Here is a 72,089-nt window from a genome sequence, read left to right on the forward strand (position 1 = left end):
TATATATATATATATATATATATATATATATATATATATATATATATATATATATATATATATATATATATATATATATATATATATATATATATATATTTTCCATTTTTAGTCCATATAACACGCGGACTTTGAACATATAATCAACGACCTCACCAGCAAGGAATCGAACCCTCGACCCACTGGGTGTGACTAGGGAATGCTTACCGGCTAGGCCACAAGGACACTAAAAGCAGTTCTAGACTCTGTTATATTTCACACAAAGCCTGTTCATCGAGCTGATGGTGCCGTGAACCTCATTGGGAAACTGCCCGTGCCTCTTATGTGGTGTCAGTAGCATTTTACCGAATCCAGCTGGTATGAAACGCGAGGTACATATACATACTTCATTTTTAGTCCATATAACACGCGGACTTTGAACATATAATCAACGACCTCACCAGCAAGGAATCGAACCCTCGACCTACTGGGTGTGACTAGGGAACGCTTACCGGCTAGGCCACAAGGACACTAAAAGCAGTTCTAGACTCTGTTATATTTCACACAAAGCCTGTTCATCGAGCTGATGGCGCCGTGAACCTCATTGGGAAACTGCCCGTGCCTCTTATGTGGTGTCAGTAGCATTTTACCGAATCCAGCTGGTATGAAACGCGAGGTACATATATATACTTCATTTTTAGTCCATATAACACGCGGACTTTGAACATATAATCAACGACCTAGCCGGTAAGCGTTCCCTAGTCACACCCAGTTGCGGCAAACAGACGCCACCCCTTCCCGCCTCAGACACCCGCTGCTCCGAGAAGCCTCAGTCCACACGTGCCTCCTGTACTGTGAACACTTCTGTGATTACCTCTTCTGTTTGTCCTCCCACGTGCATTCCACATGGCTCCAGAACGTAAGCCAGCCTCATCAAAGGCAAATATTACTAGCAAAGACTCTAAAGTGACCAAGAGATAAGAATAGTGATGACCTTAATGGAAAAAACAGTTTTATTGGACAAGCTCAGAGGTGGTATGACCTATGGCTTGAGATGTGGTGAAGACTGACAACTCATTTGAGTCTTTTGTCAGAATACAAGTCTTCAAGTGGAGGAATGTGGGTGGAAGAGGACTGGCTGGCTGGCGTGACTGCTTGAGGGCGGGCAGACGCCGGGACAGCAGGGCTGGCAATGCGGGTGCTGCCGACCTCAGCGAAATATAATTTTTTTTTTTACTTGTAAATAAATTTTTGTTGTATATAACTGTGTTTACGTTTTTCTATTATTATACTACAATATGATAAGTTTCAAATAATGATGTTAGTAAATGCCGGTACAGTGCATCAGTGAGACCACTGGGCCGTGAGTGGAGAGCATGGCGTAGTTAAGTGCATGACCTACGTAAGCTGTTTGGTGGTCACAGGTACAGTGATTCCTAAAAGAGTATTTGCGGTTTTGGCTTTTCGCGGGGGTTTCAGAAATGTAATTCCCGCAAAAAACACAGGATTACTGTACACTGTATTTTGCAGGGTGTGTTTAGAAATGTTATTGTTTACACGGCGCTCGCCTCCTCCCAGCTGGTAGGCAGACCTGGTGCCGGGGGGAGGGTGAACTGCTGTCCTCTGGCCCTGTGTCGGCACACTTGCTTCCACTACCCTCACCGTGAATATAACCCATGTAGGCCCGTCCCCGTTCCTCCGTGACTCTTCCCTTCTCTGCTTCAAGCCCTGCAGGAGCTTCTTGTGCTGTTCCCTCTGCATTACCGTGCGATCTGGATGAATGAATACACTGCGAGATGCCTTACTCCATGCTAAGTTTTTTGCCTGCCGAATAACCTCCTATTTCTCCTCCTCACTCACTAGTGTGATCCTGAGGGGGCGAGGCTTATCCCCCTGCTTTTGTCCCAGCCTCCTCACATCCTGAGGGGTTGATGGCATCTACAAAACCTCTGTACAAATATTCTTAAACTGCATCTTATTGTGTGTTATCTTACTCTCAGTTCCCTCCACCTGGCTCTCAGGGACTCCAAAAACTATTACATTGTTCCTGCGCTGGAAACGCGTATGCGTATGCTTTGTAGCACTGAATGCAAGACAGTGCCACAGGCATTCACAACACCCCTGGAGTCCTTGAATGTGTATGACAGTCACTTTTGCAACAGGCTGAAGCCTGCATTCAAGAAGAGGGCTGGAACTTTGAACATTTACTGTAAAATCCATATCAGATTGCATATGATTCTAAATAAATTGTACAGTACTAGCAACACTGGATACTGTATTTCATTTATAAGCCATAGATTTTATTACATTCCAACCCCAACTGTCATATATTATAACTCTGAAACTATTGGGTATTGACACTATGGTCACGAAGTCATTTATCCATTTATATGCCTCAGGAATACAACCCCAGAATTATGAAACATAATTCTGAAGCACCCTGTATAATTGGCTATATATTTTACTGGCAATTCCACTATGAAACAGCACACTAACAAAATTATATTCTCTACACAGGCCATTTATGTCCAAGAGAGAACAGTATGGCAATCATCCTAATTTTTTTGTATACTGTACTGTACTGTTAGTGACAGCTCATTACCCTGAGTCTAAGCATTATACAATGAAAAATATTTATTGTCCACTTCACAGCCCATTACAGTGTATTTTCCTTCTTCAGTGGGACATCTTATTTACCATGTTTTTCTGTGATTCATCCCAGTCAATTAGTTTCATGATTAGATATTTTTGAGTTACAATGAATTTTCTTACTCTACCTGTATTTGTATGATTGTTTTAATTTTTTAAAGGTACTGGTATACAGTATGTACACAGGAAGCACTTCTCTATATACAATCCCATATATAGTCCTAGTCCAGTATGGCTCACAAGTACACCATACACTTAATGCCAGATTCTGCACCATCTTCATTCACCCTCCATTCCATAAAAGAATGAAAATTTTAGTTTTCTCTGATTGCCTCAACTTATTCAGTATACGGGCCCCAAGCAGTTATCTCGTCAAAGAAATGCTGTCACATGCTATAATTATCAGCTCCTGGGGTTCTGTATACTAATCTTTTCAAGTGGAAAAATTTTAAGAAAATGATTGTAAGAGTTTCCTTGATCTATTACAAAAAAATAAAATAAAAATTTCAGTGTCAAGAAAAACATGAAAAATGACATGATGAATGTTTTTTCCAGAGTGCTGAACAGGCTATGCGACTTGAAATAATACAGGGAGTAGAATGATACAGTGGAACATGAACTCCTGCTCAGTCACTGGTTAGCACAGGATTGTTATGGAGCAGCTTGTGGTCATTTGTCTAGGTAAATACTGCATTAAAATGGTGAAACAAAGAGTAATTTATACACAACTTAAAAATAATAAATGTAATAGTACTACAGTACAGTATTTGTCAAATTCAAAGTAAATTATTTCAGGTGCATACAATATCATCTAATATATTTTGCAATGAAGTACAGTATGCAAAACTAAGTGTTAAAAAAATATGCAAAACTAAGTGTAGAAAAAGCATGCTCTAGCTATGATGCCAACCCCCATGGCCATACACACAACATCAAGGTCTCACCAGGTGGGGGTTGTTAGGAAGCATGCAGGTTACTTCTCCAGTCACTACTAGGATGGTGGGGGAGCATCCTTCCCTTTGCTGAAGTGTACTATTGATCTGATCCCCTTCACTGAAGTCTAGGAAGACAGATGACAATAAGGACCTTGATAAGCATTTAAAATTTGACTAATTCATATATCATGTGGCTCAGAAAGATTCTTCAACACAATGTATGTTTCGAGTAAAACTTTAGATTGGATATTATTAATCATTTTAAAAAGTGATCCCAAATATTCTATGAAACTCACTCCTAAATTTAGTTAACAATAGAGGTAACCTATCCCACACAAACCAGAATCTTTACTCAACATTTATTCTAACACTCTAACTCTTAGTGAATTTCTATAAAGTATTCCATACAGAATAAGTTACCTAAAATACTAATATTTATTTTGTTTCTAATTATCCAGTTATAATTTTTCTTGTGATTACAGCATTGATTAAAACTACCTCATCTTAGTGGTGAATCCTTTTCTCAGCTAGTTAATGTCAGTAGATTTAGTTGGCATTAATTTGCTTTACCTTCCTCCTAACTTATCCAATCAATTGTTAGTTTTCACCTTTTCTCAATTAACTGTAGTATATGTACTATATCAGTTATCTCTTTCTGGGTTCATTATATTGCACTGCAGTGGTGATATAAGTGTACTAATATGTTTCTAGATAACTTATAAACTGTAGAAGTTATTAAAAGCCTGGTTTATGTATATGAGTACAGTATTTCAACAATACCAAAATCCTTTAATCTAGTCATACTTTTGTGTGTTTTAAAGAATTAAATCATAAGCTGTACTTCTTCCTAATAACTAAGTCTAATTAACAGCTTATGTAGTACTGAGTATATGTGAAATTTTGGAAACTTATTTTCATCTTGTGAGTTCTTTCCCACTCAGGTGCTGGGTGACCACTGACCAGTCAACAACAATAAGAGTCTCCCCTTAACTACTCATCCTAACTCCCTTGTCAGCGTATAATACATAGTCATAAATTGTGAAGGTAAGGGATGACATATGATACATTATATTAACAAAATACAATACCCTGTACATCCATTAAACACCCTAGTTTTTGGCAACCTAATACATGAACCTATTTACTGTTATTTGAAACCAAACATATTAATTTCTTTATTTTTAAAAATCATTAAATCTCTCATTTGCCAATTTTATTCAGTCTGTGAAGAGGATTAATTCCATTGGCTCAAAACATCACGTCAAGTAACTAAAGACCAGATCAATTGTGCAGAGTGCCAAGATGGGAGGCAAACTGATTTGAAGCATTTGTGTGTTATGGCTATTGCTGCAGGTAGAAATATACATGTGAGTAGCATAAAAAAGCAAATTACATAACAATTGCAATGTCAACCAACTTCTATACTGCAATGTGAAGTGCATTATGTTAATATGCATGTTATTACAGTATTTTAATTAATTTTAGACAAAGTTAATGAAATTTTCAGAAATAAGGTGTAAAATGAATATGAAAATAAATCTGCAAATGAAAATAGTAGTGTGACTGTAGTAGTATAGTTCCTGCTAAGGTAAAAAGAGGTTTTGTTTTAATTCATATGACAGTAGAAATGGAAGTAGATTCACTTACACAGTAAAGGAGTGTGTTGAGAGGAGGAGCTTAGAAGGATTATGTTGGTGAGATGGTTTGAGCTTGGAGATGTGTCAGGATGAATGGTATCACTCACTCCAAAATGTATCTTTATGATTTTGTATTAAACAATATGACACAATGGCCGAAGGATATTGACAACCCTACCGAAACAAGAGATGCAGCGTTCATTTTGAAATTCATCTGACTCATCCAAAAAGATACTTTTAAGAGAGTGTGTGTACATCAACTGTCTGGAGAAAATGTGAGGACAGTTATCATTCTACAACAGTGGGAAATATGACAGAGTAATCTACCATTTCTGAGGTAACTGTTTTGTATTTTTCTGTTACAGTGTTTTTAACACTTGCAAGTAATTATATTTATTGAAAGAAAAATTTCAAAATCAAATGTTAATGATGTATGTATATGACTGACATTATCTAGAAAAGCCCCTACTCACCTGGTGTCTGGCAGTGTCGACATTATAACTAACATATCTTTTGAAAAAAAAAAAAGAAGACTGAACTTTTGAAATCCCCTCTTTTATGGCCACAGAAAAAACATGACCAGTGAAGAAAATGTCACAACTTATTTGAGAGTTGCTTGCTACTTCCACACTGAGACCAATGGCAGCTTGTTATCAAGTGTATCTCTTAATGTAAAGTACAGCTTTAAAATGGAAAAGAGGTAGAATAACAACTTTTAGCCAATACAGTAATGGATTGAAATTCCCATTTCTAATCTTATCTTCTCTATCTGATTCACATTAGTGTACAAAAGAGTTCTGCCACACAAAATTCTGAATCTCATACTTGCCCATATTTGTACACCTTACACAGAAATTCATGTTTAACTTTACAGAGATTAATATATCCTCTATCAATTAGAGAAGTAAGCCTCATTGAAGCAAGTCTAAGTATCCAAACACTGATGGGTTATTCGACCATAGAATGAGGAGTACTAAAACATGATTTTGAAAAAAGGGCGGGTCTCCCAAGAGTGTCCACACTCACCAAAAACTTTTGGAAAAGGTATGTTTGAGAAAGGTATTCCTAGATAAGAACTTACAAGATGATTTATCAACAAATCTTCTTCACAAAATACAACAAGAAGAGATAACCAGAAACTGTAAAAATTATACCTTAATGCTCCCCATCACAAGGGTGTTTAATAAGTAACTCTTGGTCTCACCCACAGTGCAATCAAAATTTAAAATAGAAAACTAGTCCTTCCATAACAAGGGTCTGCCAGGTACTGTACTGTTTTTTCAAGATCTATACATTATCTTATAGCCCTTTCACATTATTTATAGTTGGGCAAATCTCACCCACTTATTGGCCAATAATGCTGCCTTGTGGCTTCTGTCCAAAATTGGGTTTGGGATTTTAAATTTAATAAAGTTGCAGGATCAATAACGAGTTCTTTTTAAAAAAATTGACGGCTGTGCATGATACAAGATGACGTGAAGGAGTCTGGGAACTGTTCGGTTCTTATTGACACAACCTTTGTCATCAGCCAGCCAGAGGGTAAATTGAGCTGGCCTGAGATATTCTATTAGTGGACTAGGTTATAAAAGTTAAATTTTCAAAGAAGATTCCTTTATATTACCCCCAAAGAAGCTACCAGTGAGTGGTCTGTGGAAGAAGAACTGAGCAGAGTTAAGGAGTACAGTATCTCATTAGAGGCAGCTGTGAATCCACTTTAACCTGAACCAGTGGTGGGAGGGGGTCACTTTCATATAATAAAAAAAATAGATATATATATGTATATAATCTTATCTTCTCCTTAAAATTATTTCAATTATGGAAAACACTTAAAAAAAAATAATCTAATGGAATGAATGGCTGCTTATTGTTTGTCTTCTGAATTCTGACAGTAAAAAATACTGGTGTGATTTGGCAATGGATGTTTTGTAAACCCTCCCTCTTAAAAAATCCTAGATCTGTCACTCATGGTCTCGGGAAGCTATCATAAATTTGAATATCCTAAGTGGCTTCTTATTGATTCTAAGGTATTGTACGTATGAGGGAAACTGAGTATTTCATGGTACAATATTTTAAAACAGGATTGAAGCTCATAATTTGATACTGTCATCAAGTTGCCTTGATAACAAAAGTCAGTCATAACCTCCACTGTTAAGTAGCTGATCACTGGTATATTTACTAGGTGTCACACACCTTTAAAATGACAGTGACCTGTAAATAACACTCTATACTACATGACAAAGTATGTTAAGAGTCGCAGACAGCTCATAAACTATTCAGAAGGTTCCTCACTTTGTGGACTTTCTGTGCACTAGCAGGAACTGATTATACTCACTATACACAGGATCTTTATGGTACAGTACTGTATCTTAACATACATCAGTGCTGATCTAGCCTAAACGTTAAGGATTTCTCAGCACCAAGACTGAATTTGTTTAAATACAGGCTAAGCCAGCATCTGGTTATGGTGGTAGCAGAGTGGATACTACACTTGCTTCTTGCCTAGGGTTGCTGGTTCACAATATGGACACCCCCGAACCAACTCAACTGTGAATGGATACTTGACATTACAATTAGAGAAATAAAAGCAATTGCCTCCTCGTGTAATGGAGGCTTAGTATTCAGTGTGCCAAATATATACGCCCCTCTGGGCTTTTGAGTCACAGGTATATTCAAGAGCCAGTAAATAGTCAGTACTGCCTGTGATGAAGGTCTAAGCAGATGGCTATCTTATGAGTGACTTGTAAAGTGACAAAGGGCAAGGTGTGTATAACCCCCTGACCATAACAAGGGGACAGGGAAAGGGTAGTTTTTTGACATGTGAGATCAGAGATATTTTAAAATGTCATCTTGCAAGTAGATCTTGCCTCTGTGACTTGGCTTGTGTCTGCTGCATTTTAGTCTGCACTGGGAAGTTAATTCAAGGTTATACATGAAATAGCAGGTAATTTCTATCTGGAGCATGAAGGTTGTTTCCCTAGGTCATGATTGCTATACTGTACGTACTAGTAAAAATAGTGTTCTTAAAAAATAAATACCTTGTACTGGTACTGTAATTAAAATTGTAAAACCATTATCCAGAGATTTAAATCTTTTTATTACGGGTGGTGAAGCCATACAGAACTACAGTACAGATGTGAAGCAGACAACTCATAGCAACTAATCCTTGTTGATCATTCAGTTTTATCACAGCACCTGTTCCCTTACTTCTGGTAGTTCGTGTATCTTTATGACATTATCTCCACACTTCAGTAAACAGTTCACATTTGTTCAGAACATTACTAATGGTTTAAAACTGTAGGAGAATTTTTGATTAGTCATGACTGCATTTGGTGGAGAAGGCAAGGGCCCAAGAGATGGGGTGGCCTGGGGGGATTACCTGGTACTGTACAATTATTTCATCATCTTACAGAGCTAAACAAACAGTGTATTTAAAATACTCTGTAACATTCAATGCCATACTATCCTGACCACTGGGGACAGTTATAAGAACCTTTGTGACCTATACTTGCAATCTTTTTGCACTACCGCTCACAGGATGTCTATGGGGTGCACAATAAACAAATGAGTTGGGGTGCACAATAAACTAGCCATGTGGCCAAATTAAAAAAAAAAGCAATTGACAATGGAACCTACTCGTCAATTATGAATTGTTTCTAATTTAACTTTTTTATTATATGTTTAGAAACAAGTGTATGAAACTTTAATATTTAAATTAACAAGTTTTTCACACACCCCTGACAGGCTACCACATTGTATGGTGCTGCATTATTATTGAGTACTATACCAAGCTTTCTTTGTGCTCAAATTATGACTCGGTGCAAAATGTGGAAAAATAGTTAATCTTATGTTGAAAATGGCTATTGCAATACTGTACTGTACATGATTTCTAATCTAAATTCCTTAGAACCAAGTAGTAGTCAAAATATGGATCTTTTGGATTATAAGTACTGTACTGTACCAATCTTTTCACACAAAAGTGGCCCAGAAAAAGGTGCACCTTCACTGTAGCACTGATTGCTTAAACCACTTGTAAACAATCTTACCAAGATCAGTTAATCTAGCTTTGTGTGTAGTATTACACTTTACAGTGCCTTTATCTGAATCACTCTCAGCATAAAACTTTAAACAGGTTTTCATATTGTTTTCTGGTGTACAGTAAATGGTCATGTTACCAACACCAACAAATTCTCTAAGTTCATGCATTTTCTCTAATTTCTATTGAATTTCAAATTTTGGCATATTTTTTTTTTTTTGGCACTCCCCTCCCCTACATCCTTGTGTAAGGTGAAGCGCAGAAGCGTTTACAGCGCCCAACAGGGAAGCATGCTAAGTTCATGCTTGCCTCATGTCTCATGAGTTAAGGGCGTAGAAGCCTGAAGAGTCAATGGTTTATGTCTAAGCAAGTTATTGGAAGCTCCAACAACTTGTCCCTGAATACAAATTCGCAACTTTCGATTTACAACAGGTACCTACTTTGCTGCTAGGTGAACAGGGACCAAGGGGACTAGGAAGAGTGTCCAAACAACTTCCGCCAGCCCGGGAATCGAACCCGTGACATCTTGCTTGAGAGGCAAGAGCGGTACCGCTCTACCACCAGCGCCCCCTTTTTCTGCATAATGAACATAAGAATGGAGGAAACTGCAGCGGGCTTATTGGCCTATACTGGACAGTCCCATTTACACCCAACCCCTGTCACTCAAATATCAATGGTAAAAGTACATGTACAGGTCTGTAACACGCTTCCTCTTCACACCATTATACTCAGCAATATCACTTTGACATTTGTTATATACCTTGATAAGGGCAGAATATGAGCAAGAACCAAAGAACTGAATGAAAAAAGTATGGAGTCAACCTCCTCAAATTCAAATTGTAAATATTGACAGAACAGTGATCCTTGGAAACTCATGCCCAAACATTCAAATTTTGGATGTTTTCAGATTTTCAATTTTTAGAACATAGATCATGTATTGTATGTGATATTTATTGTAAATTTGTATGAATTACAGTTTACCTAAAAGGTAAGTATCATTTGAAATCTTTTTTATTCAAATCCCTGACAGGAAAACAACATTCCTGTACTTCCCGTATACTGTACATATTTGTTAATACAGTACAGGGGGCCCCCAAATTCCCGGGGGTTAGATTCTAAAAATGGCCGCGAATTGCCAAATCTGTGAATAACATTTGCGGACCGGGGGGTGTACATTTTTACTTGTGTACAAAGAAATGTATATTCCCTTTATGTGTTTGCCCTTAGGACAATTATTTCTTTTACCTGTATTGTATATATGTGTGTGTGTGTCTACACACACATATATATTTACAATACAGGTTAATGCCAGCAACTTTAAAACTACCCACAGACATTCTTGGGTACATCTAGGGTGTCATCCTCTAACATTAGAGGACTGTGAAATAAAAATCTACAAGGTTGGGGATCCCCTGTATATCTTTCTCATACAGTATTACTCTTCATGGAAACCTTTGTTTCTGACAATACTGCATAGGGTAGAACCCCACCTCCCTCAAAGAAAAATCCTCCAATCACTTTCTTCCAAAGCCCTTGCCTTCGAATCCACCAATTACAGGCAAGATAATACAGTACAGTACTTTTATCTATTCCCCTGCCACCGAGGCTCCATACACACTCCCACTCCTCTCAACCTATATACTGTATACTGTTAATGAATATGTTGTACTATTCCTTTGTGTATGAACCTCTGTCCTCCATGGCACGGAGAAGTGAAACCACCCTCAGTATCAAGATCTGACTGAATTACTCAGAATAGGCAAACTGTACTCCAAGCTTTGTCAATAAATTTGTTAAACTAAACTAAACCACTCCTCTCACTGTTTCTAAAATTCATGATAATGAGAACATAGACATACTATTTTGGATTCATAAGTGACACAAAGGAAAGTTACTATGATCAGTAAAGCTCAGGGAAAAAAGATTTGTGTACAATTTAAATAATATAATTTTTAAGGATTAATACAGTATTATTATAAAATTATTTCTTCACTTATCATACTTTACTTATACTGTACTAATTATCAACTTTAATCAGTATCAGTTGTTAAAATCAGTTCTAATTAATATCAGTTTTTAAATCTTTTAGTTAACTGTTTACTGAATTTCAAATTTCACTCAGGTATTTTAGTACCAGGGAATGACTATGTCACTTATTTATGAGGTGAGATTAAGCTGCAAGGGAATATATTTCTTAATTAAAATAAAAACCTCAAAGTAATAATCCCCGTACTCTAAAATAAATGATTTGATGTAAGGTAAACTAGGATATCTAATTCGTTTGTTGACAAGGCTGTACTGTACATATATCATTAACCTTGAGGTACAATCACTTGCAGTGTTAGTCTGGTATTGTACATTATGTCTGGAAAGATGGAAGCTAAGTTTGAAAAGCCTGAGTCTACTTAAATGCTTCTGGTAAGCAATGCAATTATGTGCACAACAAAGAAGACTGTTCTACTTATTACTACTACATCTATAGACACCAAAAATGTACATTAGTTTGTAAAAGTTAATAATAAAAAGCATTAAAAGTACATAAATGCAAAAAACTCTTAATAGCAAAATTAGTTGTGTCGTATCATGATAAAAATATATTTCTGCACATAAAGTAAGATATGTACAGTATTGTTAGGATTATGGGCATTATGACAGTGCACATCTCAAATCTCACGAGAAAAATATAAATGTCTGTACCCGGTAAAAGAATTTTTTTTTTTAATTTTAAGTATACAGATCCAGTACCTTTTTCCATACTACTTGAAAATGAAGAACTGATAAAATTTATGGCTTTCACAATTTCTTTGGTACACCTAAAACTATGAGCATAAGTAACTCAAAACAGCACTACAGTACACATAAAATTTAAGAGAATGCAATTCAATTAAAAATTATTTTAAAGTAGTAAAAGAAAAACACTCATTAAGTGTAAGACTATTAGTTTCTAATTTCTTGCTTTATTCTCCTGTGCTCGTAAAGAAAGATACTGTAGTCACTAAAAGAATACACAGGTGTAGGATTATGTATATTATTGGAGAATCTCTTTAAAGGGGACAGGTGTCTCTTAAGGCCCTCTTAGTTCCGATGCCTATGTAGAAATATATTTAAACTACAAGCAAAGCTGCTTAATAAAAAAGGTGACACCTGTCAACAAAGGACATTGTATTTTGATATGCATGTACTGTACCTAAGATACAATTTAAGTTTTTTGAAGAGCTATGTACCAGTATTTAAATTACTATAATATTGTGTTGTAGGCTCAAATATCTAAATATAATAGTGTGAAAGTTCATAGTTTAGTTAACCACAACATATGGTTAAATTGATTATTTACATGTGTACAGTTATTAACAAAATAAATACTATCATGATTTACAATAATGCTTATATTTGCTTCCCTTAACTATAGCCATTCAAACTATACTCAGATCAAAACTTTAGTAAATAAAATGGCACTTAAAACAAAGGAATTAACCAATATTAAGCTCACACTTTGTCCTTTTATATATATATAGTATCTCAACAATAACTATGGCAATGAATTTTTTCTAGTCTTAAAGGAGGTTTTTTCTCTATTGCTCAGGATGACTGGAACCAGGATCAACAGTGTCTCCTTTAGTAACTCTTTCAGCTAGAAGTACAGTAATACAGTATGGGAGTGGAATCAAGAGTGACGCTGACCTTCCCTTGCTGACTCTTTTAGCTATAAATATAGAGAGAGGAAGACCATGAAGGAGGTGGAAGAATTGGGTAATGGACACATTTGTGGGAAGGGGGATGGGCATCATGGAGGCAGTGGAGTGTGTGAATGATACCAGACCAAGAAGTTGACTAGTTTTGGACAATGTTGCAGCAATGACGGTGACCAAGGGTTTACTTTTGGCTCTGGCCTTCCTGTACTCTTGTGGGAAAGGGTCTGACAGTCTGAATTTTTTTTAGATTTTCTTCACTTCCCTCCTTCTCTTTAGTACCTGTGCACTGAGGACACTAGTACATATATTATTTATAATCTATCATGATTTATACTATGCTAAATCATCAAAAAAATCTCTTATTTCTTTCTCGAATCATCAGTAAAATGTAAATTCTTTCTTCAATGATCCTGCCACAAAAATGACTTGTAGTATGTACTCTACGAAATTACAACCGAGTCTGTATGTGAAGCATTAAGATAAGCACAGTACTGTATACCTAATGTTAGCCGAGACCTTCAAGATCACTTGAGTAATATGTTGAAGACACAATTGTATGCAGTTTGAGTAAAGACTGTGATATGATCCAATCAGTTCTGAGCCAGTGAGAAGTAAGTATAGTACATGTTTATTGTCTGTTGTAAAGTTATCAGTTAACTGATTGTATATAGAATTCCATTTACAGTATTTTCTCGATTCAACGAACTAATTCGAGCCAACCCTGTACGTTAAATCAAAATTTCCGTTTAATTGAGCTTTTCGTTATTTTTGCTCTTAGAGTTGTTACTTGAAATAAAACAATGTCAGAGTAACAATTTTAAAATCACTAATCTGCCTTGTTGCCAGATAGACTACCACGAATGCATTAGCAATGACATCAGTTAGAGGGTGTGTTTTCTTTCTGCTACTGGGGATGGAGATTGATGCTGCTTGTGAGGTAGCCAAAGATAGAGTTATGATGTTGGACCTCAGGTTGGAGCTGTGTTGAGATCTACTAAGCTCAGGGAGTGGTCTATCAAGACTCCTTTGTGGACCACCGAGCATTGCCTGGCTCCTGTGTGAGTAAACCCCGAGCCCTACCCTATCCAGAATGTTGGAGAAAGCCCTGTTATGTCATCCTGTAGGTGTTACTGTTGATGAGCTATAAGAAATTTACAGTATAAGCATCAGGTATGGTACTAAGTAGTGTGTATATTTACTTTTATCCTCTTTACCACTGATTGGCTTGTTAACCTGTATGTACTATGGATGAGTGATAAGTGACCCTCAGACTGTGTATGAAGAGTCCAGTGAGCTTGTATTAATGTGCTATCACTAAAACTCCTATTTGTTGGTCCTAGGAAGTTGACAGTGTGCCTTTAACCAGGTGCTTACCTTTAATAAATAGTAATTAATTGTTATTATGCATCACCCTTCCCTCCTCCAGTATACCGATAATTTGAAATGCTAGAAAATATTCAGAATTTACTTGTCGTGACCTCTTACTATCTAGCAAATTAATTTAAGAGGTATTAATGCTGAAGACCAAGTTTATGTTATGTTAGGCACGCCTGGGCGGTGGCAGCATATCATAATTACCAGTTAATTAATTAATGAGAAAGATGATAATTGGTTAGTATAAATTCCCAGGATTGCCTAGATGAAATATCTTGGACAGGGTAATTAAAATGAAAATAAAGACGATTGTTTAAGTGTGGTTCAAAGGAGGAAAGCAGAGGCAAGGGTAAATAAAAAAAATTTATAAAGTAAATGTAAAGCACTTAAAACCTCGGCAGATGTATTCAACACACTTCATGGGGTTATACAGTACAATTAAGATGTGACTTTTTAAACTCAAATAGTATCCACATCCTTCTCCTTCCAACCATTCACCATAAAAAATTCTTCTCTCTAATAGGGTAGAGTACAGTACTGTACCTCAAAGCTTCTCCCATAAAGTAAACGCTTGACCCATATTCAAATAGGGACGACACGAGCAGAATTTACTCCAACTATCTTTAATTCTTCAACTATCATGACAACAAACAATATAGTATCTTATATCTACCGTTTTTATGCGATGATGTTCAAAATATTTTAGTGTTTCTGCTGCCGTGTCCCAGGTTTGTAGCTGATAAGTGATGAAAATTATAAAAATATAAAATAAATAAAGAATACATGATTGAACAAAAACTGGGGGTTAATTCATCTACAGTACTACACACGAGCAGGAGAATAAAATAAAGAATCATCATATACTGTATGTTAAAGCTGCCGAGAAAAATGGAATAAAAAGATAAATAACAAGAAAACTAACAGTATTGCGGGAGTGTGTGAAGCTGATTCCATTACCATCCTCAAATATAAAACAAAAAATCATCCTCGAATATATGGCAACAAATTAATTATCTGACAAAAATATTATAATAATTCAAGAGTTAACCAAATGGTTTTACAAGGAACTTCTCTAACAAATTTTCACCTTTCAGCTTTGATACCAAGTATAATTTAAATGGCTATGTTTTCTGCACTCTCTTACTTGGGAATTATGACCGCTGAGACAAGGGTTAAACGTACCTTCTTCCGGCTACCACTGAGGAATTCTTTGTACATTTCTGAGCGCAGATACCGCGAATAACTGTCAGACTTCATTAGGTGATACAAATGTGCCTGTAATAAGAAGAATTCAATAAACACTATGAAAATAATCCACCTTATTATTGTGCTTTGAATCCTATTGACATGCAGCTCTCATACTATGTCCCTTTATCCTCTACAGTTTACAGTTACATGCATAATATAAGATTGCTATTAATATATAACTTAAGAGAAGGATAAGATCATGTAATTCAGGGAACAATAAGAACAGGAATAGCTAAACCTATAATCTATTAAAATTTTAATATCAATTACTCTATAATCTGGTATTCCAAATAGAATTTCTTTCATATACTTGTACGCCTATACTTATTCTCCTTCATCTCAATCAGATTGATTGATGTTATTCCTCTAATATAAAGTTAAAAAAAAGACACAGCTCTACACCACCACTCTTCCTTATCAACTGCTTCTGTCGTGTTTCATTTACCGGTATTTCTTCCTCCCTCACCCTTACTTTTAGTGTTATCCTCTTCACCACAAATTGGCTCGTTAGCCGCTTGGGCGATCGGTCACGTCTCTGTTACACATTGCTCCAGTGTTAGTCAAGCCTGGTCTTGAAAGAGCTTACACTCGGTTCCGTCACAACACTTAATAGTAGATTGTTTCAAGAGTTCACAACTTTCGCTCCGAAAAAGTTTGCCCTCACAGTTTTCTGGACCTGCAGTTTCTTCAATCTTGAGCTGTGACCCCTTGTGGGGCGAACGTCCACCAGCTCCAAGTAAGGACACTCGACTGAGTAGTGCCCCCTGAGATGCTTATATACCTCAATTAGGTCACCCCTTGCCCGTCTGTAGTATAAACTAGGCAAGTTCAGGCACTCCAATCTCTCAGGGTAGTTGAGGTGCCAAAGTGCAGGCATCAGTCTGGTGGCCCTCCTTTGAACATTTTCAACCAACTGACAGTCCCTAGCATATCTCGGGGACCAGATGAGGAAGCACTTCACTCCGGGTCCGACTAATTACCCAAATGTACCCAAATGTAGCCGCAATGAAGTCAAACAATGGTCCTACATGAATTAATCGGGTTACCAATCACTTCTCGACTAGTATTTGGTGTCACGGTCACAAAAAATTGGTAAACTTAATTTAATCTGAGTTAATAGATCAAGTGCATGTACCTAACCTAACCTAACCTAATCTAATCTAGTCTAATCTAACCTAACCTAATCTAATCTAGTCTAATCTAACCTAACCTAACCTAACACAACACAACTCAGATTAAATTAAGTTTACCAATTTTTTGTGACTTTATGACACCAAATAATAATCGAGAAGTGATTCACAGCCCGATTTACGCTTGTAAGACCATCATTTGACTTCATTGCGGCTACATTTGGGTAATTACTCGCTCCCTCGGTACATGCACGCGATCTATTAACTCAAATTAAATTACGTTTTCCAATTTTTTTTTAACTTTGTGACACCAAATACTAGTCGAGAAGTGATTAGCAGTCCGATTTATTCATGTAGGACCATTATTTGACTTCATTGCGGCTACATTTGGGTACATTTGGGCAGTGCAGGGTTAAGACTTTCGTAGGCCTTAGGCACCTCCAAGATATGGGGCCCCATTTGACAGCATATTCACTAATAACACAAGCTAGTACCTAATTATAAAATGGAAAAAAAGTACCTCAGTATCAATTTAATAATAACCTGTAGAAAAAGGGGAAGAAAAGTTCTCGCATTATTTTTCGTAGGCCCCCAATATCTCGTAGGCCCTAGGCACTGTGCCTACTGTGCCTAATGGATAATCCGGCACTGCATTTGGGTAATTAGTCAGACCGCTTCACTCCTCTAGATAGTTACGACACAAAATTTGAAATTGCAACTGTAGGGAGGTACTATCGCCTGGGAAGATATTGGAAGCATAATGTATTGTCTAATGGTGGACCCTGCTGCCATATAGCATCACGAAAATTGTGACCAAGTCCCAGGTTGCTGATCTGACTTTCTGCCTCATTGACACCCAATTGCAGGGTCTCATTGTTTCTCTTACCATTGACAAGACAACATACATATATTGTTTGTGATTATTGTCATTGCGTGAGTAGCGATCACTGGCAACTCAGGGATATATATACCCCCGCATCAGGCAGGACGAGCGTCCCCTCACGCCGCCCCAATGTTTGTTCCAGGTATGTTTGTGTGTAGCCATTCAGTTAATTCAGTCAATTGTAGTGAAAATCAGTGTTCATGCTTTAACAGTTGAATTGTCATTCACCCAGTGTAAGAGAAGTAATATAAGGTAAATATGTCTGTCGTCTAGACAAGAGAGCTGTTTGTGTTGTCATGCTTCCCAGTCCGTCCCCTGACGCCGCCCCAACGTTTGTTCCAGATCCCATTGTGATTCTTGCATCGCTCAACAACTGCCCCGGATGTAGTAGATACCCAGCAGGGACCATATATGAAACGATGGCACCGATGCTGCCTGATTAATGTGCTCCATTGCCTCGTTGGGCCAGACCCCAGACTCGCCATGTGTCTAGCTACCACACACAATAACAACGGTCGTTAAAATAGACATAAGAAATTCACCTGACCCATGACACTGATTTTCATAGTACCACAGCTGATTTAAATGTATTTTCCGTCATTGGATGATTAGCCTTTCTGGCATGTCTAGCACACAAAGGCCTGAGTTGCCAGTTAGCAGTATATAAACTCGTGTACGAGGAGCAGCGTCACATCTCTGACGCCTCTCCATCACTATCTCAGGTATGTGTATAGTTCTCACGCCGGTGCTAGGACAATTCATCTCCCGTCAATTCATAGCCAGGTCAATTCGTCAGTAAATTTGATTTGAATGGTTTACAATTTGAACCTAACCTAACCTAACCTTCATAGAGTGCTGTATAGGATTATGCATTGCCTTGTGTTATCTACTTCTGGCTATATTTTGTTGAGTAGTTACCGTGTTATCTTGTGATTGTTTCTTGATTGTCCGAGTAAGGAGATATCCTCTTTTCCGGTTGTTTATCACCCTTGGAAATCCCTGGCTTTTGACTCTCCTGTTTTAAAGATCCTGAATAGGTTGGTCAGGACTGGTGTGACTGACGAAGAATTGACCGGCGACGAATTGACCTGGTGACGAATTGACCTGGCGACAAATTGACCGGCGACTAATTGACCGGCGACGAATTGACCGGATGCCCTCACGTCCGCCATATTAAGTCAGTTTAACTCAGTTGAATTTTGTGAATGCAGTATCAGTGGTCTTGTTGTAACAGTGAAATTATCCTGTACCCTGTGAAAGAATTAATGTAATGTAAATACCATCTGTCGTTGCCAGACGAAAGATTGTTTGTGATTGAGTTATTTTTGTCACATCTTTGACGCTGCTCCATCACTATCTCAGGCACAGAGTGGGTGTTAATCTGAATACCCGGCAGTCACTGGGGGACCGGTAGGTGCATACCAGCTGGCTGTACTGCAGGATGTCGTTAATTCGACATGATTAAATTGTGCGAACCCACTGGATGAACTCCCTCATCGTGCGTCGGACTGCAACCTACCTAACAGCGCTCTTCGTTTGTTGTTGTGACACCCTGGTGCACTCCTCACAGTTATATGGGCCAAAGTCTTATTGTTGTATCTGATTGGGGATAACTAGCAGATATATAGTTGTCCCATGTTGAGTAGCGAACCCATAAATATTGATATTACCAGTAATAACGTTTGTTATGTGGGTTGTGAGTACATCATTCATATGTACTACCAACTGAGTTCTCGTAATAGTGCCATGTTGTTCGTTCCGAAATAACATGATGTTATAAATATGTTAATTTGGGATATTGTCAAGTGTGTCAAATAACCATCTGAATTGACAGCAAAATAATATAATGATTGTTTAATGTTGTAACCAAGAATTGAAGATCTGTTTTGCTACTTGTAAAAGTAAGACCTAAGGGTCCAGTCCTATCTGAGCGAGTAAAATAACATCTTATTTGTCAAAGAAATAATATAATAGTGATTTGATGATGTAACAAGTAATTGAAAATCTATTTTATGAATTGTAAAGTAAGACGTTAAGGTCTAGTCTTAGCTGAGTGTGTTAAATTGACATCTTATCCACTCTTAATCTAATAAATATTGATTTAGTAAACGACGAGTATCACCGCTCTATTCCTTCCAACATTTGGATCTCAGAAAATACTCATTAGAACTCATGTGCCAAAAGCTTGAGTCTACGAAGCTACCTAACAGTTCAATGAGGTATGTTATATTCTAATAAAAGTCTGGGTGGTGGCAGGCTACCGTTGTAAGTATAATACGTGTTGTGGAAGAATGACATGGCTATCCCAGACTAATCCATGGTATAGAATATAACTAAGGCAAGATAATAAATTGAGAGGAAAAAAAGATATGAAATCTGGAAAATAAAATAATATATATGACAGAAGAAATAAAGTATAGAAAAGAATATTAACTAAGAAAATATAAGCAAAGAAATATAAGATAGAAACTTATAGACAGAAAGACTTAGAAAATAAAATTAATATATATACAAGAAAAGATAAATAGAAAAATCTGTCTTAAACAGCTATTGATAAATATAGATAAAAGAAATAAGAATAATTTGAGTAGAATGAAAGGGAAACAGACAAACATGCTGCCCCCCCTCCTTACACCTCTTGCAAGTTTCCTGACAAAGGTTTGTAAATGAGTCATATCCAGCAGTAAAGAACTCGCATCCCTCTGGGTCGATTCTCCTGTTAATGTACAACAGTTCTACAACTCCTACAATATCTGGTTGGTGTACCTTCAGTAGTGTTTCAAACTCTTCTCTTTTATCAAGGAACGTGTCAGTATTAGTGTACATGACATTCAAGCCAGCATTTGTTCTCGGTAACGTCTCTGCTCTTAGTAGTAACTCCGGCACCCCTCCATTCTCAGAAGTTGCAGCATTTGCTAAGTACACTGTATTTTGTAGGGTGTGGTTAGAAATGTCATTGTTTACAAGGCGCTCACCTCGTCCCGGCTGGTAGGCAGAGCTGGTGCCACCTCCCAGGTGGGGGGAAGGGCAGGTGGAGGAGCAGGTGGAGGGTGCGCTGCTGCCCCCTAGCTTTGTGTTGGTACACTTGCTTCCACTACCCTCCCCCTGAATATAACCCATGTACACCCGCCCCCGTTCCTCCGCAACTCCTCCCTCCTCTGCTTCAAGCCCTGCAGGAGCTTCTTGTGCTGTTCCCTCTGCATTACCGTGCGATCTGGGTGAATGACTACACACCGAAATGCATCGCTCCTTGCTAAGTTTTTTGCCTGCCAAATAACCTCCCATTTCTCCTCCTCACTCACTCGTGTGATCCTGAGGGGGCGAGGCTTATCCCCCTGCTTTTGTCCCAGCATCCTCACATTCTGAGGGGTTGATGGCATCTTCACAACCTCTGTACAACTATTCTTAAACTGCATGTTATCGTGTGTTACCTTACTCTCAGTTCCCTCCGACTGGCTCTCAGGGACTCCAAAAACTATTAAATTTTTCCTGCGCTGGAAACGTTCCCATTGTTTCTCCTCTCCACTAACAGTATGTCCGCTAATTGTCATTTCTTTGACACACTTCTTCAGAGTCCCTAGCTGCTGTAGAACCTGTTCGGGTCCTGCATTACTCTCCGCCACCTCCCGTGGCCCTGCTAAAGCCTCAGCATAACACCTCTTAGCAACTACCTCCAATCTATCGGCTACTTCCTCAGTCTTAGCAAGGATCTCTTTCCCAACTTCTTCTAGTTTGGCAACCAGCAAGGATCCAGCTTCATCAATTTTCGTCCTTAGGGAACTCATTTCCCTATGGCATGCAATATCCTCTTTCTCCTTGACTATGCAATGAGGGCAATACCAGCAACAGCCTTCATGCTTAACGGTAACTTGCATCGTCCTAAAACTGCATTGGTCAGGCCTATACCATCTATATCCGTCGCCCCCTGCAGTAATCACATATCAAACTCTTCATGGTTGCTGTTGATGTGGGGGGTGGAGGGGGAGGGTGCAGACTGTATTTACATCTACACCTATTTAAAAATAAAGAGAACAAAAAACATTTTTTCTCTAAAATCCAGTTTTGTGATATAGTCCAGAATGCAGCATCCAGCTTTATACCTAGGTATGTAAATGCCTAGCATTAACTCGCCAGGCCAACATACAAGTAATTAAAACATCTAATAATTACTTAAATACGTAATATTAGGAGGACACGTCGCGACATGGCATTTAATTGCAATTCTCAAAACCTCCTCCCGTACCCTCCATCACCTGCATTTCTACCTTCATCTCTTGCCCTAGAGCGAGCAGTAAACGAATGTCAACTCTCGAGGGGTGGAGATGGGTGGGATGTCAACGTCGCATTCTGGACTATACCACAAAAACTGTTTTTTAGAAAAAAACGGCTTTTTGTTCAATCCAGAATGCGACTCCTAACTTTGATTACCCGAGCAGGAGGTGGAGCGGTAGGTGTCATTGCGTATAAGGCTCTGCTAGCTTAGGTCCAGATTATAATTACTGTATAAACTTTTTGGAATATTTTCCAATATTAGGAACATTTACCGGAAGGTAAAATATTAATTTACATATCCCAATTAGGATACTCACTTTATTCTGATGAGGAAGAAGAATGTCCTGGTTGTGGAGATTAACTAGGTGGGGGAGGGGACCTCAGTACCACCACATGTGAAGCATCTTTCAGAGATAGATGAAGATAGCTGTTTTGAAAGGTTTTTGAAGATTTCCAAAAGCCCACTTCTTTAATCTGACTGAGACCACAGGCCCTGCATATTTCCTGGTGCCATGTGCCAATTTTTTTTGGCCAGGGTCTGCTTGACTCACTAACGGAGAAAAGTATTTTGTCATTTGGCTAGGAGACAATTTCTTACCATCCTGTGATGAGAATACATGGAGGCCTCGATTAGGGAATCTGGCTAACCATTCTTGAAGAAACTTAACTGGGCACAATATATGAGGAACCCTTGTCTCATCCATTAGCAGTTTTATCCTGATAGGCTGAGCTTGAAAATCCTCCCTTTCATTTTTTCGTAAAATCTCCGTAAGAAAAAGGGCGACAACTTCCTCAGAATATACCAATAATGGTGGACTATTGGAAATTAAAATCAGCTCACTCATTCTCATACCTGTTACTATTGCTAGAAGGAAGGCTGCCTTCTGGAGCAATCTGTCCCGGTTCAGAATTATATTGTAATTAGACCCCAAAGAAATTTAGTAATTTTATCTAGAGACCAATGTGGGATTCTCTTAGGCAGATGAAAAAAGGACGATCTGAGCATTTGATAAATTCTTGGGTTCAAAGTAATATTAAAACCCCATGCCAGAGGGTCAACCAATGCTGATGTATAAGATGCAATTGTAGATCCTTGAAGGCCTTTAACTCTGAATAGAAAATCTAAAAATTCTAACACCACTGTTTCCAAGCATGAAGTGCCAAGGATATCTCGAACTGAGGGTGCAGTACCTGGTCTAGACATCCTTGTTGCAATTGTAGTGGATGCGGGCACCAGTCCAACAGATTAAGACACCACGGATGTAGGATCCAATATGGTGCAATTAAGAGGACCTTTCCCTGGAAGGATCTGAGTTTTTGAACCAATTTGGACAACATTTTCACAGGTTGGAACAGATAGATTGAATTCCAATGGCTCGAATCTCTGAGTAGAGCATTTCTTAAAAGATTCTATCGTTGCAGAGATGCATAAGTTGGCATCTTGTGATTGGTTTGTGAGGCAAAGAGATCTATTTGTGGAGTCCCAAACCTCCTCACTAGACTCTTGAACTTCGATATCTTTAGGGACCATTCTGTTTCCGTCAATACTGGCCTGAGACAAGACAACGCATCTGCCCAATTGTTTTGTACTCCCGGTATGTTTATGTGTCTGTCTCAAAGGGAGTTGCTCCACTTCCCTTGACGGAACTCTCTTTTGAGGAATGGTATCCTCATCCTATCTCGAACGCTTCCATACAAACGACCAAGTCTGTTTGAGGGGGAACCCAGGGAGATGAACCGATTAGATTGTCCAAATTTGTCCACCATGACAGATTAATCTTATCTGAATAGGGAGAGAAGAAGCAACATTTTTGTTTCTGTGAAGCAACTTCGATCCCAGATGAGTTAGTTGCTTCTTCCTAAACGTTCCCAAAGGTACTACTATGGTGGCAAAATTCAACAGACCCAGTAGCTTTTCCCAATCGTGCCAAGAAACCTTTTGCTTTACACAAAAGGCTTCTACTTGGTTTATCACATCTGTTACCTTTTCTTTTGGTAGACTGACTGACTGCTTATTGGTGTCCCAATGGAGACCTGACCAATTCAATTTCTGACATGGTAGATTTGATTTGACCTGGTTTATCTTTAATCCTAGGTTTGGAATTAGTACTAGTGTACGTTGGGTCACCCCTTGACAGTCTTCGAAAGAGTTTCCCACTATCAGCCAATCGTCTAGATAAGCAAAAGTTCTTATGCCCTCCTTCGCAAGGATCTCCCTGGGGATGTTCGCCAGTTTTGTAAAAAAATTTGGCGAAATTATTAGGCCGAATGGCATCACTGTTAATTGATAGCTTATATCCCCCACTGCGAACACTAGAAACTTTCTGTACCTGGGAGCAACAGGCACGTGATAATAGGCATCTTCGAGATCCACTTTTGAGATCCAAGCATTGGGCGGAAGTAGATGTTTCAGTTGATCATAAGTGATCATTTTTATTTATTTATTTATTTTTTTTTAATGAACTTGTTCAGGACGGAAAGATGTAAATTCCACCTCAATTTGTCGCTGCCTTTCTTGGGTACTGGGAACAGGCGAGACATGAAACACTTGTCTGACTGCAACAGTTCTATCACACCTCTGTTTATAATTGAATTAAAAATTTTGTGAGTAAGGAGGTTGGTTTCTGTCCCCCCCTTTTTTTTTTTTTAACAGTACCAAGTTCATGTGAGGCCCCCTTTGATTGTCTTGTAAACCCATATGGAAGAAGTCCACCTGTTTTCTCAACCCCCTAGAGTCCTAGACGACCCAGCTGGCTGGCTTCATTGGGAGGGAGTGGTCGGTGATGTGGTGGAATAAGGTCTCCTTCCACTTCTCAACAAACGGCCACCCTTACTACGTCTTGAATTGGTTTCTCCTCTAAAGTTTCCTCTAGGTTGATAACTGAACCTAGCAGCTGGTCCTGTTCCCCTATTAGACCTTTCTCTTTTAAATTTCCGGAAGGTCTTAGGACTCCTGGGAGCAGTAATATGAATAGCTTGCTCAACAGCTGATCAATACTTAACTAATGTTTATTCCTCAAACAAAGCAGGAGAAAGAGGGGAAGAACGTAACAATAAATATGCACTACCACTTAAAGCATTATTAGTGGCTTGCTTCCTTAGCTGGGCTTTTAGTTTTAGGGCTTTAACAACATTTCCATAAATGAGTTGTACAGGGCCTATGGAATCCCTTGTATAGCAGCAGCAAAACATCTGTCTACTTCTGAACTGTCCTCATAGTCCAGCACCAACTTAGTCAATAACTGACACATCATGATTGCAGACCAAATATCCGCTGCCAACTTCCTAACTTTGAACTCTTTCTGCAAAAGTGCAGAAGCAACTGGTTTCAAATTTACTTCATAGCTTACAGTATGTCAGCATATTTTGGAGCCGACAAATACTGGGAAAGTTCATATAAGGAACTCTTTTTGTCATTGCATTGGAACTTCAAAAAACTAAACTTGTGAGCATTCCTACCTGAGGGAATGAATGTTAAGTCTTCAATATATTAGCCTTGACTTAATCTATTTCAGTGATCATTTTTGGGCAAATATCAGGCCAAGAAATTGTAGTATCACCTTCTATAAACAATGAATGATGACCCACAGTTGCTTGGCCTTCCTGTCTCTTTTTAAATGCCGAAAGATCAGGAAGTTTCGAAATATTTTCATAAAATATCTTGAATACGGAATCCACACTCGGAAGTGGTTGAAAACAAAGAAGACTTAGATCTTACCAATGTTACCCAAGGCCTGTTGGGATCATCCTTATACTCAATGTTCTCCATCAGTTGCAGGGCAGTCAACAGCAGCCTGTTTCCACTCATAGTAACCAACACTTTTACCCCAGGTGGAAGAGGTTGCCAAAATGGGGACAGGATGAAGTCAGTCTCAACAGGTTCTCCCTGCTCTAGTGACTGAACAATATTAATACCAACTTCCTCATCCTGATTCTGGAATGTACTAAAATCGGGCTGATTAGGAAGAGGTTCTTGCCTTAAATATCCAATAACCTACTTTTCTTAGCAGAAGCAGGTTGGTCTAACTGGGGATTAAGTCTCTTACCTATCACCCACAATTCTAAACTTTCTGCCAACTTGGGATGTTTCCAGTGTTTTACATATAGAATTTTACTCTTTAAAGCCCTATTCCATCTATTTTTAATTTGGATCTTTGATAATTCCTTCTTATCTTCTGCAGCTTGATTAATATGAAAAATTTGATCATAACAAACTGCACAATCCAATGGTGAAAGCAGGTTGTCTGAGACACAGCTGCTATGAATTATGCAAGCCAAATGAGGATCTAACTTGGTAATCCAAGTTGCTCTACATCCTTGATAATTACATGTAGTATGGCCCCCTTGGGTCATTGGTGAAACTACTACTACTGAATTCACATCTTTGTATGTAGTGTATGAGCTGAGCTCTCCATTCCTTGCAGCTCCTCACTCAACACTAATTTCCCAAGGACCATTCCATGGTTCCTCCGTCATCTAGCAGTCCAGACAACTGTCCTTCATCCTCCAGTTGCATATCACTCATTTAAACTATGAGGAACACTATGAGTCACATTGTATCATCATAATAATATAAGGGAGATAACATTTTCTCCCAAACATAATCAATATGAGTCTTATTGTTATTTAAGTGACTCGCTATATCATACACCTCTCCCTTCTCTTTTCTCAATTATCCCTCAGCTCAATGAACTTTAATTAAGCTAACTTCATTTTAGAGCACTTATATTTTGAGGGATCACCAAGTTCTCTATTTGTTGCCAATCAGGAAGCACAGACATCACCGCTTCAACTAATCATGCTTGAGCGATGATGCCTGAGTGAGCATCAGGTCACCCGGAAAGGTTGACAGTGCTGAGCTGCTACCATAGCGCTCCATTAGCTAATATCGTTCACCATTACAATAGCAAGATGTATTGGGTTGAGAATTCCACCCTGAATGGTTCTCATTTAACCCATACTGAGGATACTAGGTTCATCCCAACATAACTCTAGATTGCTAGTAAGACCGGAAGGTCAGCGTCAGGAAGGAACACTAAGGCCTCGCTAAAGTTCGCCTGGAAAGGCTGAACCCTCTACTGAGGACATGAATAAAATAGAGCTATGAAGAGAAAACTTAACTCTGGCCTGAATGCCAAGAGTACAACATAAATTAGTGGAGCTTTCCTTGAGCGTATTTACAGCTGATTCGCCAGGCAAGAAGATGATGGTAGCAATGCATGTTATGGAGGGTGCGGGAGGGGATTTTGAGAATTGCAATTATATGCCAGGTAGCGACGTGTCCTCCTAATATTACGTATTTAAGTAATTATTAGATGTTTTAATTGCCTGTATGTTGGGGTGGCGAGTTAATGCTAGGCATTTACATACCTAGGTATAAAGCTGGATGCCGCATTCTGGATTGAACAAAAACAGTACTTAGCTGCCCTCTGCTGGTTTTAACCTCCCCAGTTGCCTTTAGAGTTGTCTTCTGTTTTCTTTTCAGTTCACTTCTGCGATTTGTCGGTATCTATGTGCTATCTCTATGTACACTGCATTTGGTATGAATAACGGATTTTATACAACCACTCAGTCCTTTAGAAACACAGAAAAAGAAAAGAAAACTTACTTTGGGGCCGTAATAGAATGCCTTTTAGGATAGCCAAGATTGTTGATTTTTTTTTATTTTAACTATTATTTCCTTATACTTTCTTTTCCAGTTCTCATCAACGACTATATCTCTTTGTGCTATCACTGTGTACACTGTATCTCCCTATGAATGGTGTATTGTAGGCACAGTTTCAGTCCATGAGAAAGCACACAAACAAAATAGAATTTAAAGTCTCTGTGGCACCTATAGCACGACTTGGTTTCTGCTGGCATTGGTGTGTAGTGGATTCCTCCCCTACAAACGCTGTTTGTCGCTGAGTAGCCGACCCCGCGAATTCCCCAGTGTATGCCTCGTGGTCTAGGTCAACCAGCGCCGCCTTACATGACGGAGGTCAACTACTAAGCCACGCCTACCTCCGCTATTTAAGACCTGACCTCGTGGTGACCACCCTCTTCTTCTAGCTACAGCCGCAGCAAGCTACACTACCTCCTCCGCCACTGCCTGGCGGCCCTCGCTCCCGCCGGCGAGCATGGCGACCCACAAGCTGTCCTCCTCTGAGCATCCTCACCAACCAGCTCTCTCTACATCACGCTTGTAACCACGCTGCCACTTCCCAGCACCAAGCTGCATTGTACATACAATATAACAAGTATACAGAGAGCACATTGTGAGTTTCCTTCCTCCATCCCATCCTGTCGAGAACCAAACAACCCGTACCCCACAGGTGCCTTCCCAGGTTGCTTGCCAATTTGTATTCACTTGAAGTTACAGTATTTACAACCTTTTCCACGGTCACTGATGACACTATGAACTGATTTAACTATAGGGACAGTATTACACTCCCTGGTTGGCCTTTATCACATCACGTGTGACCACAACTCCTTAGAAAAATAAAACACGCTTTATTACAGAGACGCAACACGACCCGACCCACGCGCCTATTACGTTTATCCTCTTCACCACTGATCGGCTCGTTATTACACTCACACCTCCCACCTTCAACAATTTCACCTGCACTTAGATTAAAAAAAAAAGATAATAATAATTCATGTCAAAAAACCCTTAGCATAAGAAAACAACTCACAGCTGCTGCATCAAAGGTCCAACGATCTCTGTTTTGCATGTTTTTCTTTGTAATATTCATGGACTTGGAATCGATGTTTACTGGTACAGGAGCATTTGGGGCAAGGTACTCGTCCCAGATAGCTTGGACCTTATCATGGACGTCCTTTTGTGGGAGGCACTTAAGTTCCTGAACTGCAGTAAGGAACCTGAAATATAACATTAATTCTAAAAAATAAAGAAATGAAGGGAAATGCAATGAAAATCTAGGTAAGACATCTGGCTGCAATTTGTTTACTAAGTGAACTGCAATTTACAGGATAAATTTTATAATGAATCTTAATTATTTAAAAGATTATTTTCTTCATAAAAAAGTTCACCAACCAGACTGAATGTTTCCTTCAATTTGCAATGAGTGATTTAATTTTGATTAATCTTTCACTTTTGCAAGCCCATTACTGCTCTGACGACATAGGTGACAGCAAGAAAGTCCCCATCATTAACAGTCACCTGTTCTGTTTAGCTCTCTTACAAGTTGTGTTCTACTATGGTGTCCCTCATCCACAACTAGATTCTAAGATATACATTGGATTTATTCATGTTGCTTCAGACATCAACCAAGCAAAACACATTAGTATTACAGTAATTCCATCCTTAAAAAGAAAACCTTGATGCAAACATTTTAAAATTATGTTATTCCTTGCCAGGTTTTATTTTCATCATCAGGGTGTAACAAGCAAGCCAGTTTAAAATAATACAATATTTTTTCACTTCTAACCTGAAAGCCACGATCAAAGTTCGATAAAATGAATCCTAAAACACATTGCAGAAAAATATTTACAGCACCTAGCTACACAACTAAATCACCTCTTCCTGCTACACTACAAGGAAAGACATTAACATAATACATCACAAGAATATATCATATTTACAGTATATACTCCTTACATTACAGTTTAGTGGAAAAAAAAGTGAAAAATGTGGTTTAAGGGTTAACGCTTTAAAGACTTAAGTAATATTTGTTTCCAAATTGGAAAAAAAATCCTAAAATAAATTTATGGTAAGCAACATGGATCTAAAACAAGTGGAAATTTTGTGTATTTGGGAAGTAAGAAGTTACATTAGCTGTGATGGTAGATGTAAGGAAGAAATAAAAACAAGAATAAGGTAAACAAAACAGCATACTGTATAATAATCTGAAAGACTTGATGAAAATGGACATTAACTTCAATTTGAGAAAATGGCTGCTAAAAGGTTTTATATGGCAAAGAGTATTGTATGGGTCAGAAGCGTGGACAACTTCAGCAGACACCAGAAAGAGGTTGGAGGCCTTTGAAATGTGGCTTATGGGTGAATGCTGAGAAGAGGTACACTGAGAGGTAAACAAATGAAGAAGTACCAAGGGCGGATCCAGGGGTCCGAACCACCCCCCCCCCCCCTCTTTTCATCAGAAAATTCCAATACTTTTTTTTAATGCAGTATTGTACTAAGGCATTTTTGTGTAGTAAAAAGTATTTACTATTGACTTCAGAATATCTTCTAATACCAAATGCGCATGGTTTCAAAATGGCTTCAAAATGCACATGATATTGGTCAGATTTCAAAAAAAATTCTGGAGAGCTAGTAGTAGATTCCTCCCTTACAAACGCCGTTTGTCGCTGAGTAGCCGACCCTTTCCGAATTCCCCAGCCTACGCCTCCAGCGCCGCCTGATGGAGCGGGGGTCAACTATCAACCCACGCCTACCCCCGCCTTATAAGACCTCACCCCGCTGTGACCACCCTCTCTTTCTACCTACTGCCACCAGCAAGCAACACCTCCTCCTCCGCTCCAGCCTGGCGGCTACCGCTCCCGCCGGCGACCTTGGCGTCCCTCAAGCTCGTGCCCTCCTCTGACTCACCAACCAGCTCTCTCTACTCAACGCTTGTAACCATGCTGCCTACCCAGCATCAAGCTGCATTGTACATCCAATACAATATGTATACAGAGAGCACATTATGAGTTTCCTTTCTCCATCCCATCCTGAGTGTGAACCAATATCTCATAACCTCTACAAATGGTGACCCCAGAGTGACCACTCACACAGGATGGAGGAGAAACTGATCACTCTCCCAGTCTTCAAGCAACATGGAAGACTGGCTTATCCACGCAGAGGCAGCTCTCATCGGCTCTACAACTACTGTCTCTACACCGCAAGTTAGACACCCTAGAGCAGTTCTGCTACTCTAAGCAGACAGCCGCTCCTCTTCCTGCCCAAGCACCACGTCCTACCGACCCCAACACACCCGTCCTGCCTCAGACGCCGCCCCCGGCCCAGCAGTACCCCGTGCCGCTCCTCCTGGCGCGGCCCCTGCTCCTGACGCGGACCCACACACCCCTCTTTTCTCCCTCAGGTACCCCTTGCTACTGTCCTGCACCCTGCTGCTGTCATGAACCCTGCTGCTGTCATGCACCCTACTGCTGTCATGGACCCTCTTCCTGACGCAGCCCCTGCTCCTGACCCAGACCCACACACCCCAGCAGGCGCATCTGAGGACTCTGTACCTGCCGCGAGGGAAGCACAACATTCATCGCCTACACAACCCTCCTTCTCACTCTTTTCTCCCACAGATCTCGTGTACCTAGACAGAGCTGTCCTCCCCAGCGGCCGGCTCATCCACGCCCTCGCTGTTATGTCTCACATGTGGCATGCACCGCCCGTTCTGCCTCACATGTGGTACGCAACCCTGCCAACCTCCAGCCTCCCGCCGCGCCCGGAGGGGAAGGGGAGTATTGTAGTAGATTCCTCCCTTACAAACGCCGTTTGTCGCTGAGTAGCCGACCCTTTCCAAATTCCCCAGCCTACGCCTCCAGCGCCGCCTGATGGAGCGGGGGTCAACTATCAACCCAGGCCTACCCCGGCCTTATAAGACCTCACCCCGCTGTGACCACCCTCTCTTTCTACCTACGGCCACCAGCAAGCAACACCTCCTCCTCTGCTCTAACCTGGCGGCTCCCGCTCCCGCCGGCGACCTTGGCGTCCCTCAAGCTGCATGCCCTCCTCTGGGCACCCTCACCAACCAGCTCTCTCTACTCAACGCTTGTAACCATGCTGCCTACCCAACACCAAGCTGCATTGTACATCCAATACAATATGTTACAGAGAGCACATTGTGAGTTTCTTTTCTCCATCCCATCCTGAGTGTGAACCAATATCTCATAACCCCACAAGCTTACAGCGCCACCCACCTGGACGGGCTCATTGCGCTCGCCATGTTCCCCTACCCACAACCTCTTGGACCCCCTTTTGATATTCCTCGATCCGCCCCTGAGTACTAAGATTAGCAAAAACTTCAACAGAAATATTAATGGGCAAAGTTGAGGGTAGGAGGGTCAGGGGAAGGCAGAGATGGGGATGGATAAATTGAATTAAAAACTGGGTCTCCAGAGAGATATAAAACCTTGAAGGATTGATAAAAACTGCCCGAGAACATTTAGAGTGGAGGACTATGGTCGCCAACCCTCAGACAGGAGGAAAGTATTCCGATTGATTGTTATTCTTTGGAGGGGCACATTACTGTATCAAAACATGAATCAAGAGGCAGAATATGTAAGGCAGTATATCATTTAAACAGTGGTTCATTACTTGTGCTCTCACCATTCCTATGTTCGGTACAGTACACTCAGGAGCCAGTGCAGTACATGCCCAGTACCTGGTGATGGTGGTAGTTAAAAAAAAATTTATTGTTCAAATTGGAGGCAAGATGAAAGGACACAAAGAGGATACATATATAATAATGTCTGCTGCTTTTACAATGCAACAAAGACTCACATTAGGTTTTCTCCACTGAACTCCTTCTCCAGGAATTTGACAAACTGCTCACGTCCAAGAGGGTCTTTGAGTAACTCTTGTACACTGAAGGCCCACCGCCTTACACGCTTCGTCGGGATTTCCTTACTGGAGGTAAAAAGGAGAAAAAGTGGATAGTATGTTTAACAATGAAAGGGAAAAGAGCAAAGAAAAACCACCAGAAATTATTCATATTCATCAGCCATCAGCCTCCTTCTCCATCACAGCCACCTGTAGTTATGGTGGCCACAAGTTAAGTATGTAGGTAAATATGTCTTATGTTTTTCAGACTAGCTGGCATAATATGTAGGTATTTTTCAGTGCCGTAAAGTACGGCGTAGGCCCAATTTTGGCCACAAGCTCACAATCACTACCATGTCACAAGGTAGGATAAAATGACAGAAAAATTGATAAAAGGTGATATGAATTTTTACTTTTAAATTACTCTTCAAGTAAAACTGGGGTGCAAAAACAAATTCTCCATATATATATTTTGACCTTAATGTACCATGCATTGAGGCTTGGGTATACTGTATATGCCTGTACAGTACATTTACTTTCATCCCAATGTGCTCCTGCTACAGGGCTGTCATGATGTTACTTGTCAAGAAGCCAATTACAATATAGTGCAGTCAGTCACCACCATCTTAAAACTTCTCACTCATGATGAAAACTACAAGAAGCTCCACTTGGGTGTTAGGTGACACAGTCCCAACCAGGGTTACCTGCATTGCACATTATATACAGGTACCTGTAATTGCAAAAAAAAAAAAAAAATAACAATCTTGTAAGACTCCATGCTACATTGCAAGGTGGCTGGAATCATGACCAAAAACACTACAGTATCTCATCTACTGCCAGAACTTACGCTATTTTCTCTGCTTCCCAGAAATCTGGGCAATCAGCAACCCAGGGGTTGGGTGGATCTGTAGGTGTGATGAAAGGGTCATATTCCTGGTACTGTTCCCAGTAGCTGATGAATCTGCAAATAGGAGACCTTCATTGCAGAAAATGAAGGTTAAGTGGAGAGTTTATCAACTTATCAGTTCATCACAGAACAACCATTTTGGAACATGAACAAAGAAAATATGTTGGGATGAACAAACAATGCAGCTGATCAAAGGGAAGAAACTGTAAGGTGAGAATAATGAGGTACCGCACTTCTGGAAACTAAAGATATAATAAGGAAAGAATTCTTACAGTCAAATTACTGTATACTGTACCACAATAAGCATTAACCCATACCTGTACTCTCAGAATGGTTTTAAATCATTATTCCTAGAAGATGACCCTGATAAACTAAATAAAATTCAGATACAGCCATTATTTTTTTTTTACAAAAATTGCACTCAATATCCTGAGCTAATAACAAGAATAATTTTCCTCTAAGTTATTATGCAGAATTTCCAAAACTCTTTTGCAAGTTGAAGTTATGAATTAGTGGGTGTGGAGTACTGAATTTCCTTCCAGCTGCCACTTGTTGTCCTTCATCGGTCTCCTAAGCGATTTTCCCCTTGTTGAGGCTTCTGCAGACCCTGAATTACCCTACACAGAAATAGTTTAAGAGAATAGATAACAATATATACTGTACATAAATATGTGTTTTAGCCATTACCGATGCACTAACAAATATAGTTTTTCGGTCTTTTTTTACCATATTATTGAATTAGATTAAACACTGTATCTACCATTCATCACTCCAATATGAATTATACTTAAGTATCTGGACATCAAAGCTCATACCTGTCTACTGGGTCTCTCTTACCTTGCCAAAAATAAAAAAATAAATAAAATAAAAAATCTATAAAGGTACTGAACTCCTATACAGAATCCTTGAACCAGGAAATAACACCCCAAACTGCTGAGCTACAGTACATAAAACAAACCACAGTACTATATGCAAAACACCCAGCATTAAAAGGAATCTCAAACCTTTTTAAATGATAGACATAATAAAGCAGTAACTCAACCCTCATTAAATTCCATCCAACAAAGAAAAGTAACATTTACTCAAGAGTCACGACTACACATCTCTATTACAGCAATCCAAAATTATGAGAATATTCTTAAATTTATAAGTGAATCCTCCACATATCCTTATCCTAAAAAGATCCAGTCTCCTCTTCACAGTAATATCAACACTCATTTCAGGGTCTGGTTTCTGTTCTAATATTAACCAGTCTAACTTTAATCTTTTAACCATAATAGGTTTTCTCATATGTATCCTACTGTACACGCAGGCGCTCTTACTATCTTTACATGAACATAAAACTAAAAAGATACATAGTTTAAACTCACGACTCTGCTGCTTTAGACACTTTGAAGTTACACCGGTCGACTCTAGTTTTGAGAAGGTCGATGTCGTGCTTAAGGGATTCGACCGGACTAGTGAGGTCTGCCTCAGAGACTGAAGGAGATATTCGACCTCCAGCTACACCAAGGGCAAGGTGTTTGGTTGACTTGATTGGTTTATTCATTCGACACGCTTTCTTTATATCAATTTCTGTGGTGTTGACACAGCCCGGCTGTGGAAGTAAGAATATAATGATAAAGTACTGTACTGTATACGGTAATTAAGAAGTGATGGTTATGTAAGTTAATAAGCATCTTGTCAAAATAAATGCAAATATAAACTAAAAAAAAAAGTGGTTCACGACAATAAAAGCATATGAAAAATATCCTATACTGCTAACTGCATTCATGAAGATAAGGTAAACAAGGGAGCTGCACATGAAATTAATGATATGCACGATTGTGCAACCACAACTGTAATCTACATTCAATTTTGGGGAGGAAAAGAACATTTAATTTGAGGATGTCAAGAGGTGCCTGTATACGTCTCACTTGTGAAGCATCTGGTTTCACTGAGATAGGGAAACCACGTGGAAGGAGGGAGTTTAATTTTTCTAAGGAATAGAAGATGAGGAGGTGGAGAAGTTGGATGTCACAGGTGTATACATTCTAGTTTTAAAGAGGCAAGAAATGGCGATTCTTGAGATAACTGAAGTATCTTATTGTGATCTTTACGTTACCCTTATCCTCTTCGCCAATGATCGGCTCATTAGCCGCTTGGGCGGTCGGTCACGTCTCTGTTGCTCACTGTTGGCAAATACTTGACATGCACTGGCTCCTGAATGTATCTGAACTTGCCTCACTGTTGGTCAAGTCTGGTCTTGAAAGAGTTCATACTCGGTGCCGTCACAACACTCTCTGGCAGTTGCCCCAAGAGTTCACAATTCTCACTCTGAAAAAGTTTGCCTTCACAGTTTTCTGGACGTGTGGCTTCTTCAACCTTGAGCTGTGACCCCTTATGGGGCAGGCATCCACCAGCTCCAGGTATGGACACTCAACTGAGTAGTGCCCTTTCAGATGTTTATACACCTCAATTAGGTCACCCCTTGCCCGTCTGTAGTATAAGCTCGGCAGTTGCAGGTGCTCTAATCTCTGTGGATAACTGAGGTGTTGAAGTGCAGGCATCAATCTGGTGGCCCTTCTTTGGACATTTTCAATCAACTGACAGTCTCTAGCATATCTTGGGGACCAGTCGGAGTGACAGTACTCAAGGCGGGGAAGCACCTCACTCTTGAAGAGTGTTACGAGGGAGTAAACTTGTAGGTCATATAAGAAGGTCGTTCAGATATCTGAACGACCTACTAGCTTAGTTGCTTGATTTAACTTCTCACAATAGCCCGAGAACTTCAGTTCACTGTCAACATACACACCCAGGTCCTTTTGTAAGGGCTGATCCAGGGGGGTCTTGGGGGTCCGAACCCCCCTTTTCACTAGAAAATTCCAATACTTTTTCTTCAATGCAGTATTGTACTCAGACATTTTTGTATAGTAAAAAGTATTTACTATTGACTTCAGAATATCTCCTAATATCAAGTGCACATGGCTTCGAAATGGTCTAAAAATGCCCATGATATTAGTCAGATTTAAAAAAAAAAAAACCTGAGGGAGCTTATTTTAAAAAAATTGCTCACTTTTATGTTACCCTCGCAACTTCTTGGACTCCTCCTCTTGATATTCCTGGATCCGCCCCGAGTTTTGCATTCGGTCTTTATTAAAGCTGTTTTTTCTTTTGCCTCCGTACCACAAACATTTGTATGGAGAAGTGTATAGCTTCCAGCATGTCATTTATGAAACAAACAAACAAACAACAATGGGCCGAATTAAATGCCTTGTAAGTTGGTGGGGATGGAGAAAAGTTCTCTGGAATGCTCAGAAGTTGCCTGTTGTAACTGAAAGCCTCCAAAGATGATATGGCTCCCTTGAGTGATCATGTGGTTGTTTGGAATGGTAAGGAAGTTGAATTAGATACAGTTACAGAACACATCTAGGATCTTATGAAGATTAGCCCTTAGTTAATTTCACCTTACAATTAACCACCCTAATGGCTAATATCAAAGTAACTCCCCCAGGTAACATTAGGGTGTTTAATCTTCCGGTGAAATAACCTGGGGAGCTAATCTTCATGTGATCCAACATTTGTTATAACAGTAAAGGTTTGTGTTCACTCAAGGCTCCAGCTACCCCCGCCCCTTCCATTATAGAATGATGAGGCTTGAAAGAATACAAGAAAACTAACCATGGGTCTGTGCACATCCCAAAATGCCCGTTCCTGTGAGTCGAGGACCTTCCGTTCCAGCTTATCCCGCTTTTTGTCCACCTTACTCTGAGCCTCCGCCTGTGGGGAATACATTAAGTTATAAATACTGTAATGGATATCATGTAACTGTTCAGTCAAATATGTGTGAAACTAGCGATCACAATTTAAAGAAGATGCAACAAGTGATATTACATTGTGTTGAAAATAGTTAGAATTAGGCATAATTACATGACACTTAAGACTTCCTAAATTGACAAATTGTATTTATAGACTATTCAATCTAACATAATCGTCTAAGTGGAATGGCAAAAATCATATAAAATTAACGATCATCCAGATGGGAATTGTCCATGTAGGATGATACCTTAGGTGTAAAATAAGTTAATATGATTGATGATAAGTAAATGTTGCAGTATCCCAGTTATTTCTGAAGCCCAAAGTACAGTGGTGCTCTTCCCATACCTCCTACTACAGTCAGCATGTATTAATTCAAAACATCAGAAGTATAAGTCAGAAAAATTCAGTAATGGAAAAAAAAATCAATCACACACTACTGTATATTACCAACAACCAATAACTAGAACAGATAACCTTCAATGACGTCACTTAACAAATATGTGCAGCCAGTGATGGAAAGAAGTACAGTATCATGAATACTTTAATAGGCTTAACAAATACAGTACATTGGTGGTAACCCTCATCCCACAAAGTTTGTGCCACTTTGAAAGTGTAAACACCATTACACTACCTTGAATTCCTTCTCAATGGACGAGTTGACGGTTCTCGGTAATCACAGGAAATACACTCCGTCACGTTCTTAGAGTGATACGGTATATATAATATGGAATAAAAGTTTAAAGTCCTACTGTAATAGTCGAGATAAGTTTATTTCTCTAGAAACAGGGCCGCCATTTGCAATGATGTCACTACCTGCAAGCTTGTGGGGTACTGGTTATTTGGTTCTCACTCAGGATGGGATGGAGAAAGGAAACTCACAATGTGCTCTCTGTATACATGTTGTATTGGATGTACAATGCAGCTTGGTGCTGGGAAGGCAGCATGGTTACAAGCGTTGAGTAGAGAGAGCAGGTTGGTGAGGGTGCTCAGAGGAGGACCAGCTTGTGGGTCGCCATGCTCGCCGGCGGGAGCGAGGACCGCCAGGCAGGCGGAGGAGGAGGAGGTGTTGCTTGTTGGTTGGTGTAGGTCGAAAGAGAGAGATAGGTCACCACGAGGTCAGGTCTTATATATCGGAGGTAGGCGTGGCTTAATAGTTGACCTCCGTCGGCGCTGGTTGACCTAGACCACGAGGCATACACTGGGTAATTCGAGGGGTCGGCTACTCAGCGACAAACAGCGTTTGTAGGGGAGGTATCCACTACAGTACCCCCCCCTTCCCCCCAGGCGGTGTAAGAGACTTGTTGTCTGCAGGGTTGCATGGCACATGTGAGGCAGAACGGGCGGTGCATGCCACATGTGAGCCATAACGGCGAGGGCGTGGATGAGCCGGCCGGTAGTGGAGGCAACTGTCTAGACACACAAGATCTGTGGGAGAAGAGAGGGAGAAAGAGGGTTGTGGAGGCGATGAATGTTGTGCTTCACTCGCGACAGGTAAAGAGTCCTCAGATGCGCCTGCTGGGGTGTGTGGGCCTGGGTCAGGAGCAGGGGCTGCGTCAGCAGGAGCGGATGAGGGCTCGTGACAGCAGCTGGGTCCACGACAGCAGCAGGGTGCAGGACAGTAGCAGGGAGTACCTGGGGGAGAAAAGAGGGGTGTGTGGGTCCGCACTCAGGCGCATGGGCCGCGTCGGGAGCAGGGGCTGCTGCTGGGCCGGGGGCGGCGTCTGGTAGGACGGGTGTGCTGGGGTCGGTAGGACGTGGTGCTTGGGGCAGGAAGAGAAGCGGCTGTCTGCTTAGAGTAGCAGAGCTGCTCTAGGGCAGGGGTTTTCAACCAGGGGGGAATTTCCCCCCTCAGGTTTTCAGGGGAGGAAACTGATACTAATATGGAAAAAAATAAAGGATTTTCAGTATTATATGCATATTATTTGGAATGCACTTTTTGAGGCAGACAATCTTGGAAAGGAGGGGGGAATGACATTCTGACATATGGTGAAAGGGGTGCATGGGGCAAACAAGGTTGAGAACCACTGCTCTAGGGTGTCTAATCTGCGGTGTAGAGACAGTAGCTGTAGAACCGATGAGAGCTGTCTCTGTGTGGATAAGCCAGTCTTCCATGTTGCTTGAAGACTGGGAGAGTGATCGGTTTCTCCTCCATCCTGTGTGAGTGCGGATCTCCGGGGTCACCATTTGTGGGGTATGGGTTATTTGGTTCTCACTCAGTATGGGATGGAGAAAGGAAACTCACAATGTGCTCTCTGTATACATGTTGTATTGGATGTACAATGCAGCTTGGTGCTGGGAAGGCAGCATGGTTACAAGCGTTGAGTAGAGAGAGCAGGTTGGTGAGGGTGCTCAGAGGAGGACCAGCTTGTGGGTCGCCATGCTCGCCGGCGGGAGCGAGGACCGCCAGGCAGGCGGAGGAGGAGGAGGTGTTGCTTGCTGGTTGGTGTAGGTCGAAAGAGAGAGATAGGTCACCACGAGGTCAGGTCTTATATAGCGGAGGTAGGCGTGGCTTAGTAGTTGACCTCCGTCATGTAAGGCGGCGCTGGTTGACCTATACCACGAGGCATACACTGGGGAATTCGCGGGGTCGGCTACTCAGCGACAAACAGCGTTTGTAGGGGAGGTATCCACTACAAACTCATCGCTGCAGTCGGAGGTAGTAGAAAGAGTGGCCTCTTCAGAGCCCAAATGCCACGTCGGGGTTGGGTGTAAATGGGACTGTTCAGTATGGGCCAATAGGCTCGCTGCAGTTTCCTCCATTCTTGTGTTCTTTTGGACATAAAAAACGCCTACGTTCACACCAGCTCAGCTGTCATGTACTCTTACCTGGTAGACTTTCTCTCTTTTTTCAGTGCATTTAGAGAATATATCAATACTAGATGGAGATACGAGTAAATTTAGAAGTAATGACATTGTCTGGACTTTGTTTTGAGAATGCCTGATGCTAGCTTAACATGACAACATAGTGATGTTATTGTTTTGGTGATTCACTAATGAACCACTGGGATATATCATCATTTATATTAATTAATGGGTAAAATTTTACTTTAACTACCATGAGTATTTGAATGTTTAGATTCGAGGTAGGCTACAGTATATTGGGTAAATTTTAAGTTTTGGCCATCCCTGTACTTAGACATGCAGACTATGTTTTTTCTGATGGTTTGCGATGTGTTATGAACGATTTAGACCTTCATTTCTATCGGAAATCACTAGTTTTGAGTTACTACCACCCCCCCCCTTACCGATGTATGTTAAGCTACCCTTATAACTCATCATACCCTAACCTAACCTAACCTATGGTCTGTATTTTCTTATGTGATTGAAAAATGTTTTGCGACAGAAATCCTGTAGAGATAATTTGTCTTATGGTTTAAAGTACTTAATCCCATGGTTAGAATCTTAAGGTTCCCCAGATGACCCAAACCAAAATAATACCAATATTGTTTGGAATGTTTATACTATGAATTTTGTTGTATGGGCAGCTAATATCCATTGAATTAGTTTATGTGCTTAGTAATAGTTATATATTTAAAATAGTATTACTGTGTTGCACAGTAAAGCACAATTAATCATCTAATAATATTCATTTACAAAGCCGATCAGCCGAGAAGGTTGGACAACTACAGTACAGCTGGCTGCCTCCCACTCTGCGGCTCGCCCCAGCCAGTGACGTCACAACCAATCACAGCTTTTTGCAGTCACGTGACTTTTTAGCAACTTTAACCCCTATTTTTGTCACTTTATGGCCTAATTTATTTTAAAATATCATTGCCATAGTGAATTTAAGCGTTTTCTTTACCCATTGACCTGCCATCTTACAAAAAAATTACAACCGTCAACTCGTCCATTCTACTGTTTCCTATTAATTTTATTATCTTTTTCATTCTCCCATACTGAAAAAGAAAGCTTTCAAGGGAGGTAATGGTACGTTGATGTTTGATAGCTATCCTCCATGTGCCTTTGTATGACAAGCTGTTTACAATCTCGTTACCCGTGTGTATTTTTTTAACTTCATTGACCTGAAATATATGAATATGATGTCATCAGTTGCTTAATAAAGTGCATATATGTTTATTATCCATTTACAAATTGAAGGGTTTAACTTAAGAACCTGCTAGAAGAACTATTGTTTTTTAGCTGTCTGTGTCTCGAAGAATAACTAAATGTCTGTCTCCATGTGTGTGCGTGTGTGTGCGTGTGTGTGTGTGTGGGTCATTCTTAATGTCTAAGAGTGTGCATGTCTTAGTGTCATTACTTCAAAGGTCAAGGTCATTATGTCAAAGGTAGACCAAACTGAGTGCCTCCAGGAACACAAGGAGACCGCTACATGAACCAGGCGGCGGTTGACAAAGTTAAAAAGAATACTCAGAAATTCGAGACGTGAGTTAGGACAAATGGCGAGCAGGACAGGAGGATGTGTGCCAGATCCAGGAACCAAGCAAAGTCGAGTGTAAAGGGGCTGAAAAAGAGTTCCAGAGATGGATTGTGAGTGAGGTCAAGTCAAACTCAAAGGTGTTTTACCGCTACGCAAAATCGAAATTAAAAATGCGAGTACTGTAGGTGTATTGGACCTGAGGCTTGAAGATGGTAGTTATGTAGATTCTGACCTGGACAAGGCAGAGGCGTTGAACAGTTTCTTTTCCTCGGTGTTCACAAGAGAGGATGCGAACAATCTTCTTGCGTTTGAGGACAGACGGTTGACACGGTGCTGACAACACTGTGCTCTCAGAAGAGGTTATAAGGAATAAATTGTCAAAGCTAATGGTTCATTAGAGCCTCGGCCCTGACATGATGCATCTCAGAGTGTTAAGAGAATTGTGCACCGAGCTTGCCGAGCCTCGGAAGCTCCTGTTCTGTAAATTCCTGGATGAGCAAAAGATCCCCAGCGATTTGAAAATGGCTAATGTGAGTTCTATTTTCAAGAAGGGCGATCGTCATTCCACGAATAATTATAGACCAGTGAACCTGACCAGCATAATGTGTAAAGTACTTGAGAGCATTATAAGAGAAGCCATGATGGAACATCTACTGTGAAACAGCCTTGTAAAGGAGTGCCAACACGGTTTTATGTCGGGATGCTCTTGCTTAACACAATTACTCAAGGTACTGGACATTTGAACCCAAATTCTGAAACAGGGTGGCAATATTGACCGAGATTTTGCCAAGGCTTTTGACAGCATACCCCACGAAAGGCTGAGAAATAAACTGGAAGGGTACAAGATTCGGGGCAATGTCCTAGCGTGGATCAAAGACTTTCTGCATGATCGCAAGAAGTGTGTGGTGATTAATGGTACGAAATCGTCAAGTGTACCCGTGACAAGCGGGTTACCACAGGGCAGTGTATTGGCCCCGTTGTTGTTTGTTAGTTTCATTGTATTAACCCCTGTCTAACAGACAGTGGTACTTATATAAATGTGGGTTATATACATTAGGTTTATATAACTACATCACCCACGGCAATTTTCCATGAGCAGTGAGCTGTCAAGCATTGATCATGTGATAGGTTGTCTCCACAGGCAAACGCGTCTCTAAGGCGCCTGGCCAGTATACTCTCAGTATCCACTCAGCTCTCACACCTGATGGACGTACCGACACAAAGCTATTACTGATAAGCTCCGTCCATCATTAACGCTCACAGCTCATAGCGTTAATTACGGTGATATCTTAGTTAATTGTGCATACATCTATTTTTATAAATAAATGTAGAAAAAACCACTTGGGCTTGCAAACTTAACCCATAAACATTTATGAATATTTCTGTGAAGTTACTTCTTATCAGTGATTCGCGTCTTAGGTAACCGGAAGCAATTACGTCATAAATGACATGCCAAAAGCTATACACTCCTCCATACAAATGTTTATGGACGATACCAAGTTATTTAGAGCAATTAAGAACTAAACAGTTTGTGTAGAGGAACTGCAGAAAGATGTCTGTGAGCTTCAAGAATGGTCGAAGAAACGGTGCGAAGATTCGATGTCATGAAGTGTAAGAGGCTGCACCTGGGTCGTACCAATGGTAAGGAGGCAGATCATATGTCCCAACAGGATGAAGAAACTTCATTAATAGAGATTGAATGCGAAAAGAACTTCGGTGTATACCATATGTCGACAATGAACTGAAGTTCTCGTGTTACTGTGAGAAAAAGGTGAATCAAGCAACTAAATTATTAGGTTAGGTCTTATAAGAAGGTCGTTCAGATAACTAGACAGCCGTCCCTCGTATCGATCTTCAAGAGTGAGGTGCTTCCCCATCTGGAGTACTGTCACCGAGATATGCTAGGGACTGTCAGTAAAATGAAAATGTCCCAAGGAGAGCCACCAGACTGGTGCCTGCACTTCGGCACCTCAGCTATCCAGAGAGATTAGAGCGCTTGTAACTGCCTATCTTATACTATAGACGGGCAAGGGGTGATCTAATTGAGGTGTATAAACATCTCAAAGGGCACTTTATCGGAGTGAGAATTATGAACTCTTGGAACAACCTGTCAGAGAGTGCTGTGACGGGGCACCGAGTGTGAGCTGTTTCAAAACCAGATTTGACCAACACTGGAGCGGGTTCAGATACATCCAGGAGCCAGTGCGTGCCCAGTACTTGCCAACAGTGTGTAACAGAGACGTGACCGACGGCCCAATCGGCTAAGGAGCCGACCAATGGCGAAGAGGATAAAGTAAAGTATTGGTACTTGTCTCTTGCAGGACATGCTATGACTTGTGGTATGGAGACAATATTGATATGATTTAAGGACAATGGGAGTTAGCACCCACCAAAGCGTTGGTAGTGTACAAGAATAAAATCTAAATTATTATGAATAAGTAGGTGGTGACATACAGTGGTTAGTGACTCTCCGTATGGTAGGAGGTCCCTGACAGTGGGACAGTCAAGGCAATAGTGTTGAAGGGTGTTAGCGTTGGGACAATTACAGAGTTTACAGGAAGAGAAGTGCGGGTCATCCCCTGCCTCAGATACTTGTCAGATAGGTATGTATCCTAACCTAATGTGAGCAGAGACAACATTATGTCTGCAGACCATAAGTCCACGTCGAAGATACTTGTGTGGATATGGAAGAAAGTGATCACAGTGTTGGATGGATATATTATCAGTCTGTTCACTATCCCTACTATGGATTGTAGGGCTCAACGTAAACTCTTTCCGTAGCTCATGTTGGGCTTATATTTAGGCCTAAAAGTTATTGATTAATCTCAATAGAAAGATTTGCAGATAAACATGTGTCTTATTTTTTCTTTAGTTAACTAGATTTTGTTTATGATTTGCTCTTGATTTACTTTAACATTTGAGACAATTAATAAGTTTGTTGTTACCTTTATTTTCAGTACTTGAGAACTTTATGAATGATCATTTTTTACTTCTACTTTAGTACACTGAACTTTGGATAATTTTGCTTCTACTTGAGTAACATTTTGCTAGTGTAACAAAGTCCGGTACGTTTTACAACTCTGCATGTTTCCTTGTCTCGCCCATCCATTTGTACTCGTACATCTGTTTACATGTGAGCATCGAAATACATTATCATGTGAGCTCAATATGTTCAACCTTGCCATTGGTGGGGATTAACCTGTCCTTGCCTGACGTCCCCCGGTGAAATGAACACATAAGTCAAGAAATCAGAGATCAAGGGATTACAGTAGTTAGTGAACTGAGTGAACACTAAGGTTAAGTATGGTGTAGGTCACTCAAAGTGATGATATTGTGTCTCTGTCTGGGGATGTCACCAATAAGAGGAACATTATTATCATATCTTTATACCTTTCTTTATCAGTACACCTCGAGGCTCGACCTACAGTTGCTTCGATTTATAACGGATACAGAGGCTGGCGATTTTTGTGAGATGTGGCACCACTGTTTTTTTACATCATAGTAAAACTAGGAAATTGTTTAGAACTACCCTCGCTCGAGTAACCAGACCAAGGTGAGTGCGTGCGTGCCTTACCAAGTAGAATGTCATTGGCTCCTATCTGTTGTTTGGTGGGCGGTAGTGAAACATCTCATAAAACAAACCAGCCACTGTACCCGTTATACTTTTTACTTTTTTTACTTTTATCCTCTTCGCCACTAATCGGCTTGTTAGCCGCTTGGGCGATCGGTCACGTCTCTGATTACTTTTCTTTTTCATTTATCTTCTTCACCAAAAGATCGGCTCGCTAGCAGCCCGGGCGATCGGCCACGTCTCTGTCACCCACTGTTGGCAAATACTGGGCATGCACCGGCTCCTGAATGTACCTGAACCCGCTCCAGTGTTGGTCAAGTCTTGTCTTGAAAGAGCTCACACTCGGTGCCGTCACAACACTCTCTGGTAGATTGTTCCAAGAGTTTACAACCCTCACTCCGAAAAAGTTTGCCCTCACGGTTTTCTGGACTTGCGGCGTCTTCAATCTTGAGCTGTGACTCCTTGTGGGGCGAGCGTCCGCCAGCTCCAAGTGAGAACACTCAACTGAGTAATGCCCCCTGAGATGCTTATACACCTCGACTAGGTCCCCCCTTGCCCGTCTGTAGTATAAGCTAGGCAAGTTCAGGCGCTCCAATCTCTCAGGGTAGCTGAGGTGCCGAAGTGCAGGCACCAGTCTGGTGGCCCTCCTTTGAACATTTTCAATCAATTGACAGTCCCTAGCATATCTCGGGGACCAGATGGGGTGACAGTACTCCACATGGGGAAGCACTTCACTCCTGAAGATCGCTACGAGGGACGGACCGTCTAGATATCTGAACGACCTTCTTATAAGACCCAATAATTTATTTGCCTGATTTACCTTCTTCTCGCAATGGCCCGAGAACTTCAGCTCATTGTCAACATACACACCTAGGTCCTTCTCACACACAGTCTCAACTAGTACTGTTGGTACGCCCCAGGTGCATCCTCTTACACTTCGTGACATTGAATCTCAGCAGCCATTTCTTCGACCATTCCTGGAGCCCACAGAGGTCCTTCTGCAGTTCTTCACAGTCCGCTTGGTTCTTAATTTCCCGAAATAACTTGGCGTCATTGGCAAACATTTGTATGGAGGAGTGTACAACGTCAGGCATGTCATTTATGAAACAAACAAACAACAGCGGGTCCAATACACTGCCCTGTGGTACCCCACTTGTGACAGGTACAGATGACGATTTCGTGCCATTAATCACCACACACTGCTTGCGGTCATGAAGAAAGTCTTCTCTCCACGCTAGGACATTTCCCCGAATTCCGTACCCTTCCAGTTTGATTTTCAGTCTTTCGTGGGGTACACTGTCGAAAGCCTTGGCAAAATCTAGGTAAATATTGTCGATATTACAACCCCGTTCCAGAATATGGGTCCAAATATCCAATACCTTGAGCAATTGTGTTAAGCAGGAGCGCCCTGGCATAAAACCGTGTTGGCAATCTTTTACAAGGTTGTTTCGTATTAGATGTTCCATTGCGGCATCTCTGATAATACTCTCAAGTACTTTACATATTATGCTGGTCAGGCTCACCGGTCTATAGTTGTTCGTGGAGTGACGATCGCCCTTCTTGAAGATAGGACTCACATAAGCCACTTTCCATTCACTGGGGACCATTTGTTCATCCAGGCATTTACAAAACAGGATCTTCAGGGGCTTGGCAAGCGCGTTGCACAACTCTCTTAGCACTCTAGGATGCACCATGTCAGGGCCGGGACTCTTATGGACGTTTAGCCTGGACAGTTTATTTCTAATACCCTCTTCTGTGAACACAATGTGGGTCAGTGCTGTGGCTAACCGTCTGTCCTCAAACGCAGGAAGGTTAGTTGCATCCTCTCTTGTGAACACCGAGAAAAAGAAGCTGTTCAATGCCTCAGCTTTATCCTGGTCAGAATCTGCGTAACTACCATCCACCAGCCTCAGGTCTGATACTCCTACTCGCGTTTTCAATTTCGACTTTGCAAAGCGATAAAACGCCTTTGGGTTTGACTTGACCTCGCTTGCAACCAGCCTCTGGAACTCCTTTTCAGCCCTTCTATACTCTATATTTGCTTGGTTTCTGGCTCTTGCATACATTCTCCTGTCTTGCTCATCGATTGACCCAACCCACGTCTTGAATTTCTGGGTTTTCTTCTTAATTTTGTCGACCGCCGCATGGTTCACGTGTAGGGATCCCCTCGTATTCCTAGAAGCACTGGGTTTGGTCTTGGGTATATATTTATCGATCAAATGGGTCATTTTACTAGTTATGATATTCAGCGTAGTGTCTGCGTTCTTGTACCTTAATAAGTCAGGCCAGTTGATACCCCTCATCTCTTCCCTCATCCCATTGTAATTTCCCTTGTAATATTTGTACCTTGGCCTGGCCTTATCCTGAACTAGGTAACAGTTAAATCTGAATGACAACACGATATGGTGACTGCTGCCAACTGGGGCAAGGTGTTCCAGTTTGGCCACCATACCTTCCTCGTTTGTTATGATGAGGTCAAGTGGCTTGGGTGTTTGCTCCCCTCTGTAATGTGTCGGGTCTCTAACATGTTGGAACAGAAAATTATCTCTCAGAGTTTCTACAAAAAGAGTAGCAGGGTTATTCAAGTCATTCGGGGTGGACTCGTTTCTCCAGTCGATGTCGCCATAGTTAAAGTCCCCCATGATAAGGAGGGGGCTAGGGTTGAGCATCGCCGCGTTGTTTATTAAGGATCTTAAGTTCCTTTGATTTAGTGGGCCACAGTTTGGGGATCTGTAGATACCCCCGACGATAAGTAAGTCCCCTCCCTTTAATTTAATTTTGCACCACTTGGACTCTTCAAAAACATCCCCTCCCTGTACCCTCGCCTGGCTGGCTCGAAGCTCTTGCCTAGCGTAGATAACCACACCCCCTCTTGCAAGTTTCTTGAGAAAGGTTCGTAAATGAGTCATATCCAGCAGTACTGAACTCACATTCCTTTGGGTCGATTCTCCTGTTCTTGTACAACAGTTCTACAACACCTACAATATCTGGTTGGTGTACTCTCAGTAGTGTTTCAAACTCCTCTCTCTTATGAAGGAACGTGTCAGTATTAGTGTACATGACATTCAAGCCAGAATTTGTTCTCGGTAACGTCTCTGCTCTTAGTAATAACCCCGCTCCCTCCCCTATTCTCAGAAGCTGCAGCATTTGCTAAGTACACTGTATTTTGCAGGGTGTGGTTAGAAATGTCACTGTTCACACGGCGCTCGCCTCCTCCTGTCCGGTAGGCTGAGCTGGCGCCGCCTCCCGGGTGGGGGGTTGAGTGGGTGCCAACTGTACAGAACTTCAACCTACCCCACATACAGTACACCCACATACACCTACCTGCACCACGTACAACACTTACACCACACACACTTACCTGCATGAAAATAAATTCCCACTTTCTGCTAAACATCTTCTGTAGTCGGGCCAAATTCTCCGCCTCGTAGTCTGCCAGCTCCAACCTCGCTTTGTTTTGCATCGTCCGCTTACACAAGTACACAGCTGTAGGGGGAGAAACAGATGTTACATGCTATTTGCTGTGGGAGTTACCTGGGACCACCTGATGACTAGCCAGCATAATGCTACCTGGGATTGTTAGGTTAATTCAGTGTTAGGGCAATTAATCTTCAGGTAAAATAAGCTGGGGGGAATCTTCTGGTGACCCCGTACCTGTATCTTTCAATTCTGAAGACTTAAGGTGAACCATTGTTGAGATACTGCCTAAAAAAATACAAATATAAGTCACCAAACGTTCACTAGGGGATGACATCAAAACAGACATCATAATAACGCGCAGTATGACAGGAAAAGTGTGTTCCAATTTTGAAAGAAATCAGGCATGGAATTGTAGAGATATTCGGACACAAACTGGAAGAAATTACGTCATTAGTTCCTGAACCATTCGCCAGAGGGACGGGTAGTACCCTTTGGTATTGAACAGCACATCACTCGCCTTCCAATCCACCCTCACTCCCTTCAATCACACTCTCCACTCTCTCCCCCCACCATTACACTCCACTCTCTCCCCCCACCATTACTCTCCACTCTCTCCCCCCACCATTACTCTCCACTCTCTCCCCCCACCATTACTCTCCACTCTCTCCCTCCACAGCTCCTCTCCTTCCTCTCCACACTCTCTCTTTTAATTTATTATTACTTTTACCTTTATCCTCTTCGCCACTGATCCGCTCGTTAGTTGCTTGGGCAGTCGGTCACGTCTCTGATACGAACTGTTGACAAGTACTGGGCATGCACTGGCTCCTGAATGTACCTGAACCTGCTCCAGTGCTGGTCAAGTCTTGTCTTGAAAGACCTCACACTTGGTGCCGTCACAACACCCTCTGGTAGATTGTTCCAAGAGTCCACATCTCTCACTCCGAAAAAGTTTGCCCTCACAGTTTTCTGGACTTGCGGCTTCTTCAATCTTGACCTGTGCGTCCTGTGACCCCTTGTGGGGCGGGCGTTCGCCCGCTCCAGGTATGGACACTCGACTGAGTAGTGCCCTTTGAGATGTTTATCGCCTCAATCAGGTCACCCCTTGCCCGTCTGCACTATACAGTAAGCAAGGCAGTTGCAGGCGCTCTAATCTCTCTGGATAACTGAGGTGCCGAAGTGCAGGTACTCTCCAAGAAGTTCTTTCCTCCCCTCCACACACACTAACTCCTCTTTCTTCCCCTCCACCACACTCTTTCTTCCTTTCCATCACACTTCCTCCTTGTCCCCACTCCCTCCCCAAAACACTCTCCCCCTCAAACCAAGTTGCCTCCAGTATGCCCTCGACCCCACACAAGTCTCCACAATTCACAACCTCACCAACCCTCAACCCTTCTGCAACTCTCTTCATCACACACACACACACACATTCCACAGTCCTTTCCACCCTCCACCAGTCACTATAACCCTCTCCAATAATCACATTTTCAACACTCCAAACCCTCGCCGTCTTCCACACTCCAAACCCTCCTTCCTCCACACACTCTAACCCCCCCCTCTCCACACTCCAAACCCTCCTCCTTCCTTCCACAATACAACCCTCCTTCTTACACTCCAAACTCTCCCTCCCTCCACACTCCAAACCTTCCCTCCCTGCACACTCCAAGCCTTCCCTCCCTCCAAACTCCAAACCTTCCCTCCCTCCACACTCCAAACCTTCCCTCCCTCACTCCCTCCCTCTACACTCCAAACCCACCCTCCACGCCCCTAAGACCTCCACATTACCTCCACCCTCCACCTCAATCTAAATGCGGCACGGTAAAGGCCACTGAGTCACACGCCACCATTCACCGCAACAATGGAAACAATTTGAGAGTCACTCAACCACAGAGGCCGGAAAGAATATTGTGATGGAGGGAAGAATATGTGGTTGTTGGGGGACAATAGTGTGGTTGTTAGAGGGAAGAAAGTGTGGTTTTTGGATGAGAATAAAGTGTGGTTCTTGGAGAGAAGAAAGTGTGGTTGGTGGGGAGAAGAAAGTGTGGTTGTTGGAGGAAAGAAAGTGTTTTTGTTGGAGGGAAGAAAATGTTTTTGTTGGAGGGAAGAAAGTGTGGTTATTGGAGGAAAGAAAGTGTGATTGTTGGAGGGAAGAAAGTGTTTTTGTTGGAGAGAAGAAAGTGTGGTTGTTGGAGAGAAGAAAGTGTGGTTATTGGAGGAAAGAAAGTGTGGTTGTTGGAGAGAAGAAAGTGTGGTTGTTAGAGGGAAGAAAGTGTGGTTGTTAGAGGAGAGTAAAGTGTGGTTGTTGGAGGAGAGTAAAGTGTGGTTGTTAGAGGAGAGTAAAGTGTGGTTGATGGAGGAAAGTAAAGTGTAGCCGTTGGAGGGGGAGAAAGTGTGGTTGTTGAAGAAGAAAATTGTTGTGGTGGAGGAAGTTAATTCTAGTTATTGTGGTGGAGGGAAGAGATTGTGGTTATTGGTGGAGACAACACAATTAATTCAACAACAAATAACAATAACAATTGCAATCATTAACTGGAAATCTAACTTTGTTGCTAACACCAAATTATTACTCATATCGTGTCAGTTCAGTGATCAATGTTGGCATGACACCAGTTTTTTAGCCTTCAGTCGAACTACTTATGTCATCTTTAAACACACACACACACACACACACACACACACACACACACACACACACACACACACACACTAGAAACAATAATGTGCATCTTTGAATCCATGACATGACTGGGCAACCGCAATCAGTAAGGTCATCCTTATGCGGTCGAAAACACAATCATAATCACAGATCAAAATAAAAACAAACTATACAACCTCCTATGGTCGCTGCATGGAATGTCAGGACCCCACTGGATACTGGCACAAATGAGAGTCCTGAAAGAAGAACTGCCCTTGTGGCAAAAGAGCTGGCTAAGTATAACATCGACATTGCAGCCATTAGTAAGTCCAGGCTCCCCCAGACGAGGGTCGACTCACAGAACGGGGGTCTGGCTATACCTTCTTCTGGAAGGGTAAGCCTGCTGCAGAGAAAAAATGCATTAATGGAGTTGGCTTTGCCATCCGCCAATGCATCCTACATAGGCCAACTGAAATGCCTATTGGGATCAACGAGCACCTCATGACACTCAAGAGTCCCACTGAATCACTCACGTCACGCCTTTTTCATCAGTGCATACACCCCAACACTGGATGTAGAAGATGACATCAAGAAGGCCTTTTACCTTGACACTGTGCTAACCTCTATCCCCAGAGAAGATAAGGTTGTGCTCCTAGGTGACTTCAATGCCATAGTTGGCAGAGAAGCTGACATTTGGCAGGGAATCAAAGGGAGAAATGGACTAGGCAAGTGTAATCCCAATGGCCTACTCCTCCTCAGCAAGTGTGCTGCACACAACATCACTTTCACCAATACCTTGTTTAGGCAGGCTGACACTGGTATCTCATTGATTACATCATTGTCAAAGAAAAAAATCGCCGAGATGTCCTCATCACCCGAACCATGCATGGCTCAGACCACTGCGACACTGATCATCGGCTTGTCAGAGCCAAACTCTCACGTCACGTCGTCCCAAAACGGCGAAGGCAACAAGCCTCCGAAGAGGTTTTAACACTAAGCTTCTGGAGGATCCAGCGGTAGCACTTGCTTTCAGAGAGCAGCTCGAACATGAGCCAATAAACAACCCGACAACAAACAACCCAAATCCCAGTGCCGAACGGGGTATTCTTGACACAGTCATGACAAAAACATGCAGAGACCCTCGGCCAGATCGAAAGAATAAACCAGGACTAGTTTGATGAAAATGACACGGAAATCAATGTACTTGTCGATGATAAACGTGCTGCTTTAACTGACTGGCAGAATAACCCTCAGCCTCGGACCAAACCCCATACCTTCTGCAAGAAGAAATTGGTGGCCCAGCATGAACTTCGCAATCTAAAGAACGAATGGTTGAAAAATATAGCATGTGAAGCACAAAAACTTGAAGATTAATACAAGATGCGCGAATTTTTCAATTCCACTAAAACATTTTATGAGCCAATCACTCATGGCGCAGCCCCCCTCTACTCATCCGATGGTAAGCGGTAAAAGGAAGAAGGTCGTAACAATACAATAATGATGTCCAAACTGTTCTCAAAATTACTCAGACTCTACTTTAACTACAGTACACATAACACAAGAACACAAGAATGAAGGAAATTGCAGCATGCCTATTGACCCATACTGGGCACTGGGCAGTCCAGTTTATACCCAACCCCTATTGCTCATATAAGCATCCAACCTATGTTTGAAGCTATCCAGCTATCTAGTGTTTACCTATTTCACGGCGAAATCTAAATTTGTTTAATTTAAAACCATTATCACGAGTTTGTTCCTGGTTGGATAGTTTAAGTACCTTTGTAATGTCCTCTTTGTTTAACCCTGACTTCCACTTATACACCTCTATCATGTCGCCCCTCACTCTATGTCTCTCGAGGGAGTGCAGATTAAGATGCTTTAACCTGTCTCTGTATTCAAGGTTCCTAATGCCCGGGATTAGTCTTGTCATTCTCCTCTGGATTCTTTCGAAGGATTCTATATCCATTCTGTAATACGGTGACCAGAACTGAACTGCGTAATCCAGGTGAGGTCTCACAAGCGCTAGTTATAATTTTAAGATGACCTCGATAGTCTTGTAACTAACATTCCTTTGTATGAACCCAAGTACTTTATTAGCCTTGTTACGAGCAAAAACACATTGTTTACTTGGCTTAAGATTCCTACTTATCATTACTCCCAAATCTCTCTCGCAGTCGGATTCCACAATGGCATCGTTGTTCATCTGGTAACTGGTTTCCCTGTTTACATCTCCTATACTGAGTACTTTACATTTGTCCACATTGAATTTCATCTGCCATTTTTCCGACCATTCGAAAATTTTTTTTAGATCTTCCTGTAGTTTTGCAGAGTCCTCGTCAGATTTAATTACACGTCCTATTTTAGTGTCATTGGCTAAAGTCGAGATATACCACATCATAATTGTGCCCCTCGTCCACTGATTCGAAAACTGATGAAAAGAATGTTAATAGATTAGTTAGACATGAACGCCCACTTGTGAAGCCATGTTGGGAATCATTGATCAACTTGTGCTTCTCCAGGTGGTTTCGAATAGAGTTTGAAATAATCAATTCTAGTAATTTACCTACTATTGATGTTAGACTGATTGGGCGGTAGTTAGAGGATAGTGATCTATCCCCCTTCTTGAAAATCGGTATTACATTCACTCTCCTCCAGGATTCTGGTAATACACCTGTTTTTAAGGACATGTTAAACAACTTTGCTAAGGGCATACTAAGCTCTTCCTTACATTCCTTTAATACTCTGGCAAATATCTCATCGGGACCAGGCTTATTAGGCTTCAGTTTGTCTATTTGCTTATTAACATCGGTACTAGTCACTACTATCTCGCTTAATTTGTTTTTTTCACTATCTCTGAATAGAGTTGGTGCCTCGGGTATTATGCTTAAATTTTCGGTGGTGAAAACTGTTGAAAAATATTTATTCAGATTATTGCTCATTTCTCTGTCGTCATCAGTTAGCTCGCCGGTATCTGAACGTATTGGTCCAATCTTATCTTGTGTTTTAATTTGATACATTTGGTAGAATCTTTTGGGGTTTGTTTTCGCCTCCCCTGCCATCTTCAGTTCATAATTCCTCGTCGCTTTTCTTATCTCGGTCTTAACCCTACGAGCCAGTACCTTATACTTGTTATCAGTTGCAGAAAACATTACCATAGTCTTACATACAGAATTTTCTGATTCTGGATCATCTACTCCAGTTGGATGGTTCTCCGAGAGGACTCACACTCCGATTTTATTTATGAAAATTCATAACAAATAAGGCCAGTGATAATTATTAATAGTTAGTAAATTTATAATAGTCATTTATTTCAGTTTTACTCGAGTTCTTACCTTAGTTCCTTCAAAAAGAATAATATTGGGAGCTGTCCTGCAGCTTACACTGTTTATGTAAGCGAGTTTATCAGTGGCGGTGATTATTCTGAAACACTATTTCTTTCTGTTTATTAAACACTGTTACGCCGTCTCTTAATTTACTTTAATATCCAGGTTCTAGGCATAACCAAACAAAAAAATGAAGTAAATCAAAAGGGAATAAAAATAAATAAAGTAAACCTTTAAGAGTTTAATTAAATTAAATATTAACACAATAAAGAGCCTCGTAGGCTGTCACAACAAATGTATTCAATATCGAAACCTTTAAGACACAAATGATACTAAAACATCGAAACATCAAAAGAATAAAAATAAAGCATTGGATTACGTTAACATTGCATCAACATATAAAATAACTAACACTGAAAATAACTATTGTGAAACAACACTGAATTACTTAAATGTAACTAAGCAAACACTGATGGACACATAAGAGACATGAATAGGGACTCACATTGATATACCACATTGGTGGCGACAGGAACAACACAGAAATAATTTAAAGTATAAGTAAGAGGTGACGGGAGTCACTCTAAAGAACGTGAACTGAATGACAGGAGGACTGGACTGAACTCCGTCAGCTGGTGGAGTACTATATATAGGGTTGGCTCCCGCCAATGCGACCGGCAGGTGAAACATGGGTCATTTAACGACGCAGATGGTCGTTAGAGAAACAAAGAATGCTTGTTACAATACTAAATGAAGAAATAAGATGGGCTTGAACAAATAATAACAATTAAAACCTGAACAGCACAGGGTAAGGTGACTAGATTATATAATAGTAAATATAACACATAATTACAGGAATAATATGGAACAACATGGAAGCATGTTATAAAAAATAATAGAAAAATACGACACAGTCGTAACAACACACACACTATTTTATACAGTTTGTACAAGGAAGATCTGTTATAGCGGATCTTCCTATCAGAGCTTAGCACAGCTGATGTGCTTGGTTCGAGCTTTGTATGTCTGACTGCTGTTTTGGAGATCACGAATGTGACCTCGCATGTGCAGTGCATGCTGACAGGCCCTTAGCATGCCCTTAGCAAGGGCATGTGAGTTACATTAAAATTAATGAATGTAAGGTGAAGTGGTTATTATTATATAATTCAAGGTGTACTTATATGTTGCTAATGCAAATTAATGATTAAATTATCAATATGAACGAACGATTGAAATTCCCACATAAACGTTCATTTCCACAATTCTAAAACACTTTTAGCAACTGTATCAAAGTTTGTAAATCAGTACAATAATTTTCATGTCAAGCCTCAGTCAAGATTCATTTTGCGATTTTTGTAAGAATTGTAATAATAATATATCAGAGAAAACACAAATCGGAACTAGAGCGCAGAAGAAAAAAATAATTTATAACGAAGTAAAAAAAAAAAGGAATGGTTCCACTGAACAGCGTCTAAACTGTAGCCACTAGGCTAAAGCAAGGGTTCTAATACTGTATAGTACTAGAATATAAAGTCATCGCACGACGTGGAATATTTTCCGCTTAAAAAATTGATGGGTAGAAGAGAAACAATTTTCTTTATTTCTTACTTGCTTTCTATAGTGTAGAAATAAATAGTTAATTAACGGTATTTATCAAGATCCCAAATACTTCATACAGTAAATTAAAACAACAAGCGGCACTCTTCTACAATAACCTAGTTCGTCTACTACTACTGTACTACTACTACAATATTCTGGCTGGTATACTATTGACAGCTTAGGCCTAATGAGTCACTAGCTCGGCGCCTTAAAAGTATTTTCGTGAATTTCAATTTTGCTTAATAAATGTACACAGCAACACAATATAATTTGGCCATATTAATATAATGGGAGCTAAAATTTATATAACTCAATTAAAGATCTTACAGTATATAAGAATTATTTTAAAATAAAACGAATAAACTATTACAAGAATATTAATAGTCGGTGACAATATGAAAAATACAAGCGCAGAAATTTAAACAATCATTTATCGATGTAACCTAACTTAGCCTAACCGAGTTTAAGCATTGTTGGATTAAAATAATATATAGTCACCTTACAACTTTATCGAATCCTTATTATCTCACAATATTATGGATGGATGTGACGAAGATTAGAAAACCCAGCTTATTTCACCTGATGATTCAACACCTAATGCTAAATGAGGAGTTTGGGTTAGGTTTGGTGAGGTTAGTATTTTGGTATGTAATTATCAGGTGAAATAAGCGGGAATTCCTAATCCCAATCTTCACGAGATCCAAACGAACCTTCAGCGATGCTTCTGAAACACATTACCTTCCGAAGTATACTATACTTATGAAGTCTAACTACTGTATAATGTTACCACAACACAATGACATCCTACAGACTAATCATGCAAGAAAATCTGCAACCAAGTCGTATACAAGATAAAAAAAAAAGAAAAAAAAGAAAAAAGACTGGCCCGAGCAGCTTCCATCCTCCCGTCCCACCATCAGCGGGAGTAATTTGTCCCCCAACCACCGCAACTCCCCACCACCACCACTACCTACGCTCGCTGTTTCCGTTTTCTTCCGACAAAGTCTACAACATCGAGTCAAAACTTCTATCTCTCACTATCAACACATGTGTGGTAATCAAAGAGTAGGGAGTCCACTTCATATGATAACATGATATGGGGACCGGTGGTAGAAGCGGTACCGTTCTTGCCTCGCAAGCGAGATGTCACGGGTTCGATTCCCGGGCCGGTGGAAGTTGTTTGGACTTACTTCCTAGCCCCCATTAGTCCCTGTTCACCTAGCAGTAAAGTAGGTACCTGTTGTAAGTCGAAAGTTGCGAATTCGTATTCAGGGAGTTGTTGGAGCTTCCAAAAACTTGATGACATAAATGACTGACTCTTCAGGCTTCTACGCCCTTGACTCTTCAGGCTTCTACGCTCCTTAACTCATGAGACATAAAGGCAAGCATGAAATTAGCATGTTTCCCTGTTGGGCGCTGTAAACGCTTCTGCGCTTCACCTTACACAAGGATGTAGGGGGGTGCCCAATAAAAAAAAAAGAAAAAAAGATAACATGATAATTTCGTACAAAGTTACTGATTTTCTAAATTTTTTTAAGAAGCGTAAACGGGTTAAATTTCCATGAAAAGGAAATTAGTCAGAGAGCGTTTTTTCTTTTTTACGGGGATTAGTCCACCAGGGCACAGGTCACTGACCCACATCGGGGCCTGGGGGGCGAAGCTGTAATAATAATAATAATAATAATAATAATAATAATAATAATAATAATAATAATAATAATTCATCAAAGTAAAATTTATAATAAATACAAAAATAAAAATAATAAAATAATAATGATAATACTAATACTAATAATAATAAAGATCCATAAAAATACAAAAATGAAAAAAAAAAGATCTAGAGTGAGAAACAATATACAGTATATATGTTATGTTGTCAATGGTAAGAGAAACAATTGAGACCCTGCAATTGTGTGTAGATGAGACAGAAAGTCAGATCAGCAACCTGGGAGTTGGTCACAATTTTCGTGATGCTATATGGCAGCAGGGTCTACTGTAGTGGACTTCTCCCCTACAACTGCGTAGCGGCGTCACCAGCTGCTACCATCTTCCCTAGCAACCAAGCGAGAGGCAACAGCAGATGTTACATGACTCATGGAGGACTCACGGCTGCTGGGTATATAAGCTCTGTCTCTCCATTGAGATTCATTCTGGTCCATCTTCCTGAACACGCAACACCTCCTCCAGCAAGCTCCACGCTGTCCAGCATTCATTCAACCAGGAGGCCAGCAACAGGCAACATCTTCTCTAACGAAGCTCCTGCACATCTACCTCCTTCAACACGCTACTCACCGAACGTCTCTACTGAGCAGCTCCTCACCACACGGCACCTCCAGCACCAGACTGTCTATCATATAACTTATATTATACAAGAAAACCACCTTAGAGTTTCCATCCATCCTGAGTGCTAGACAACATTATACCACGAACTCCTACAAATGGTGACTCCCGGAGATAAGCACTTACACGAGCGACCGACGAGCAAAAGTATGGCGCCCTGCTCTGTGCCTTGCCCACGGAAGTGGCCACGCGGGTCTCACAAACCATTTCCAACCCTCCAGATGACAACAAATTCGCTACCCTGCGGGCTGCCTTGAAGACGTGTTATCAACAGACCAGCCCCAATCTCCTGCAAGATCTATCCTCTATCTCCCTCGGGAACTCAACCCCGGGACGTCTCTGGGAGGAGATGTGTCGGCTGAACTCCCGTCACACAGACAGACTCCCCGACTCTATCCTGCGCCAGCTTCACGCACAAAAGCTACCCACAGAAGTACGCAACATCCTGTCCGCAGTAGATTACTCTACGACACCAGAACTATATGCAACCGCGGCAGATAGAATTTTCAACGAGTGCGCTGCTGCACCCCTTGCCGCCACGGTCACACCAGTACCTACCATCGAACTTGTAAGCCGGGTCAACACCCCTCAGCCGAGCAATACCTCACAAGACATCAAGGACCTGTTGCAAATTTTGAACCGCAGGATGGACACCATTGAGCAGTTCTGCTCCTCCATACCCGCTGCTGCGCCAGTTCCTGACTCACACACCACGCCCTACAAGTTCCGACACACAGCAGCCAACCCCCAGCACAACAAATTTACCCTCTGCTGGTATCACCAGACTTTCGGCCGCAATGCTCGAAACTGTGAGCCCTATTGCACCTATTCGGGAAACGGCAACACCGGAGGCTGGTAGACGCCTCAGCCTCCGTCCCTCCAGGCGTCTCATTACTGCGCGTCACCGACCGCACCTCCGGCAAGAAGTTCCTCATCGACACAGGTTCATCGGTCAGCCTCATCCCTCCCTCACTACGAGACAAGTCAAAGCAACCCTCGTATGACCTGTTCACTGCCAACGGTACCTCCATCGCCTCCTACGGCGTACGCACCCTCGCCTTAGACCTCGGTCTGCCCAAGACTCTGCGTTGGTTATTCGTGATAGCAGACGTGTCTCAACCCATCCTTGGTTTCGACTTCCTCACCTTCCACAAGCTCGGCGTCAAACCAAGTCATCTATGCCTCATCCATGAGCCTACAGCACGCAAGATCCAGGGTTCTCGTGCCAGACACACCGACACTATCACCTGTCTTGCGCCTTCCAACGAGTTCTCCTCCCTGCTCGACGAATTCAAGGAGCTTTTCTCACCCCGAGTCTCCCTACCCCCACCACCTACATCGGGAATTTTCCACCACATCGAAACCAAAGGACCACCAGTCTTTTCACGCCCTCGCCGCCTGCGCCCTGAGCTCCTGAACACAGCCAAAGTAGAATTCAACAAACTACTGCAAGACGGCATCATTCGCCCTTCAAGGAGTCCCTGGGCATCGCCTCTTCACATGGTTCCTAAGCAAACACCCGGCGAGTGGAGGGTGTGTGGCGACTACAGAGCCCTGAATCTCGTCACCAAACCTGACAGGTACCCTATTCCGCATGTCCAGGACTTTCACCACAAACTTCATGGCAAGACTATCTTCTCGAAGATCGACTTGGAGCGTGCCTTCCACCAGATCCCAGTAGCACCGGCAGATACCCAGAAGACAGCCATCACCACTCCGTTTGGACTCTTCGAGTACACTTTCATGAGTTTTGGCTTACGCAATGCAGCACAGACTTTCCAGAGGTTCATGGACCATATGCTTCGCGACCTCGATTTTGTCACCGTCTACATTGACGACATCCTCGTCGCATCTTCGACGCCTGCCGAGCACCGCCACCACCTACAACTCCTTCTCCAACGCCTGCAGAACAACAACATGAAAGTTCATCCTGCTAAGTGCGTCTTTGGAACCTCGGCCATCGATTTCCTCGGTCACAGAGTCTCGCCCAGTGGCATACAACCCCTACCACAGAAGATAACCGCGATTAGGGAGTTCCCCAAACCTGAAACGGCGAAGAAACTCCGAGAATTCCTGGGTTTAGTCAACTACTACCACCGCTTCATTGACAAAGCTGCCACCGTCCTAGCCCCCCTACACGACCTTCTCAAGGGACGCCCAAAGAAGTCTCACAAGTCTCTCATGTGGACTCAAGAGGCTACTACGGCATTCACCACTATCAAACAGCACATTACACGCCTCACCCTCCTGGCCCACCCCGCACCTAACGCCCGGACCACTCTCACAACAGACGCTTCTTCTACTGCAGTGGGCGCCGTCTTACAGCAGGAGATCAACGGAAATTTCATGCCCGTTGCTTTCTTCTCACAAGGGCTTCAACCACCACACCTCAAGTACAGCACTTTTGATCGAGAACTCCTGGCCATATACCTGGCTGTCAAACATTTCCAGCACTTCCTCGAGGCCCGTCAGTTCACCATCTTCACTGATCACAAGCCCCTCGTCCACGCCTTCGCTTCAGCTTCCCAGTCACATACACCTCGTGTCCTGCGCCACTTGGCTTACATCTCGGAGTTCTCCAGCGACGTCCAACACATTAAAGGCAGCCACAACGAGATCGCCGACGCCCTCTCTCGTTGTATATCCACCATTCTTCCCTCATCTCCACCCATTGATTATGGGCAGCTAGCCGCGGCTCAAGAGAAAGACGAAGACCTGGCAGCATACAAGACATCCCCCTCAGGCCTCATACTCCAAGAACTCCCTGTTCCTGGCACAAAGATAAAATTGTGGTGCGACGTATCCTGTGGACAGCCTAGACCGTTCGTGCCTCACGTCCACCGCCGCGCTGTTTTCGACCGCATCCATGGTCTCAGCCACCCGGGTGTGCGGGCCTCCCAGCGCCTCCTCACGCAACGTGTCGTCTGGCCCGGCATCAAGTCTGATACTAAGAAATGGGCTGCCCAGTGCCTGGCCTGCCAGTCCTCCAAAATACATCGTCACATACGGGCCCCCTTACAAACCTTCCCTATTCCCAAAGGACGTTTTCAAGTAGTACACCTCGACATCGTGGGACCTCTACCATCATCCTACGGTAGCACCTACATCTTCACCTGCATCGACCGTTTCACCAGGTGGACAGAAGCAATTCCCATGCCCAACGCTACAGCAGAGACTACTGTCCGCGCCTTCATGTCCGGTTGGGTTTCCCGTTTTGGCCCCCCCGCAACCGTAATCACTGACCGAGGAGTACAGTTTGAGTCACAACTCTGGCAGCACCTCCTACAGTTCCTCGGCACGTCTAGACAACGCACTACAGCATACCACCCTCAAGCCAACGGCATGGTAGAGCGTTTTCACCGGCAGCTGAAGGACGCACTCAAGGCACAGCACGACCCTTACAGCTGGACTGATGCGCTTCCCTTAGTGCTCCTCGGCATCCGTGCGTCACACAAGGAGGATATGGACTGTAGCCCAGCAGATCTGACACTAGGCGAGCCCCTTCGGCTACCCGGGGATTTCTCACTTCCTCCTGATCCCAACCAAACCACTCCAGCCGTTCGTCACGACTTACTCCAAAAGCTACGACAAGCAGTTTCTGCATTCAGAGCTACTGCTCCACGCCAGCCTACTCGGCGCCCTGAACACATCCCTCCTGCACTACTCACAGCCGAGTATGTTTTCGTCAGGCATGATGCTCACCGCAACCCATTACAACGCCCCTACGATGGACCCTTCCAGGTGGTTACCCGTTCAGCAAAGTTCCTGACAATTATCCGGAATGGCAGACATGACACCGTCAGCATAGACCGAGTCAAACCGGCCGCCTTACCCGTCGGGCCCCCAGCCCAGCAGCACCATCAACAAACTACGCCTGCACCAGTCTACCCGCAGTTACCACCGGCAGCAACACCACGCCCACGACATTTCTGGGCACCCTCTTTTCACCCTCATGTACAACCTGCTCCTGTCATAGACCCTCCTCCTGTCATAGAACCTGAACCTGTAATAGACCTCCCTTCTATCATAGAACCTGCTCCTGCCATGGACCCTCCTCCTGACGCAGCCCCTGCAGCAGCAGGAGCACAACAACCATTGCTTGTACAACCTCCTCTAATCCCAAACCCTCTTTCTCCTCCTAATTCTCCCACAGGTTTTGTGTCACTAGACGGAGTTGTTACACGTAGCGGTCGAGTCGTACATACACCTGCCCGGTATGTGTTATGTGTGGGACACAACCCGGACAACATCCAGCCTCCCGCCGCGCCGGGAGGGGAGGGGGAGTATTGTAGTGGACTTCTCCCCTACAACTGCGTAGCGGCGTCACCAGCTGCTACCATCTTCCCTAGCAACCAAGCGAGCGGCGACAGCAGATGTTACCGTATCTTAGCAACGGAACCAGAGACCGGCGACTTTCTCGGGTTTTCCCAACATGACTCATAGAGGACTCACGGCTGCTGGGTATATAAGCTCTGTCTCTCCATTGAGATTCATTCTGGTCCATCTTCCTGAACACGCAACACCTCCTCCAGCAAGCTCCACGCTGTCCAGCATTCATTCAACCAGGAGGCCAGCAACAGGCAACATCTTCTCTAACGAAGCTCCTGCACATCTACCTCCTTCAACACGCTACTCACCGAACGTCTCTACTGAGCAGCTCCTCACCACACGGCACCTCCAGCACCAGACTGTCTATCATATAACTTATATTATACAAGAAAACCACCTTAGAGTTTCCATCCATCCTGAGTGCTAGACAACATTATACCACGAATTCCTACACTACTATTAGACAATACATTATGCTTCCAATATCTTCCCAGGCGGTAGTACCTCCCTGATTGGTAGCTGCCTACTATCTACTACCTCAATCTATCTTTCGATGCATGTAATAAATAATTCTCTGTTGGAGATACTAGGGCGAAAAAAAAGAAAAAGAAAAAAGAGAGAGGCCGCTATGGTAGCTCATCCTCTGTAAGCAAATATTAGCTCTCCACGGTGGTCTGCTCCCTCAATGCGTTTGTTTACATAATTTGGTGGTCTTTGTATCAGCGTTTCCTGCCCGTATCTAAAGGTCTTCCTCTCCCCTGATTAACCCATTGTTACCTTCGGGAACTGGAGGCAATAATAATAATAATAATAATAATAATAATAATAATAATAATAATAATAATAATATTGGAACACTTGAAGATTAGGCACGCCAGCTTATTTCACTTGATTAATACACCCTAACCATACCAGGGGGTTATGTTAAGTTGGGTTAACGTTAAGGTGTTTAATTATCATGGGAAACAAGATGGGGTGCCAGATCTTCACGTGACCCGACTGCCTTTATTAAGCTTCATATTGTAAATTATTCCGGTAACATGTACTGCTGCCAAGTTATGGGATACGGATCGTACAGTTGAGAATTAGTGATGTATAAATTTTCGATTATCTGCAGAGGCTGGCGAATAAATCTCCTGTGGATAATTGACGTTCGTCTGTAATAAATATGCGGAAAATTTATGTTTGCGGTTATTCAACATGCGGATTATTGACGTTTTGCGCTTACGAAAAATATTGTTCACTGTTAATAGGCGATAAGAAGCCTGTTGTATGCTGCAATGTTAACTACAGTCTTCACGATCACAAACTCCTATCACATACAATAAATTTTAAGGTATATAACATTTTTACGATCATGCATGGGCATTAAATACTTTGGATGTATTTAAATACTAAATACATTACTTGAAAATAAAAGTAATTAATACAAAATACTTTACAGGTTTTCAGAAAGTATTTAAATACTAATTACATTACTCATAAAATATATTTCAATACATTCCAAAAAGTACTTAAAATCACTAACATGAGCTTATTAAATATGTAAGGGTTTATTTAAACCCTTAAATAAAACAATGTTGTTGATATGGCCCTGAAGGGTTTATGCAAATACGTGACTGGGTTTAATGCAACAGCCTAAAAAAAGAGAGAACACGACTCCATTAGAAAGTAACAAATAAACTCTAAAAAAAAAAAACAGCAACGTCAATATATGACAATGTCTAAGGCAAGACTGTAGTTGTGACAACCGCCATCCTGTGTAACGCCGGCAAGGTCGTGGGCTCGTAACCAGAGTTGCCAACTTAGCGACTTTGTAGCTAGATCTAGAGCTTTTAGTTTTGTTCTAGCGACATTTTAGAGCGATTTGCGACTTGTCGCAAATCTAGAGATATCCACAGAAATCTAGCGACTTTCTGGATACTTTTGGACTGTCCATGAAAACTCAGTTTTCCTAATTTCGAGCCATAATATATAGCAACGGGGTTACAGGGACAATAAATAATAAGAAAAGTTTAATACATTTGAACGGGTCGTGGTACAGAAGGAGGGACACGTCTATTTCCTGATCACTTGATGTCAGCCCGTCCATGGCTAATGTTGCCGTGTCGTCATTTATTTGTCTATTACCTTCGCCTTTGTAGCACCTGGGTAACTTACCTCTTTGTCAGATATGCAATATGAATTTCATTAATACGCTAAATTTTAAAGAATATTAGCAAAACATCTTATAGAATTAATTCTATCAAGCCTGCGTGGTTCCAAACTTCTCGTACGCGTCCACCATGGGTGACCCATAGACTCTATACAGTTGCCCCGCAAGTCGACACTGTTCACCAGCTTTGCCAAAAACCATCAAGGAAAGTTTCCGCTTGTTTGCATGCTGTTTATTAATTTGAACCCTTCGTAGTCCCAATAGAAAATGGGTAAGCCACAGTATTCGCAGCGATTTAGGAAGGAATGGCTCAGAGATGACAGATACAAAAATTGGCTTCTGGAGGTGCCAGGAGATAATAAAAAAGGATTTTGTAAATTTTGCAAGTGTACTTTGTCTGCTAAGTTGTGCGACATTGAAAAACACAAAAACACTAAAAAACACAAGAAAGCAGAAGAGCCGTTTAGTGCAGAAAGACAGACAATTTTACCATTCAAGAAACTCTTATTTTTTCGCCCCAGTTGTGGGTCGATGACCTGTGCCCGGGTGGGCTATTCCCCGTAAAAAAAATAAAGAGTAGGACTACCACTCTTAATTTTAATTTTAATTTTATCATCTTTGCCACTGATCGGCTCGTTAGCAGCTTAGGCGGTCGGTCACATATCTATTATGCACTGTTGGCAAGTACTGGGCATGAACTGACTCCGGAATATATCGGAACCTGCTCCAGTGTTGATCAAGTCTGGCCTTGAATGAACTCACACTCGGTGCCGTCACAACACTCTCTGGCAAATCGTTCCACGAGTTCACAATTCTCACTCCGAAAAAGTTTGCCCTCACTGTTTTCTATTTAGACTAGTGGCATCTTCAACGTCCGCCAGCTCCAGGTATGTACACTAGACCGAGTAGTGCCCTCTAAGATGCTTATACACTTCGATTATGTCGCCCCTTGCCCGTCTGACATATAAGCTAGGCAGTTGCAGGCGTTGTAATATCTCTGGGTAGCTGAGGTTCCGTAGAGCAGGTACCAGTCTGGTGGCCCTACTTTGGACATTTTCAATCAACTGACAGTCTCTAGCATACCCTGGGGACCAGGCGAGGTGACAGTACTCCAGGCGGAGCTTGCAGCCTGTTTCACCTTCTCGCAATGGCCCGAGAACTTAAAGTTCCTTGTCGACATGGGAGTATTGGAATTTTCAGGAAGCTCCTTCAAAAAAATTCTGAAAAATTTAAATATCACAAAAAATGCATTTGAAAACTGTATTTAAAAATAGGTAATTACAAATACTAAATACTTCCTCAAAAAGTATTAAATATGTAATTAATTATTCAATGAAAAAAGTATTTATAAATACATGTATTTAAATACATATGTATTAACAGTAAGTAATCCCGCAAAAATTTCATGTTAATTTTTGACACCATACATCATATTAATCCTTATAACCTGTAGATTAAGAAAAACTAAGGTGTAATTTTTTCTGAGCGGTTTATTATAAATTTTATGCCATCAAAGAAGTTTTATCAAAGAGAAGCGATATCAACCACAAACGTATTACTATTAAATCCTAAGTAACATAAAACATGACTAATAACCTATGAACATGTAGTATTATATGATTACAATTTAACATAATATATTATGAATGCTGTTATAATATCTTAAGTGTGTTACAAACATGGCTGCTCATATATGCCATCCTGTCTCTGGCAAAGAAGAGATTGCAGTAAGTAAAATTATTTGCTAAAGACAAATACTGGAAATTAAACATATACATATTACCATTATCTGAAAAGCTTAGAACCACCGTTTTATATTTATTAAAAGTTTGTAGTGTTATATATCATGTGTATACAAGTCACAAGTTATTATTTACGACATTGCTTCAGTCCTCGTCATCAGAGTCTTCTGTGTACAACAGATTCCTTCACCTTGTTTAGGCATTTCTCATCATCTGCTTGACAGTTACACATCTCGGTGCATGTCATGCTATTCTTTCTGATTCTTTCTGTATGAACATGACAATGATCCACATTTCCTGACGCCACATCCACATTTAACAAGTTCTGTGATTGCTTCTGGAGCTGGTGGTTGGTCTGATATTACTAGTATGAAACAGTCATTGTCAATCTTCCAGCCATGCTCTAATTGTGAAAGCATTTCACTGTCTGCATCACAAGACCACAGAAGAGCTTGATACCTTCCTCTCAATATATGATACTTTAGAGTTGCTGCAGTCGCTGGTAGTTCTCCAGTAGAGCAAGAGCTTAAATACAAATTCCTCTAGACCAATATACATGTCTGCTGGAGGGCATTTGGTCTACTCAGCATCTTGAATGCATCTAGGACTTTTGTGTTAGATTTCATCAAAGTGCTCCAACATACTTTCTTTCCTTTGCCAACAAATTTTTCAATGCAGTCAGATCCTGTGAAGGCATGGAAACCTGGAAGGCTCTCTGCAATGTCTGGCCCAATAGCATCACATATGAATTTGAAAGAAATAGTGCGTTGTCGCTCACCAGTTCCTGTTATAATACTTGCATTTTCTCCAAGGTGAGGCTGCTTTGATATGCCGAGAACACACACATCAGTGTCTGGTGACATGTTATGTACAGTGCTGCCTTTCTGGGATGAATATATTGCATGAATGATGAGCCAAATGCTTCCTCGTGGTTACTTTTCAACTGTTCAACATTTTCACCATTTGATTGAACACTGTTCTTTTTTGATAACACAAATGAGGTTTTGCTTGAGTGGAACAGAAGTAATGCTTTGTTTCCTAGATAGGTGGCCAATGATGATTTTGTCTTGTTGATGCTGAGTAACTTCTTGAGACTTTAATCTGTGTTGAATCTATGATTTCATAGCTGTATGCATTTGCTTCCTTGCCATAGCATCGGTTTCTTGTTCTTTGTTTTGTGAATGGCCTACGTCATAATGATTAAAGACAAGGTGCAAACTGCACATTTTTTGGCAGACAAAGTTGACAGTTCGTGAACTAATGCCATGCTATCGAGGATAAGAGCCTTATGACATGGTTCCTTTTGAGGATCTGCGATGCTTTGAACAGTAGACTCTTCACTTTTTTGAGCTACTTCAAGGAGACCCATGAGCTAGCTTTTGTGTTGGCAAACAAGGACAGACCCATCTGGGGGGAAGAGAGATCTTGGTAGACAAGTGAATTCATACTTGCCAATCGCCTCTTGTGGATTGAAGATCATCACGGGATCCTGTGATGATTAGCAATCTGTTTGTCCAGTCCTGCTTAAGTTCTATAACATGTGAAGGTAATTTGATAGTTGAAGTCTTGTTTGCTACTTTCCATGAAAGAAGATTAATCTTGGACATCTTTTCCCAGATGCTTACTGGACCAACAATGCGTTGCTTGACAAAATTTTCATAACTTTGTTTTCCAACTTCATGTGCAGATAGTATGTCATGCTTGACATTTCCTGACAATACAGCTCCAGTCACCAAGTTTAAAGAGCATCATTTTCCTGATAAAATGGAATACCGTCCTCAATAACATTGTGAAGCTTCTGTATATCAGCATACTGACGGCTGACAATAACTGTAGAGAGCTCATGGTGTTTTGTTCTTTGGTAATCTTTATGATTTTGATAATTTATGTAATGAACTTAATTTGAAAACCCAAATGGTATTATTTGATGTTTTATCACCCAAGACACTCAGTGGGGCAAGCCTCTCCAGAGAATTTTTTCCTCGCTTACTTCTCTGGACAAACACGACCTTAAATCCCATCAGAAAAAAATACACTATATATTTTCTTAATCTACTGTACAGGTTCCAAGGTTTAAAATGGTGTCTGGTGTAAAAAATAACATGAAATTTTTACGGGACCACATATTGCTACATAAGCGCCAACACTATTGAGGATCTACTTAATTATTACGCCTAAAGGGGGGCAGTAGACTCAGAGGACATTGAGACCTATCACAACGTAAGAAGACAAAAAGAGAATTATTATTAGATTAGCAGGCAGATTTTTCCCAAATGGCGCGGTACAGCACCACCAGTATGTGGGTAGCATATCAGAAGTACAGTTGCCTCCAGATGAACATACCACGACTCGGGTACTCAACTCAGGGTACGAGATTTTTATTATTATTATTATTATTTTTTTTTTTTGCAGGGATTAGCCACCTGGCACAGGTCTGACCAAATCCGGGGCCCGGGGGCGAAAATGGAATAGTAATAGTAATAGTAATAGTAGTAGTAGTAATAATAATAATAATAATAATAATAATAATAATAATAATAATAATAATAATAATAATAATAATAATATTAATAATAATAATAATAATAATAATAAAATAATAATAATAATAATAATATATATAATAATATATATAAATAAGAACCATAAAAATACAAAATGAAAAAAAAAAAAGATCAAGAGTGAGAAACAATATATGTATGTTGTGTTGTCAAAGTAAGAGAAACAGTTGAGACCCTGTAATTGTGTGTAAATGAGGCAGAAAGACAGATCAGCAACCTGGGAGTTGGTCACAATTTTCGTGATGCCATATGGCAGCAGAGTCTACCATTAGACAACACATTATGCTTCCAATATCTTTCCAGGTGGTAGAACATCCCTATTTAGTAGCTGCCTACATGGCAAAGCAGCGCCTTAGTTAGGGGTAAATGCATGGGAGTGAAACAGTGAAATTAACCTGTTTGAGATAATATACAAACACTAAAGGAGGCAAAAACATAAACGAACTCTATAATACGTATTAAGCAGCATTGTTGTGCAGCCGGCAAACAGGGTAATCCACAGTGTTTTAAGCCCATGACTACCTTGCTGCGGTGCCACATCTTGTAATCAAGCCCTCAAACTCTTACAGGCCGTGGTACATTCATGTGGAGGCAACTGTACCTACATATTAATTATTACATACAAGTAAATGGTGACATACAGTGATCAATGGCTCTCCCTGTGGGAGCAAGTCCCTGGCAGTAAGACAATCGAGGCAATAATGGTGATGAGTATTACCCAAGGGACTGTAGGCAGAGAAGTGCGGAAAATCCCTTAAATAGCATACACCATGTGAATAAAAAATGGAGGAAGTACTAAGTAATCTGAGTGAAATATCAACAACATACTGTAGTTCTTAGATGTTTCACAGTTTACCTTCGTGATTAAGTTGGCCGTACAACTGCCGTCGTATATAGTGAGCAACAAAAAATAAATAAATAAATAAATAATAAATTAAAATTTTGCGTCAGGGTTCCTGGCTTCGTGACCTCTAGCTCCACGGCCCTTGGAGTATACAAACCCTATCTACACCCACAACTCACTCGGGGACATGACATTAAATGAAGACCCACAATCACATACCCCCCCCCCTCTCTCTCTCTCCTCTCTCTCTTCCATTCCCACCTAATTCATCGTCTATTCCTCCCTCCATCATCTGACCCACCCAACCCCTTCCCTCACTCTTCTTACTCTTCCTCCACCTTCATCACCCCTCACCCCCATGGCCCTGTCCCCCCTCTCTCTCTTTCTCTCCCTGTCCCTGATCCCTCTCTCTCTCTCCCACCTGGCCTGTACCCTCTCTCTCTCACCCCTGGCCCTGTACCCCCTCTCTCTCCCTGGCCTGTCCCCTCCCCTGGCCCTGTACCCCTCTCTCTCCTAGCCCTGTACCCCCCCCCTCTCTCCCTGGCCCTGTACCCCCCCTCTCTCCTATTTTCTTCACCCTCTCTCTCCCGGTCCTGTACCCCCTCTCTCCCCCTGGGCCTGTACCCCCCTCTCTCCCCTGGCTCTGTACCCCCCTCTCTCCCCTGGCCCTGTACCCCCTCTCTCCCCTGGCCTGTACCCCTCTCTGCCTGCCCCATGCCCCCTTCTCTCCCTGGCACTGTACCCCTCTCTCTCCCTGGCCGCCCCCCCCTCTCTCCCTAGCCCCTGTACCCCCCCTCTCTCCCTGGCCCTGTGCCCCCTCTCTCCCTGGCCCTGTCCCCCCCTCTCCCCAGGCACTGTACCCCCTCTCTCTCCCTGGCTGTACCCCCTCTCTCCCCTGGCCTGTACCCCCTCTCTCTCCCTGCCCCTGTGCCCCCCCTCTCTCCCTGCCCTGTACCCCCCTCTCTCCCCAGCCTGTGCCCCCTCTCCCCTGGCCTTGCCCCCTCTCTCCTGGCTGTACCCCTCTCTCCCTGGCCCTCCCCCTCCCTGGCCCCTCTCTCCCTGGCCCTGTACCCTCTCTCTCCCCTGTCTGTGCCCCCTCTCTCTCCCTGGCCTGTACCCCCCTCTCTCTCCTGGCTGTACCCCCCTCTCTCCCCTGGCCCTGTACCCCCTCTCTCTGCCTGGGCCTTACCCCCCTCTCTCGCCTGGCCTGTGCCCCCTCTCTCCCTGGCTCCTGTGCCCCCTCCTCTCCCCTGTGCTATGCCCCCTCTCTCCCTATTTTCAACCCCCTCTCTCTCCCTGGCCCTGTACTCTCTCTCTGCCTGGGCCTGTACCCCCTCTCTCTGCCTCTGCACCCCTCTCCTCCCTGGCCTCCTCTCCCCTGGCCCTATGCCCCTCTCTCTCCCTGGCCTGTACCCCCCTCTCTCCCCTGGCCCTGTCCCCTTCTCTCTCCCCTGGCCCTGTACCCCCCTCTCTCCCCTGGCCCTGTACCCCCTCTCTCCCTGGCCTGTGCCCCCCTCTCTCCCCTGGGCCTGTACCCCCTCTCTCTCCCCTGGCCCTGTACCCCCTCTCTCTCTCTCCTGGCCCTGTACCCCCCTCTCTCCCTGGCCCTGTACCCCCTCTCTCCCCTGGCCCTGTACCCCCCTCTCTCCCTGGCTATGCCCTCTCTCCCCTGGCCCTGAAGCCCTCTCTCCCCTGGCCCTGTGCCTCTCCTGGCTGTACCCCTCTCCCCTGGCCCTGTGCCCCCTCTCTCCCTGGCCTGTAACACCCTCTCTCTCCCCTGGCCCTGTACCCCCTCTCCCCTGGCCCTGTGCCCCCTCTCTCTCCCCTAGCTGTGCCCCTCTCTCCCTGGCCCTGTACCACCCTCTCTCTCTCTTCCCTGGCCTGTGCCCCTCTCTCCCCTTGGCCCTGTACCCTCTCTCTCCCTGGCCTGTGCCACCCTCTCTCTCTCTTCCTATGTGCCCTCTCTCCCCTGGCACTGTGCCCTCTCTCTCCCTGGCCTGTCCACCCACTCTCTCTCTCTATTTCCTTGCCTCTCTCCTGGCTGTATCCTCTCCCCTGGCCCTGTACCACCTCTCTCTCTTCCCTGGCCCTGTACCCCCTCTCTCTCCCCTGTGCCTGTCTCCTCTCTCGCTTGCCCTGTGCCCCCTCTCTCTCCTG

General features: G+C 42.0%; 1 protein-coding gene across 1 annotated transcript; it reads right to left on the minus strand.

Annotated features, from left to right (window-relative positions):
• Positions 1-5,716: 5,716 nt before the first annotated feature.
• LOC121859395 (regulator of G-protein signaling 7-like) lies at positions 5,717-48,479 on the minus strand. The gene is made up of 8 exons (XM_042356177.1): positions 48,349-48,479; positions 36,901-36,999; positions 34,611-34,837; positions 33,181-33,294; positions 32,295-32,420; positions 28,507-28,693; positions 15,482-15,574; positions 5,717-7,744 (listed from the first exon to the last, which is right to left on the minus strand). The coding sequence occupies exons 1-8, from the start codon at positions 48,448-48,450 to the stop codon at positions 7,700-7,702; spliced, it is 993 nt and encodes a 330-aa protein (XP_042212111.1). The 5' UTR covers positions 48,451-48,479; the 3' UTR covers positions 5,717-7,699.
• Between the last annotated feature and the right edge of the window lie 23,610 nt (positions 48,480-72,089).

The sequence above is a fragment of the Homarus americanus genome, unplaced genomic scaffold (genome assembly GCF_018991925.1).
Source record: "Homarus americanus isolate GMGI-L3 unplaced genomic scaffold, GMGI_Hamer_2.0 scaffold7626, whole genome shotgun sequence".
Classification (NCBI taxonomy): domain Eukaryota; kingdom Metazoa; phylum Arthropoda; class Malacostraca; order Decapoda; family Nephropidae; genus Homarus; species Homarus americanus.

Excerpts from the sequence above, each read along its gene's own strand:
- LOC121859395 (XM_042356177.1), bottom strand. The coding sequence starts at position 48,450 with ATGCAAAACAAAGCGAGGTTGGAGCTGGCAGACTACGAGGCGGAGAAT. Across the intron at positions 34,838-36,900 it reads GGGATGTGCACAGACCCATG|CCGGGCTGTGTCAACACCAC; the intron begins GTTAGTTTTCTT and ends TTACTTCCACAG. Across the intron at positions 28,694-32,294 it reads TTCAGTGGAGAAAACCTAAT|GTTCCTTACTGCAGTTCAGG; the intron begins GTGAGTCTTTGT and ends GTTATATTTCAG.